The sequence below is a fragment of the Gossypium raimondii genome, chromosome 13 (assembly GCF_025698545.1).
Source record: "Gossypium raimondii isolate GPD5lz chromosome 13, ASM2569854v1, whole genome shotgun sequence".
NCBI lineage: Eukaryota > Viridiplantae > Streptophyta > Magnoliopsida > Malvales > Malvaceae > Gossypium > Gossypium raimondii.
In genome coordinates, this window is record NC_068577.1 from 48,278,496 (window position 1) to 48,349,645 (window position 71,150).

The 71,150-nt window shown below is 33.1% G+C and overlaps 7 protein-coding genes across 20 annotated transcripts in view; 1 reads left to right on the forward strand and 6 right to left on the reverse strand.

Annotated features, from left to right (window-relative positions):
* Positions 1–4,052: 4,052 nt before the first annotated feature.
* On the reverse strand, positions 4,053–5,457 carry LOC105784158 (uncharacterized). Its single transcript, XM_012609957.2, has one exon. It carries the CDS (start codon positions 5,293–5,295, stop codon positions 4,201–4,203), a length of 1,095 nt encoding a protein of 364 aa, XP_012465411.1. The 5' UTR covers positions 5,296–5,457; the 3' UTR covers positions 4,053–4,200.
* Positions 5,458–7,999: 2,542 nt separating this feature from the next.
* Positions 8,000–11,443, reverse strand: LOC105783485 (uncharacterized). The gene is made up of 9 exons (XM_012608978.2): positions 11,243–11,443; positions 10,996–11,095; positions 10,630–10,813; positions 9,677–9,749; positions 9,404–9,583; positions 8,826–8,920; positions 8,645–8,733; positions 8,356–8,529; positions 8,000–8,276 (listed from the first exon to the last, which is right to left on the reverse strand). The coding sequence occupies exons 1-9, from the start codon at positions 11,283–11,285 to the stop codon at positions 8,105–8,107; spliced, it is 1,110 nt and encodes a 369-aa protein (XP_012464432.1). The 5' UTR covers positions 11,286–11,443; the 3' UTR covers positions 8,000–8,104.
* A 3,036-nt stretch (positions 11,444–14,479) lies between these two features.
* LOC105783875 (delta(3,5)-Delta(2,4)-dienoyl-CoA isomerase, peroxisomal) lies at positions 14,480–16,040 on the reverse strand. Of its 3 annotated transcripts, none has more exons than XM_012609568.2 (3): positions 15,903–16,040; positions 14,906–15,620; positions 14,480–14,817 (listed from the first exon to the last, which is right to left on the reverse strand). In XM_012609568.2, the coding sequence occupies exons 2-3, from the start codon at positions 15,540–15,542 to the stop codon at positions 14,627–14,629; spliced, it is 828 nt and encodes a 275-aa protein (XP_012465022.1). In that variant the 5' UTR covers positions 15,543–15,620; positions 15,903–16,040; the 3' UTR covers positions 14,480–14,626. The 3 variants fall into 3 exon arrangements, with proteins under 3 accessions (XP_012465022.1, XP_012465023.1, XP_052481870.1); XM_012609569.2 differs by lacking the exon at positions 15,903–16,040 and adding an exon at positions 15,731–15,896; XM_052625910.1 differs by lacking the exon at positions 15,903–16,040 and having other exon boundaries at positions 14,906–15,896.
* A 9,353-nt stretch (positions 16,041–25,393) lies between these two features.
* LOC105782976 (uncharacterized) lies at positions 25,394–36,074 on the forward strand. 9 transcript variants are annotated; one of them, XR_008192611.1, is made up of 11 exons: positions 25,394–26,191; positions 27,147–27,276; positions 30,340–30,824; positions 31,226–31,306; positions 31,463–31,567; positions 31,932–31,975; positions 32,099–32,215; positions 32,788–32,871; positions 33,648–33,739; positions 33,835–33,906; positions 35,333–35,412. XR_008192611.1 is itself a non-coding variant. In XM_052626155.1 (11 exons), exons 1-10 carry the CDS (start codon positions 25,871–25,873, stop codon positions 33,879–33,881), a joined length of 1,455 nt encoding a protein of 484 aa, XP_052482115.1. In that variant the 5' UTR covers positions 25,394–25,870; the 3' UTR covers positions 33,882–33,906; positions 35,333–35,412. The 9 variants fall into 9 exon arrangements, 6 of the variants coding, with proteins under 6 accessions (XP_052482115.1, XP_052482116.1, XP_052482114.1 ...); XM_052626155.1 differs by having other exon boundaries at positions 33,648–33,688; XM_052626154.1 differs by lacking the exon at positions 33,648–33,739 and having other exon boundaries at positions 25,396–26,191.
* Positions 36,075–37,135: 1,061 nt separating this feature from the next.
* Positions 37,136–39,308, reverse strand: LOC105782977 (codeine O-demethylase). Its single transcript, XM_012608116.2, has 4 exons — positions 38,972–39,308; positions 38,633–38,874; positions 38,229–38,553; positions 37,136–37,461 (listed from the first exon to the last, which is right to left on the reverse strand). The coding sequence occupies exons 1-4, from the start codon at positions 39,242–39,244 to the stop codon at positions 37,198–37,200; spliced, it is 1,104 nt and encodes a 367-aa protein (XP_012463570.1). The 5' UTR covers positions 39,245–39,308; the 3' UTR covers positions 37,136–37,197.
* A 19,174-nt stretch (positions 39,309–58,482) lies between these two features.
* LOC105782874 (codeine O-demethylase) lies at positions 58,483–60,599 on the reverse strand. The gene is made up of 4 exons (XM_012607938.2): positions 60,258–60,599; positions 59,922–60,163; positions 59,515–59,839; positions 58,483–58,991 (listed from the first exon to the last, which is right to left on the reverse strand). The coding sequence occupies exons 1-4, from the start codon at positions 60,528–60,530 to the stop codon at positions 58,728–58,730; spliced, it is 1,104 nt and encodes a 367-aa protein (XP_012463392.1). The 5' UTR covers positions 60,531–60,599; the 3' UTR covers positions 58,483–58,727.
* A 7,549-nt stretch (positions 60,600–68,148) lies between these two features.
* The window catches only part of LOC105782871 (uncharacterized), a 5,149-nt gene continuing 2,147 nt past the window's right edge, over positions 68,149–71,150 (reverse strand). For all 4 annotated transcript variants that reach the window (XM_012607927.2, XM_012607928.2, XM_012607926.2 and 1 more), the window contains 4 exons: positions 69,096–71,121; positions 68,911–69,015; positions 68,653–68,830; positions 68,149–68,555 (listed from right to left, as the gene is read on the reverse strand). In XM_012607927.2, the coding sequence (XP_012463381.1) occupies positions 68,349–68,555; positions 68,653–68,830; positions 68,911–69,015; positions 69,096–71,121 (2,516 nt within the window). In that variant the 3' untranslated portion in view covers positions 68,149–68,348. The remainder of the gene's footprint in view (positions 68,556–68,652; positions 68,831–68,910; positions 69,016–69,095; positions 71,122–71,150) is intronic.

Consider the following 71,150-nt stretch of genomic DNA (forward strand, 5'->3'; position numbering starts at 1 on the left):
CTTTTAAAACCTATTATTGTTGTATATATATAATATATTTTAGATAAATTATAAAGAATTTTCTGAACGGAAAAAAAAATTAAGAAATTCCAAATTTGATACCAAATAAACTTAAGCAAATATGTATTTGGATGGAAAATTTACCAAATAAAATTTCAACAGTTGTGACTTATTTTCTCCCATCTCATTGTTTCGAGGATTGATTTGTTTACGTGAAGAGTACTACAAGTTTTTGGTGCTACTAAAATCAATGCAGTAGGCTTTTTTTGGCTCCAACCATCCATCTTGTCTTCTTGATGATGATTGTCCTTTATGGATTTGTAAATGGAGACATGTGTTTCTTCATCCATGTTTAGGTTCATTGTAATCTCCATCATTTCTACGTAATTACGTCTTCTGTATCGTGGGATTATTCATTGAGGGACTCTCAAATGCTTGATTAAAAGATTTCAAAATGAACTAAAAAAAAATGATAGATTACATCTACAGGATGGGTTCAACAGCGGCAGCCGACGGTTGCGTCGAAAATTGGAAATAACAATGGATTCTAAAAAATAGGATGAAGATGATGAAATTCGCTACAGCAAAAATGGAGTAGAAAAAGAATGGCTCAGGAAAAAATATTTATATGAAAATTGAAAATGATTTTTAAATTTTAACATCAAAATTTTTAAATAATTTGTTAATGAATATATTTAAATAGATTATTAAAATTAAATTGTTTCTTATAATTATTTATTTTAAAATATCTACGATATTGATATACACCACTAACATTTAAATAGATTAATCATAGTTGTTTTTTATAATGGTAAGACACATTACATTTTCAGAGGGAGACGTTGATTCAAATTTTAGAGTCAACATTATTGGGAGGAACAGTCACAAACTCCAAATATAAATCGTAAAATAAATAATAAAAATTACCAAAAAAATGTTATTACTTAGTTTTAATTTAAGGTGGCCAGTAGCCTCAAAATAAAAAAAATTGATAATTTAATTCCTTTAGTATAGAGAAAATTACATTTTAATTTTCGAAAATGAAAAATTCTAAAATTGATGAAGCTATAAATTAATAAATAAAATTATATTTTAACTTATTAAAATTTATGATTTATTTTCAACTTTTTAAAAAATTAATTATCTAAACATTTCATCGTTTGTAGTACTTTTCCTTCACTTGAACGAAATTTTTATTTAAAAACTAAATAAATAAAATTAAAATGCTGTAATTAAACTGTGTCGAGAATCATGCATCAGTAAGAAATCTGTTGCGTATAAGTTGGTTTTTTCTTTCTTTAAAAATCCATTGTGAATAAATGAAGGTAGGAAAAGAAAAAGGCGGGAATTGCGATTAGTGTGGAAGAGGAAGAGACACTGAGGTTGTGAGAGGAGAGTGAAGAGATCCCTAATGGGACAGACAAGCAGAGCTGGTCTTGCACTTGGTTCCAAAGAGACAAGCAGGTTGACCTCGGTCAAACTAAACATCATCATTCATATTCAGAATCATTCTAAATAGAAGGATAATGCATTTCAACGTACTCAAATTTATGTCCTTTTGCATTGACAGCCATGTTCGTTCCAATCGAGATAAGACTCAATCGACTAAGTACCGATATAATTTTATAGACTTTTTTGTATTATGTATTCTTTTACGGATTTAACCATTTTATTATAGTCTTTTTAATTTTTTAAAATGTGTATTTCCAATTTGAAAACATTTTCTGAGTTTCGTTAAATAATTTGGCGTGTTTTACAGCTTTATTTTTGTAAAACATGCAGAGTGATGTGATATATACATATTGTTTTTTTTTAAACTTAGACAAATATTATAATTTTTAGAGGTGCAAAATATTTGTGTAAGTGTACAAAATATCTACTTTTATCACATCACATGTTTTAAAAATAAATTATATAAATCAAGAACGCTTGGATTTAATCTTAGACAATCCTAACCCCTACCTTCAATTATTTAAAAATAAGATATGTCAAATTATTTAATAGAATTAATGAAAAAATTTACCTTTGGACTCGTAACAAATATTTCAAAAAAAGTAAAGAATTAAAAATGATCAAATTATAGTGTTTAAAACCGTCAAAAGCTCAAAGTACAAGGACTTCATAAAGAAATTGACCCTTAGAAATACCTCACAAAAGGGATTTATTCACTATTTTTCACATCTTTATTTCTTTTTCTTGTTTTCAGTGTAGGGAGAAAAAATTATGAGAAACAGTGAGGGAAAAAGGTCTTCATAATTTTTAAACTGCTCAAAGTTTGATGGTTACCAATTTGGAAAACCCCAAAATTTGTTGTTTATATTTACCCTTATTATTACATAATATTTTATTTTTGATGGAATATTGTCACAAAACTGGTAAAAGTATTATAGAGGTCTTGTATTATGAGTCGGATTGTATTTTGTTTTATTTACTTAAAAATGAGCAAATTAGTTATTATACATTAAATTAAAGAGAAAGCTAGATATTTTAGTTGAGATTTTCATCTATTTCTACCATTAAAAACTGACATGGCTAATAAAATATCCAAAAAGTTACACAGAATGTGCCACATATACATCATGCCGACATACATGGATCAGTTTTTAACAATAAAAATAAATAAAAATTTTAACAGAATAATTAATTTACTAATTAATTTATTTTTTAATATAATTTTCATCACAAAATTCCATCTTCAACTCATTGCATAATATGAATTGGAAGGTGGGTGTTAAAAAGTGGGTTATTCTTTATTTGGATAAACTAAGGAAGGAAAAGGCCAAAAAAACCAAGTGGGGCCAATGGAACAAATAATAATATGACATTAAGATGGAAACAGAGTTAGCATCTGAATAATTGAAGTATTAGTTGAAGATATCCCACATGTTTGGTTCCTCTTAGCTAAATGTTGATACCTCATGTGGTCCATTTGCCACCCTAACATTTCACAATTTAGGGCAAGCAGGTCGCATATGTGCCCCCAAATTTTGAAAAGAAAATAGATTGTACTAATCAATGAGGAATGTGATGAAATAGAAATAGGAATAGGAAAAAAATCAGATATTTTCTTTTATTCAAAGATTTATTATTGAGTTAATAATTTTTAAGCAGATTTGAATGTTTTTATATATTTTTGATAGGATACTTAAAATTACACATAACCTTTCATTAATTTTTAAGTTAGAGGATAAATGATTGAGTCTTAATTCGGTTAGAATAAATATTATTGCCAATGTAAGAGGACGTGAATTTGAATGTGCTGAAATACATTATTTAATGATTCGAAAAAATTACTTAATGTTGTTTTAAAGAAGGAAAGGGCAAGGCAATATGGCTTCCGTGCAATTTTACAAGCATGTCTTTTTAATTTTACAAATATCACATAAATCAATTTAACCTAAGTCTTTAACAATTGGTTAAACCAAGATAAAGGAACTAACTTTCTAAATTAAATGTAAAAAGAATAAAATTAAATTTGCAAGCCAACAAGGACCGGAGATTTGAGATTTATAAAAGGAATGATAAATTATATTCGAGATCATTAAATTATTAGTAAATTTATATTTAGATCATTTAATTTTAAAAATTACAAAACGTTTATTATTTCGTTGATCTATTCTAAAATTTTTATTTAAGTCACTCAACTCTTAAATTTATTTTTAAAAATCAAGTAAATAGCTTAAATTTTGATTATACGAACAGAGAAGTCCTTACAAAAATAATTTGAAGGGCCCAATAATTTTATATAAAAATAAAAACGAATGGGTGTAATTTGGCGAAAAGAATATAAAGAAGTTAAAAATTAGTAGGAAAGCTGGCATCATTTCCCAAGCTCCACACTAAACAACAAAGCATAAATATATGTAGATTTAAATATTGAAGGGACAGATAGTCACTAAGAGACAAATTAGATCATATATTAGATAAGAGGTGTAACATGAGTACCACCAAAGACTGGAAAATGAAATCACGATTTCAAATCCAGCGCGTGAAATCCAAAACTCATTGCCCATAGCCAGAGTGAGTGTGTAGTCACAGTCTCAAAACTCATCAACAGGGAAAAACAGAGATTCCATATCTTTCAGATCATCAAATCCAAAATCCATGTCCACATGAAAGAAAAATGGGTACTATTTACGTCTAAATTACAAAAAACAAAATGTGGGATTAAATTAAAATCTCAAACAAAAAAAAACATGGCTACGTTTTGTTTCTGATGCCGCTGTTATTACATTGACGCGCTTTGCTGTTGTTGTTTGCTCCATTTGCAGTCTTTTGTGGGGAAGATGAGAACAAGTTTCCGAATCCGAAAACGTAGCCTGATTTTGAAGATCCTCGTAATGAACACACGGGCACGTTAAGTACTGGTGTGATCCTTACGTTAGCTGAATATGACCTTTCCATCCCTCTTTGTTTATACCTGGGACCACCATTGAAACTACTTGGACTGCTTGAACTTCTCTCCAGGCTTTGAAACACTATTTTCCCTGACGAGTTCATTCTTGGACTATCTACTGATACTCCCCTGCTTGTCGATGCATCCCTCCGGCTCCTACTCCGTCCTGTTCGATCCCCACCGGTAGTTTCACACCCTCTCGGTTTAACCATCCTCATCCTGGGTCTGGAAGGAGCAAAAGGGTTGGGGCTCGGCTTATCGGAATCAAGGGACAGCCTTGGGAGATCTTCGTGTTCGTGTTCATGTTCGTGGCTTGATGTTGAAGAAGAAAGGGATAGCCTTGATGAAGATATGGAAACGGACTCGCTGTCTGAGTCTTTTAACAGTGGGAGGTTTAATGAAGATGAAGACTTCGAGCTTCTATGGAGGAAATGTTTGAGAGATTTGGTGCATTGGGGTTCTGGTTTATGGGGCTGGTTAGTGTTTTGGGACAATTTTTTAAGACCCAGAAGTTCCCTCCACCTGCTGGAACACCTTGGAGCTCTGGGAGAAAACAAGTAAGGATCCATGTCCATTCCACGGCAAGGCTTGGCAGTTTCCGGCGACTTGATCCCAGACGAAGGATGATGTTGTTGTTTGAGTGATGAGAAATGTAAAGGCAGGAGCTTACCATTAGAGAAAAGCTCATCAGCTGGAAGCATATTAGTGACTGGATCTTCAAGCCTGAACTCAAAGTCACCAGCCGCTGGTGTCTCTTGGATCTCTGGTTCAACAGGATCTGCCAGAACCGACTTAGGTAGCTCCTTTTCTCGGCTCAACGACATCCTACGACTCAACCAACCATATGGTTGGAAACTTTCCGGCGAGACACCCATGTTGTTAACACAAGCTGAAGCCATCAAACCAAAAACTAAAAATAAAAATAAAAACCCAGTTAAAAACAAAGGAAAATTTACATTAAATTCACCACTGGGGTTTAGATCTCAAATGGAGGGAGGGGTATTAGGTCTGTTTTTGGGCTTGGTTAGGGTTTTGAGGGTGAAAAGAACCTGTTAAAAAAGAGTGAAGAAGGGGGGAAGGGGGAAATGTAATATATAGGGAGTAAAAAGTTGAAGCTTTTGGGGGGTTTGGGTGGGCTCCAAAATTGTTTATTATAAATTGTTGACCTTTTGTTTGTTTGGGGGTGTGTCTTTTCGAATGTGATTATGGGAAATGTTTAGGGTTGGTTTTGTTTTTGGTGACATGATGTTTCATCTATTGGTTTTTAGCTCTTGTTATGTCGGGAAGTTTATACTTACAAATTATGATTATGCTTTGTTATCCCATTTTCAATGTATTTTCATGATTGAGGGGAAAAGGGGAAATCTTCTTGCTTGTCAAAAGATGCTGTCAATCACTTTATTTAATGAAATCCTTGTATTTGTTGTTACCATACAACAACAAACTCTTGTGACTTCAAAATAAAATTAAAAGATTCTGGGGTAAACTTTACGGTGGTCGATTGTGTCATACAGCTTTTAAATATTTTTTTAATTTTTTTTAAAAATAAGTAAACGATTAATTATGAAATATACTTCATTCTCAATTATCAAACTCTCATCTCATTCTCATGGTTAAAAAAAAAGGTGAATAATAACAGCATCACGTCTCATTATTAAAATTTTTAAAATTGTTAAGCGATTTAATTAAAATTTTAATAGGATTAATAAGTATTTTTAAAAATTTCACACGCATAATAAAAGAAAAGAAAAATTGCACCATCATTCACTAAGTTACTTAACTTTCGAAAAATAACATATCAATCATTAACATTATCGAAAATAGACAAATCAATCACCCATTAACATTTTCTGTCACAGGCTTAACAAGACAGCTAATGTGGCCAGTTAACTTGTTATGTTGGACGATGCAAAGTTGAGTGACTATTTTTTTTCATCCTTCCTTTTCTATTTTTTAATAAATGGCCCAATATTTTTATTTTTTGCATAAATGGCCTAATATGTTTATGCTTCTTCTTCTCTATCCCAACAATCTCGCCTCCGCCACAACCCGTCATCAAGACCAAACCATTGCCGTCAAGCCCCATCATCAAGCTTTAGCTGGGAAGAAAAGTTTACATCATCATAAGCTTACCATTAATCGCCAAACAAATCCTCAAATACCATGACACCATATTTGCCAACCGAGACATTTCGGTGGCGACTATAAACGAAACCTTCGGCGGACTCGACATTGTGTGGAGATCCAACGGCCCAAAATTGCACAAGCTACGTAAGCTCGTTGTACGTGAAATCATGAGCAACAAAGGCCTCGATGCCTGCTACGAGTTTCGCCGACTAGAGATTTGACAAATGGTGAAGAATATCCATAGGAAAACCGGGTCGCCCATTAACATAAGCTAACAAATATTCTTAACAACGCTGAACGTTACGATCAGCATGTTATGAGGTGGTTCGTCGAACGGAGAAGAAGCAAAGCTTGGGCTTGAAATTAAGGATCAATTAGAGGAAATTGTGGGATTGATGGGAGAAACTGACCTTTCTGACATTTTCGATGCTTAGGCCATTCAATTTACAAGGAATTGAATCTAAAACCAAGAAGCATTTGTCGTGGTTTTATGGGTTTCTCGAATCAGTGATAGAGCAATGAACAAAGCTCGGAGAGGAACCAAAAATGGCGGACAGTAAGGATTTTATTTTCCCCAACAATTGTTGGAGCTGAACCATTTTTTGTAGCAATTATAATTACCATATTTTTCCAATTTTTGAAACAAAAAAAAGAAGAAATACATGGATAAAGAACATTATTTAGATTGTATTTTTTTTCTCTTGTTCTTCTTTCTCTTCTCCTTCTTCTACTACCCAACTAGGTCTTTAAACGACAGCTAGGATGCCAACATGGCCAATTAAATGACAGGTCAACTTTCTATCATGTCTATAACGAAAAATGGTACGGATGATTGATTTAGTATTTCTCGAAAGTTGAGTGACTGAATTGAAATTAAAGTAGTTGTTTTGTCAGCTGCATCAAAATTGAGTGACTGTTAGTTTGATTTACCATGAAAAATTTCAAACCTTCGAGGGAAAGGTAAGGCCCCTCTAGCTCCAACGATTTTTTTTGGAGGAGCAAAATTGCAATTTTTTCGTTTGAGCATAAACAAATTGAACTGCTAATTCTCAAAATTAAAGTGCAATTGCATCATTTAATTAAGGAGGCTGCCCCTTGCTTCTGTTGGTATTTTTTATAATAATTTACAAATTTTGATGAAAAATGATTAAATTAAAAAAAATTAATCAATAAAGAAAAACTAACTTTTAAATTGTTAAGTACAAAAATTAAATCATTTTACAAAGTACAAAAACCAACAAAATATTCAACTCTTTTTAAACTAACCTAAATAAACATATAGAACTTTAATAAATTGTAAGCTAATATGTGAATGTAAATAAATATTGATGATCATATGTTTAAGGGTAAACAAGTGTTTTGACATGATTAAAATAATGGGTTCATTGAAGAGATTGTATTGCAGGGTTGATGAGATGAATGAAAATAATATGCATTGAAAGCAAGTAAATTAACAAAATGGTGAAACCCTTGGAATAAATCCCAAAGCCCTTGCTGGTAATATTAAAACCTTGCTCTTCCTACATCATGTTTAATCATGTCATGCAGCCAACATCAAGGGAAAGAAAATCAAAGGTTATATTATAGGGTTCTGATTAAGCCTTTAAGCTTAGAAGCAGCAGCCAAGCCACTAAGAATTGCACCTTCAACATTTGGACTCAAACAGAAATCCCCACAGATTGCCAGTTTCTTCTTTTCACTCCACACACATTTCTCTTCCTTGGCTATGCTTGCTGCTGGGAAGGCACTTCCCCTGTAAAATATGCCAATTTTTCAAAACCTATGCAATGAGAACAAAGTGCTTGCTTTTTGTGTTTGATTTTACGCCTTACCATCTATGAGCTTTCATGAAAAATGGCTGTGGAATACTGAGACCTGTGCTGAGGAATTCTTGGAGCATCTCATTCCCCACTTTCGATAATGTTTCTTTCGAAGGTTTCTCAAGGCCAGATTGAGCAATCACATCCTTGGCATACTCCGTTGTTGAATGCAATACCCATCGTTCACTGTGCATTCCAGAAGCAAGCCACGTAAGAATGTGCCAAAAACTAATATCAATAATACAAACTTCAATTGCTTGGCTCAGAAATGGGGTCATTATGCAATATATAAAAATTGTGCCTTGTGGAAGAGCGCCCTGGCTTGCTGCTTTCACAGTTTGCCCGGCTTAAAACCTTAGAATTGGTGAATGACAACCCTTTTGCGGGTACCTGAATTGTCAAACAAAAACTACGTGTCAAAGACCATATTGGTCAGTTTTGCAGAATAAAATCTCCTTTCTTCCAGTTGGCGAATATCTCACCAAAGACAAAGGTTCATTGAATGCTAGCATTAGAGCAAAACAAGGATAAATGGGAATATCGTGCAGTTTCACTAACTCCGGAGCCAAACTCAAATCTGTATGGAACACAGCAGACGAAGGTGAGGATAATAACTTGTCAATAGCATATTCCATTCTTCTTTGTCTCTTTTTCCTTTAAAATGATAAATAAATATAAAAACAGAAAGATTCCCAAACTATATATTTGTTTAATCTCATAATATATATACATCTGATGTTTTGTTGGGAGTACAATTAAATAAAATTTTGGCAGCTACTTAATGTGAAGGAGAAAACTTCCCTGTCCAATAGATGCAATGATTTCACCCTGATTTACCTCCTAAGATTATGCTTAAATATTCTTTTACCTCCAGCTTGGTAGAGTTGACTTTTGTGATAACTACAGTTATTGCTGAGTTCATGTATTACCTTCGTGATAATATATAGTCATGGTTGCATAAAATATTACACATGGTACATAGACCACAAAGGATTAAATAAGATGCACAGCTGGATTTGCAAGAACGGGTTACAAAAAGCCTAAACATAAACTTTCATACCAAGAGGGGGTGGTTGTCCTGTTATCGCTGTAAACCTTGGTGAAGCAATGTTTTTGTCTGATGCCACCACTCCCTTAAAATGTCCAAGATGCTGTCTGTCCAAACCTATCAATGACCATAGATTCTCGTGTTCTAACCACTCAAACTTCCCGATGCCCATATTAAACTTACTGTCTACTCCTGAAGAACAAATAAAGTGGAAGCATGGAAGTTTAGGTGTAAGTCCAACCTCAATAAGTAGTTGAAAAACAAAGCAGTCATCTTGCTACCCACCAGGCTCGTGGCACAATGCTTTGCAAATGGAATTCATTCCAGGCACACCAACATACTTCTTGCTTTCTCTTTCCTAAAAGGGAATTAGTTCAGGAGAAAATTATTTGAGAAGAAAGCTTAATAGTGTTTACCATTTCCTTTTAAGGATGAACATGACAGATGTAATAAGACTCACAAATTTATTTTTTCAAGCTATTGAAATTAATGTTAATGAACTATGCTGATTGCAAACAAGGCTTACAAAAATAATTTTACTTTTTTTTCCTTTTCAAACAATTATCATTTGGCATGAAATTATAGACATATATGCCAAAGTCCACAAGACAGAATGGAATAGTTCCCCCTCCTTTTCCTTACTTCCGCAAAGATTTCCAGTGTATCAAACAGAGAACTAAAGCAATAATACCAAACAGTAGAGTTTAAAACATATCACCAGTTTTTATTTGTCTAAAAAATGGGCATCTGTGAGAATATATATATATATATAATATAAACATCAGAATCAATACTAGAGCTGGACGTTGACCAACTATGCAACACTTTACATAGATATGCTGACCTTTTAATTGAAAACATAATACAATCATAAACAGCCTAAGCTGATGAAGGGTTAAATGAAAGAACCCTACAAGTGAATCAAGCTGAAGAGTGCATGAACATAAAAAAGAACAATATAGCAAGCAAGCACTTACGAAGCAGCTATAGCAAGGATCATTAACGTTTAACAGTATCCTATTAACTTAAAAAAAAAAAAGAGAAGTTCCAAGCTTCTAAGAAATCAAGAAAAAAGCATCAATTCATGCACATAAGCAATTCAAAAACATCGTTGCCCTCTCCTCATAAGCAAGTTAAGATATAATTAAGATAAAACCATGCAAATAAACAAATAATAGTACCATTAGGTGGAGCAAAAAGAAGTGAAGAACAAATAGTATAATAATAGTTACAAGAACCTGGTGTTCAGTGTTGACAAATTTGTTGGTGAAACAATCAAAAGACCCAAAATTCGATTTCCATTCCGCAACAAGGCCTCTTGATTCCCACTCAGTAACAACACTCAACACATCGGGATTTGTCACTGTGAAATAAGGAGCACCATGATCGAATAACAGCTCTCTCCCATCTTCACTTATCTCTCTAAATTCCCAAAGTTACATATTACCAAAAACAACAAAAATTCATTAAACTATGCACTTTAAAATTTTATTTCTGCTTCCCAAAACACCAGCAAATAATAGAATATAAAAAAGGGTAGTCAAAATTCGTCAAAGAAAATGAATTTTTAATAAAAAATAAATGGAGAGAAACAAAAAAGGAACCTTCTTTGAGACATGCGGCCTCCAGGACCCCTGGCAGAGTCAAAAAGGGTCACTGAAATTCCATTCCTTGCCAAAGTAGCGGCACAAACGGACCCTGAAACTGTGAATTTCAAGTTTTTAAAGTTAACAAAATAATGATAATAATAAATCTAAAAAAAAGATCAGAGGAGTGGGGTTTTAATTTTTGTTTATTAGTGAGTGGAGAAAGAGAAAGTGGGATATTATAGTAGATAGTAAGTATGGATACTTCCGCTTCCCACCACGGCAACCTTGGCGACAGGGTTTTGCATTCTATCCCGGTCGGTGTCGTAAACGGTGATGCTAATCAATTGGGGCTCATGTGAGTGTGAATTGAGCCTTCTTTTTTCCTTGAGTAATGATCGGAGAGCAGGGCTGGGGCTCTTTTACTCAGCGTTGCCATGTGAAGCTGCACTGCATCTTACCGATTTCTGGGTAAACTTCTAAGTTAGTCACCCGGCTTTTGTAAATTTCCATTTTAAGCACCAGTCATTAATAATAACTTTCATTTTGATCCCTTAATTCAATGCTATTGTAGACTCGTTTTTAATAACTAAATTCTAGTAAATTTTTATTTTGGTTAATATTTTTTAAATAATTAATTTCAGTTATATAATAAGTAATTTAAAAATATAGTATCAAATCTAAAAATTTAAAATTTATTTTAGGTTAAATTTTCTAAAATTAATTTATACTCATTTCAGTAAGATTTATTCTAGTATCAAATTTGATATTAAAGTATAAAAGTTTAATATAAGTAATTTTAAAATAATTAATATTCATTCATTATTTAGATATAAAAATTAATTTTAATTTTTAATTTGATATTATTATTTTTCACATAAGTATAAAAATAATTTTGAAATTTCAAATGAAATTGATTGGTATATTTTAAATTTTAATATATATTTTTAACTTTTTTTTGCTATACGGGTTGATTGTATGTATTAATTAAGAGAATAAAAACACAATAATAATAAAATGTTTAATTTCATGATGAATTCATCAAATTAAAAATAAACAAGAAAAATTTACAATGCACAAATTTATTTCTTTAATTTTGAAAATTATGATAAATTCATTATTTTTAATATATAATAGATTTAAATTAAAATAATAATAAATAACTGAATTACTGAACATATAAAAGCATTACTTCAATTTAATATTTGAAAATTTAGTCATTATTATTTGATTCAAAGGTAGTTGAAAGACATATTTGTTAGCATTTTAGATACAATGTACTTGTATGAATTTATGAAATATAAATTTTAATTACTTATAATTTTTAATATTTATAAAATATTTTTTGATTAAAGAAGAGAGGCTAAGCCATCAAATACTCCAATACTTGTAAGTCTCTAATGTACCATATCTTAGTGCCATAGGTGCAGGGGTAAAGTTAGAAAATTTGATAGGGATCAAAATTAAATTGTATAACTTTACAATAATAAAATACAATTTTACCATTTTAATAGCCTACATCTTTATAATTTTTAAATGATTAAATCAAATTTTTATCACGTTTAGGGGGACCAAAGTACAATTTTACCATTACAAATTTAAATTTTTAAGGGGCCTAAATGGAGTTTTTTCATTTTAAGGGGGCTGAGCCCCTGCCAACCCCTAGATTTATCGGTCCATAGGGGCATTAATTTATCTAACATACAATACACAACTTAACATAATATTTGTTGTAAATTTATTAGCAAGATTTAACTATTCTCGAGCAAATAGATATTATGAAATTAATTATATATTTAAATATATCAAGAGGACAATTATTATGGGGATATTTTACTCAAATGATTTACCGCCTCAATTAGTTGGCTATTTTGAGCTAGATTCCTTTTGGATCCGCATAAAGGACTATCTTAAAAAGCCCTTAAACTTTTTTCAAAAAAAAATAATTAAACCTCTCTTTTTTTACACTCAATTGAGCATTTGAATTTTCAAAATGCATCGAAAAAGCCCTCAAACTTCTTCAAAAATAAAAGCAATTAAGCCCCTATTTTTTTTCACTTAATTGAATATTTGAACTTTTAAAATACATAAAAAAAGACCCTCAAAATTTTTCAAAAAACAATTAAGCCTAAGCTCTTATTCAAATTAGAAAAAATTAATAAAAATAATAAATTTTAGAAAAATTATTAAATTTTAATAAAAATATAAATTATTATAAATTATAATTTTTTTATAAAAATCATAAAAAATAAAAAAAATTGTAAAATTTTATAAAAATCATAAAAAATTAACGACTCATAGTTTTTTCAATTAAAGTCATCACGTGTCGCAACACAGCGTGACACGTGGCGAAAAAAATAAAAATCAATAAAAGTCATAGAAAAATTATAAAATGCTTTTTTTTGTACAATAATTTTTATAAAAAAAATTACGAAATTTATATTTCTTTACATTTTGTATAATTTTCTTATGACTTTATAAAATTTTATAATTTTTTATATTTCTATATATTTTATAATTTTTATGATTTTATAAAAATTTACAATTTTTTATATTTTTTACGATTTTTATATTTTTTTCTAATTTTTAATAAAACTTTAATTTTTATTTTTTATTAAAATTTAATAATATTTATATCTTTTATTTATTTTAATTTTTATAAATTATTTCTAATTTTAATAAAAGAGGGCTTAATTGCTTTTTTGAAAAAATTTGAGGGTCTTTTGATACATTTTAAAAATTCAAGTACCCAATTGAGTGCAAAAAAAAGTATAAACTTAATTGTTTTTTTGAAAAGGTTTGAGAGTCTTTTTTATGCATTTTGAAAGTTTAAATACCCAAATGATTGCAAAAAAGAAAAAACAAAGACTTAATTATTATTATTATTTTTAAAGTTTGAGAGCTTTTTGCATCATTAAGTCTATATGTAATGGTGTTCAACAACAAACATTAATGGTTGCCTCCTCAAATCATGCAAAACTATTTGCAATGCATGAGACTAGTTGTGAAGTGTTTGGTTAAGACTAATGACTCAACATATCATAAAGTTATGTAAGGTACTAATTATCTTATATAGCTCAATTAGTAGAAGATACATCAAAAGAGATATAACTAAACATATTTTCATCAAAACTAATTTTCATTCATGATATTTAAATAAATGTGAAATTAAAGCTCAACAAATTCGCTAGTGATAATTTAGTAGATTTGATTACCCATGCATTATCAATTGCAAAATTTGAAAGACATTTATACAAAATTAAAATACATCAACTCAAAGATGTTAAGTGCTATTGTCATGCTGAGGGGAGTTTAAGGGTGAATTTGAATGGACGATTGGTGCATTTTTGTCTCACACTTCAGTATTATTACATATCTAATCTCATTACTATTATTTTTTTTACACTAACCGCACCGTCCATCCAAACTCACCCTAAAACATATTGCGTTATTTTTCTTTAATCAAAGTTTTATCTCATTAGATTTTCTTACTAACAATCAATTCAATAAGAAGAGAGATTAAATTAGAAGTGTAGCCAAATCACATAGGATTTACCTAACTACATTACACTTGGATTTAAAAACACATTAACTTGAAGTTGGCTTGATTCCATCCAGCTACCCATTCCTATTAAACATACCATCAAATTTAAAGCTTAGCAAAAGTTGGTTTCCTTTTTTGTTTTTGAGCAGAGATTGCCTCTGTCAGATCTTCAGACAAAAGCATGGAAGAGTTCCAAGTTGCAACATAATCCAACCCTTGTTCCACATTCACATCCCTGCTTCGTATCAACACCGCTTTTGTTCCCACCACCGCTAGCGGCGGCTTCCCTCCAATTCCTGCCATCCAAACAACTCCTTTTCATCATTTATGTCTGCAAAAGTACTGAAATTAAATGAGGAAACCAACCACCAACCACCAACTTACCCTCTGCAATGGTGCGAACGCCTTCTTTCAGTTCCTCCCTCGACCCGAAAACCCGAGAAACCAGGCCCAATTCCTTGGCCTCATCACCCGAGAACCTCCTTCCCGTCAACGACAACTCCATGGCCTTCCCAAACCCTACTATCCCGGGTAGTCTCTGAAGCGTACCGAGATCGGCGGTGATAGCCAAATCCACTTCCTTGACAGAAAAAAATGCATCCTTAGTACAATACCTTATGTCACAGGCCGTCACGATATTGATCCCCAAGCCAAGACACGCGCCGTGTATCGCCGCGATTACCGGCTTCCGGCACCGCTCGATAGCGGTGATCGCATCTTGCATGAGCTTGATTTTTCTCCGTAACCGTTCCCTGGTGCGGCCTTGATCACCCGAGTTATCATCGGCGATAGCTGCGAGGCTTTTAAGGTCGATACCTCCGCAGAAGTGGTTGCCGGATCCGGATAGAATGATGACGGCGACGATAGGGTTTTGGTCGAGCGCATTAAGAACTTTGGGGAATTCACTAAAGAAATTGAGTCCAAGTGCATTACTGACAGATGGGCGGTTAATGATTAGGTTAAAAACTCCAGAATTTGGCGATTCTTGCTGAATCTTCAGAGTTTCATACTTCTCTTCCATTTTATTCTCTGAAAAAATGTGATAACTGGCCAAATAAATTGACACAAATTATGCTTCAATTCCCACAGTATTCTACAGCTGCCAAAATCAAGAACAATTCAGGAAAAAAAAAGATTTGAGCTCACAATTTCTCTATAAAAACCGAAGCCAAAGACACAGAAACGGCAACAGATAAGATAGCAAAATACCAGATTTAAAACCCAACGAAATACAATCTAAATCTTTCAAAAACTAACAACAACAAGAATTTGATTTGATTTAATAAGTAACCCAGAAAAATAAAAGAAAAAGAATTAGAAAACAAAGAGGCGTGGGGAATGGGGATTGTATTTGCTGGGACTTGGAGGAGAGAAGCCAAACCTTTGACAGATGAAAACGGAAAGAATAAAACTGTTTGGTTGTATTAGAAATTTCATGGGTTTATACCTGCCATTTTTAAAATTTACTCCAAAATTTCAATCTTTCAGTACTCTGATTTAATAACTAATTTTGAAATAATAAAATCATCAAAAAAATTTATATTAAATTAGATTATATTACATTTCTAAAATAAAAAAAATTTTACTCGCATGATTAATTTATAAAAGTCATGATTCAAGATTTATCATATACAATTATATGTAAATATATCTCTATCTCATCATATGTGAGAGTTTAGTTTAGCATTACTTCTCAAAAGTATTTTTGTTTAAATATATATATATATATATATATATATATATATATATATATATACTTTTGAGCAAAAGCTAAAGCTTTCTGCTTCTACTTTTGGTTAAAAAAGTATTTTTACAACATTTTTATTTTTAAAAGCACATTTGAAAAGCTCAAAAAGTATATTATTTAATAATGATTTTATCTCAAAAGAGTTTTTTGTACCCAAAGTGCTTAATGCTAAGCTGACCCCTGATCCAATTAGTCTCAGTTTGTTGGTTTTAGGGAGGTGCTTCTTAAATATTGCAGTGCGAGACAAACAGTAAGCTAAAAGCACCACATCGCACCGTCTATTCAAACCCATACTTAGGTTTAGTTTGGATGGGCAGTGTGTTTACCTCCGGTGAGGTTAAAAATAGCGGTGGCGGTGAAATTAGTTACTGTAGCGGTGAGATTAGAAACAATAGTGGAGTGTGTGTTTGGATTCAAACACAGCTGTAGCGGTGAGATAAGAATAAAAAATGAATATTAAGGACATCAGATTAGAATTGATATATAATAGAAGTTTTTTAAATTATTTTACTTTTTAAAATTATTAAAATATGTGAATTTATAAATTAATTTAATAAAATATTAAAATGTATCTTCTAATATTTTAATGAATTATATAATTAATTTAAATTATTTATTAGATAAAATGATAATTATTTTAATTTTTAAAGTTAAATATTTTTATAACAATGATAAATATTATTTTCATAAATAGTAACATTATACTTAGATCAAATTTTGAAGTATCTAAATAGATGATTTTTAATTAAAAAATATAATAACATAAGACATAGCAAGTTTCATTATTACTAGAAATTTTAATTATAAATAATTTAAAATAATAAATAATTTTAATTTTAATTATAAAAATACTTATTAAATTTAATATGAAGATTGTATATATTAAATTAATAATATTATTTGAAATTCTTAAATAGAAAATTAGATGTAAAAGGATAAAAGAAAAAGTAAAAAGCATGGATGAAAAGGTACTTTCCATCTTTCAAATGGAGTTGCAAATTCTCACTGCATGTAGAACCTCCAGTGGCGCCACTGATACTACAGCATGATGAGTGCGGCAATGGGTAAAATCCAAACACCAATATCAGTGCGATTGATTTCAAAAAAATGGTCTAAACGCACTGAAACGGGAGATTTTTTGTATCCAAAGGAAGCCTTAGTCTAGATTGTATTAGTTCTTAATCCATTTGTGCGAAAATAATTTGATTCTACTTGATGATTATTCGGACAATCCATTTGTAATAATTTGATATTTGTAATTACTCGAACTTATATTCATTATTATATTATACTTGTCACACTTAATAAAAGATGTGACCCTAGTCAATATTATACTTCTAGATTTAATATTTTTATTTCTTTATTTTAACTCATATTTGACATGCGATTAATTTTTATGTAATTCAATTTTGTGGAAGTCTTCTGAGAGTGTAATTCATTTCAGTTTTAATTATTAAATCAAAAGAGGGAAGGAAGTGAACTTGTGAGATTAAAGTAGAAAAATTAAAATTTAAATATGTAAAGAGTAAAAGGGCTTAGATGAGAATTGGACCAAATTGAAGAAGGGTGTCGCATGTAAAACGAATAGTCATGCTTCCCTTTGAACCTCACAAAATTTTATATAATTTTGGTTAATATCTGATTTTAATTTTAGTGTTAAATGTGGTGTTTGACTTTTTCTCAATGAATTCTGAATATATATTTCTGGGTTTCCCAGTTTCAATTTTAAATGGAACTGAAGGCTTCACCTTCATCCCCGAAAAGAAGAAACCAACACCAAAAAATTAAAAAAAAATTAAAAAAATTACTCGAGTAAGATTACATTTGGGTCTTTCAATTTTTTTTAAAACAATATAAATTTTTTTTAAAAAAAATTCATTAAATTTATTAGATTGTTAAAGTCACCACTATATAGTCTTCTCTGTTTACATCACCCGCACCAATCGAAAGCTTCATTTCCTTTCTCTTTTACAATTTATTTTTTCGTGAAACAACTTTGAACATTACGAATTTGTGAACCAAAATCTAAATTGGTTGCTGCTTCAATTTTCGACATTGTCTATCAGATCAACTTAGATCTAATGTATGTTCTACTAATCAATGGGTATTGCTCCACCACACTAATTGTCAAATTATTGCTTAAAGCTTGCTAACTAAATTTAAAAAAAAAATTTAACAACCTAGTGACTTAAATAAAAACTTTTGAATAGTTTAATGACTTAAATGAAAACTTTCGAATAGTCTAGTTACCATTTCGTAATTTTTTAAAATTGATTGACAAAAACATAAATATTTTTTATTTCATCCTTAAGACTCATGCTTAATTCCTTTTTCTAAATACATTTGTAATTTTATTTCATGTTGTTTCAAACCTTTTTTATTTTTAATTAATAAATATATTTTAATTCATCTTTTAAATTAATAATTTCTTTATTGATAAAATAAAATAATAAATATGTAATTATATAATAAAAATATATATTTTACATATATCATTATGTTAAAAATATTTGAAATTAATAACTTTTATATATAATATAAACATCAACTAATTTTTTATATATTTTTCTTTAGCTATAATATTTATATGTCAAATATTTATTTTCTTCACATATATTATGCATATGGTGATTTCTAATATTATAAAATGAAATAATTATTTCAAATATAATTATTATTTTATATGTAAAATATTTCAAATGTCGTTGTTTTTCATCTACATTGTGGGTATGATATTTCAAATATTTTTATATGTTAAATATTTTAAATACACATACAAAAATATATAATACTAAAATTTACTACACTCATGATATGGATTGAAAAATAAATATTACACATATAAAAATTATATTTACTAAAAATAATCATATTTTAATAATTATTTGATTTTATGAATAAAAGAGTTGTTAATTAAAAATGAATTAAAATATTATTTTTTGAAAATAATATATTTATTAATTAAAAATAAAAAACTTGAAACAACATGAAATAACAATTACAAATGTGTTTAGAATATGAGAATTGAAATTGGGTCTCAAGGATAAAATTATTATTATTTAACCATTTGAACTAATATGTTAAAAACATTAATTAATAATATAAAAAGCTTAAAACAAAATGAAATAAAAAATATAAATGCGAGTGGGAGAAGAATTGAACCTAAAACTTAAGGATAATACCATTAACATTTAACTGACCAAACAAACTAATTATATCAAAAAAGTCTAAAAATACAACTTAAAGGGAAAGCGCATCCAGCTGAGCGCGCTTTCTTGCCTAGTTGGCAAGAAAAGTGCGCCCAATTAGACGCGCTTTCCTACTCTCTCTCTGAAAACAACCTATTTTCCTATATTTTCAAACAAAAAAAATTGGCCTATTTAGCCAATAAACTTTTATTTTTGGCAATATGATCTATTTAGCCAAATATATTTATAAAAATTAATTTAAAAAATAATTGAGGTTTTTATTTAAGGATGAGTATGTGGTACACTAAAGTGTACTTTTTTTTATTCCACAAACAAACTTCAAAATTTGACACATGTCTTTTTTTTAAATATTTTATTATATATTTATAGGACATTTGTCAACCATTTGACCTTACTTGTGGAATGTGTAGTCTAAAAGCTAACAGTATACCAAATATTTTCTCTTGGTTTAAATGATGAAGTTAAATATTTAAAATTCATTGTGTCATGATTGAATTTTTATTAATTTTTAATAAAAAATGGATAAAGATAAAACACTCTTATAATGATATAACTTTATGTCTAGAAGAGTATTTTAATAATTTTCTAGCTGAGTTGGAATCCAATAAACAAATATAGATAATCCTTTATAATATTTTATTTTAAATTATGTAAAATATTTATATTTAAAATAAAATATTTATTGAGACATTAATGTCTCATCTACTAACAAAATAATGGTGAAAATTCTTTAAATGTCTTAATGACCTTTACCTACCTACCAAAAGAAAACTAATGGTAACTCCACTATTTTCTTTATCTTGTCTCATATTTGGCCCTTATTTTAGTCATTTTCTTTGATTTTATAGACATTGAACCATGAAAGTTTGATTTAGCTAGGCTATGTACCAATTTGTAAAATTGTTAAATTTTTTTAAAGTTTCCATTGTTGAGAATTAGATGAAATTGGTATGAAATTGTTAGAAATTAAGCTTATTTTATGAAAAGGACTAACTTGTAAAGCTTAATTGTTAGTTTCGTACATTAGGGACCAAATCGAGTTACATGCAAAACTATTGTAAAATGTCAGTAGGAATAGAAAATCGAGGGTCCCTAATGAGTTTTGGTGGAATCGAATTTTAATCCAAAGCCTTAAATTGAAAGTTATGCTTGTCTTGATTTTAGGGACTAAATTGAATAATTTGCAAAATAGGTGAAATTTGATATTTGATTTTGATTTGGCTGGAAATTGATAATATGATATGTTTTGTGATCATTTTTAGTTAACGATAACACCGAACCATCGAAAGGGAAAGGAAAAGAGAAAATCGTGGACAAGTGATGTGCGAAATCTCGGTTTGTACTTTTATGATTCAGAATAGATTTATTTCTTGATTAAATGTGTAAATTAGATGAATATATGTTAAGTACATGAGGGGGTTGTGAATGATTTTAATTGGTTGTGATATAAATTATTGTATTAGAGGACTAAAATGAATAAATTAAAAAATGACATGAGATACTTGAGTTGTGATATGTGAAATGAGAATTGAAATAAGGTATGTTATATGATATGAAACATATATGTTTGATGATGAGATTAGCTTATCAATATGCATATGCATGCGAATTGGTATATGTATCATGTTCTATAATACTATTGAACATTGGTACCCTATTAACTAGTCGAGCTGAGTCGGATATAGTTAGCATGCCATAGGATTTGATTGTGTATAAGATTATGCGCTTATGCGCTAGTAGCACTTTGTGTGTCAATATGCGTTATGTGCGCCAATATGCAATTTACGTGCCAGTTTACCCTTTTTTCGGTTTATCTGATGAATCACTTTTTTGCTAGTTTGGTGTGTTGGATGGATGTTCTATGTATCTGTCCGATTCAAAGTCGTGTTAATAGGGTTATGAATGGTTGGCCGCGTGTGAGCATGTGCAGAAAACAAACAATTTTATAAAACAATTTAAAAGTGTAGCTTTAACTATAAGCGGATCCCCTTGCCTCATTCAATAATGTTGAGAAACCTTAAGCACAAATTAAGAAGAGGTAAGAGCTCGTCGGATCCCTTTGCCTCAGCCCTCTCGATGGTTAAAATCGCTCACTGGCATCTTCGTTAACACCCACTGTATAAGATACTTAGCAAACACACCTCATAATTAGCGCTACCCAATTAGCATAAAATCACAATTTAACCATCATACTAGCTAAGAAGTCCCACTCCACTCTATCATACACTTTACTCATAACGAGTTTAAGCTCAAAGTTTCTTTTAGAGCCCATTTTCTTCATCTTCAGTGAATGTAAAACCTCATAGGTAATTAACACATTGTCTGAAATCTGTCTACCTGGTATAAATGCCCATTGGGCCTCATCAATACAACAATATAGAATTTCACTTATGTGCCCAACTCAAACTTTTACAATAATTTCATAAATAACATTGCATAAACTTATGGGTCTAAATTGCGTCATATTTTTTGGCTTATCAACTTTCAATATCAAGGCTATATGGGTTTTATCAATTTCACCCATTTCAACCTCTTATCTTAAAACCGATAAGCAATATTGAGAAATATGAGAGCCAGCAATGTACCAATACCTTTGGTAAAACAATGCTGGGAACCTATCAATCCCCAGGGCTTTAAGAGGAGACATCGACTTGAATACAATCCATCTGCCCTCCTTAGTGAAAGACTTTAGTAATTCTTTATTCATGCTCGCTATAATCCTCTACTGAACTAGTCCCAAAATTCTTTCATCATCACTTATCGTAGATGCAGTGAATAACTTCCTAAAATGCTCCGAGGCAATTTACAACATACCCTCACCATTAGTGACCCAACTACCATCCTCATTCTCTAACCCATGAATTTTATTTCTATGTTGTTGCCCCATCCCAACTTTGTGGAAGAATTTGGTGTTATAGTTGCCATTCTTCTGCCAGTTAACACGGGTAAGTTGCTCCCGAAACAATTCCTTTTTATCCTCTTCAAGGTTAATACCCAAGTGAATACTAGTGATTTCTTCCAACACATCATCTTCTGGATCGAGATCATAAAGTTCCAATAGTCTTTCCTCTAGTTTCTTTCGACCCATTACTCGTTCCATTTTAATGTGATGACTCCATCTCTATAGTTGTCCACCCAACTTTTCTAAATTCACCGGGATCTTTTCAGAATAAAACGTCCATCCATGCCTAATTTCCTTTTCACACAATTTTTCTAACCACTAGCTGGCATCAAAACAAAATTTATGATTCTCTCTCATCAATTCTTTCTGAGTTCTTCCCATTGTATCCACTAGTATCAAATAATGATTTGAAATGGTATGACTCAAATGCTTAATCGAATAATATGAGAAAAGACTCCACCAGTCTTAAGTCGCACCACCCCGATCAAGTCTCTCCCTTATATTTTTTGAAGACAACCTCCCTCTTTCCTACGTGTACCATCTAACAATGAAGCCCAAGTCACTTAACTCACAATCGTCTAGCGTCGAATGAAACTCAATCATCTGTCTTTCTGACCAAATGCGCTCACATTTATTTTCAAATGAAAATGTGATCTCATTAAAGTCCCTTACAACCAACCAGGGGGTCGAATGATCTTGACCCAACTACCTGAGAAGATCCCATGACAATCTTCTTTACCATTTCTCAAGATTCCCGTAAAATCCCGTTAACCTCCATAGATATCTATTATCATCATCTTGAATATTAGCATGGATGTGGTACTAGGAAAAACTCCTTAAACTGACCAGAGAATTACCCTTCCATCCCAAAGATAAGCCTCATTTGGATCCTATAGCCCCTACATCAATTCCGATCCCAAAACCACATTTCCTTCGTACATCTTCCATCTATTTCATACTAAGCTTTGTTTCCATAAGAAACAAAATTTGAGGAGAAATAACTCTCAGTTTGTCTTGAGGCAATTAACGATCCATAGTTTACCTAATCTACGGATGTTCCAACTTAGAATTTTCATTGCTCTGCAAAGCAAAGCTAGTCGACTCCGCAAAGAGGAGTCCCCCACCAAACGCTGTCGTTTCTTACCATCCATTGTGTGAAGAGGATCATTCTCCCATTCCAATATCAAATCTATAGGCTTGAAACATTCGAGGCCCGATTGTCGACCTCACAACCCATATTCAGTTGATTAACATGTTCATAATTTAATGCCTCAATTCTAGGCCTAATGGGATATAATTTAGGTTGAGATATAATCTCTCCAAATCATCCTTCCAAATCCACCGTATATCCCTATCATTCCCACCATTATGCCCATTGTCCCCACTTTTCTTATCCAAGTTTCGACAAACTAGTCCATCCACCTCACCCAACCAATGACTCACCGGTACAGTTCTCCTCCTCGTTACAGCACAAAGTGAAATATCCCATTCGAAGATTACTTTCGATGAATCTATTCTAACCCTAATCGGAGAAAAACTTTCCCAATGGCCAAGCTTACCACATATGAAACAAAACAAGCTCAACTTTTCATATTGAAATCATGCATAGAAAACATGATCATTTCCCACCAGAACTTTCTTTTTCCGCTTTAGAGGCAGACTCACATCCAACTTCACTTTGATTCTCATGTACCTTTGAAGGCCCAACATTGAAATTGATGTATCATATTCGAGAAAAATCCCTAAGAAATTACCAAATTATTGGAGGCAAGTCATGTACCTGGACCCAAAATTTGGCCGATAGTAACGGAACTAACATCGAATCTTCCCTTGGTTGAATCTTATGCAGTAGGAGTAAATGGTTGTTAAAAAACCATGGGGTACCAGCCATCACCTTGTTCATATCTACTGTATGAAAAAAAAAAGGGAAATATACATTTTCTCACCAATATATGATATGAATATCCCCCAATGGGATGCCAAAAGTTAGTTATGGTATTTCGTAGAGAAGGGAAGTGGACCACACTGTTAGTCAAACATCGCCGTACCGTACAAAGTTTATTCTTATTCTCCACCACTGGTGCCTCTTCTCGAAATGCCTCTTCCTCCTTATTTATGAGAATCAAATTAGCCAGTTCTTCCTCCATAAACACGTATACGCAAAACTCCAAAAAAAATAAAAATCCCTAGCACTCTTTTCTAAAACCGTGTCAAAAGACAGACGAAAACCATGTCAAAAGACATACATGAAGTAAATTTGGACTTTAATAGACAATTGTCTCGGTAAAATCCTTTAATAAATGTTATTTTTTAAAATAAAAACGGATGTTAATTGTATTATTTATTATTTATAACCTAAAAAATGACCATTATGTTGTATTTATTATGGATATAACCTATGATTTTAGAACTCCAACATTTTCATCCTTTTAAAAATCATTGTTGGTCACAATTTTTATCATTCTCTTTTCTAGTGTTTCCATCCCACGAAATTTATAATTTGCTTATTCCAAGCTAGCCGACAATCATACATTTGGATCATATTTTAATTTTAAAAGCTAATTCCATTGATTTTATATTTCTAAAAATTGTTTATTGTTTTGAGGATCTCTTAATTTCAATAACAAAATTTAACTTAATGAATTCAATAGTTATCATTTGGTTAGTACTAAAATTTTCAAAATCTAAAAGTACAAGGATTGAAAATGACTAAATTAAAGTACATGTACTAAATCCACAATTTACACATAATATAGGGTTTAATAGTAAAATTAGACCAAATTAAAATTAAGTGTAATCACTCTACCTTAAGTAATTAGACCCAAATTGAATTATGAATTGATAAGGGTTTAAAATTGATTGAGTGCAACAACAAAATTGGATAAAAGTAATAAAGATAAATTGAGACAAATTTAAGATGGAACTTTAAAGACGACGGTCAACATTCCTAAAATAATTAATTGGTATGAATTTCTTTTTAACTTTAGTTAATTATGAAAAAGCAAATAATAGTAGTATTAGCCTATTAGGGTTTTGCAACCATACCAGAAAAACAGAATCGAAATAAACATTGAATCCTTTTCTGATATCATATCATTTTGCTTTTACTCTCTCTGCTCAACCCACTGTATCATCTGCTTTACTTCACTTATCTCTGTCTTTGGATTTAGTTTTAGACTTTCAGAGTCAAAAAGGGCCATCATTTGCTTCCATCTTTCGGCTTTATTTATTTATTTTCATTTTTTAAAATATACTTTTTTGGAAGCTTACATGTGAAGCAAATTTCAGCTTTGAATGAACCAGTGTCATCGAATTTGCTCTCTCAACTGCAATTTTTCAAATGGGTATAGTGTTTGAAGTTTTTTCTTTCTTTCTGGTAAATGGGTTATAGTTGTATTTTATTTCCTTTGAGCTTCAAATCCTGAAACGGTTTTTTTCCTTGGCAAAACTTTCATCCATCTTGTGAGGTGAATCCAAGGCTAAAAGGGGTGATGGAGGATATAGTGCTGTATAAGCAAGGTTGGAAATGGTTAAAATCTCAGAAGCATGTTTATTCCAAGGCGAAAACAGCTGTTGGTTGTTGTAGAGATAAAATGGGGTTGTTAATTGAGAAGCATTGGCCTATGGTTTGTAGTGCATTTCTTAATCTCTGGAAGTTCTCAAGGTTGCTTTTGGTTTATTGGAAAGATTGTTTGGTGAGAGGGTTTCAGTCATGTAGCAGATTGGGTTCAGCTTCCTTGCTTGTTATAATGTGGAGTTGTTTCCTCAGCTTGACTTCCATGTCTCGCTTACTCTATCTACTTCTAAGTATGGTATGTCTCGTTTTATGTTTTTGTTAAAATATGGTATCTTTTTGGGTTTCCTGCGTTATTGAACACTTTTCAAGCTGATTGCCGATTTTATAATGATTTGATTAGTTAGATAGACTTGTTAATTTGACTGGAAGGAGCTAAAAACCAAGTTGGGATGATTGATTACTTCGATTTTTATTTTGTTAACGTTGTTGCAATTTTGAAATTTGTTTGAGATGAAAAAAAGACTGGGTTTTCTATGGTAAAATTTATCGGCCTGATTGCTTGATGTTGAGTAGTTAAAAACAAAAATGAAGTTAAAACATTTTGTTTCCCAATCAATATGTTAATAGGCTGGAGTCTCTTGGCAAGAATGCTTTGATTTAGCTTATAGGTTGTTTTCCCCAAAATCATCTGGCTGTGCTGATTGCTGAACTGTTGGCTGGAAATTATTTCCTGAAGTCCTTCTGAGAGGTTTCAACATGCTTTTGTTTCTGGTTTTTGATGGAAAGTTCATTGAGCATCATCCTTGGCTGTTTCGAAGTGCTGCTTTTTGCCCCACACTATTGTGAGTAAAACCATCTGCATGGTGATGTCTGTACAAGTGCCAGTGAAGTTTATTTGAACACTTAAATCACGAATGAGCCAAATTACTTGTTCTCTCAAAATTGTGACTGTGAAGGTTCAAAATATCCCCTAACCTACAAATGTGTTACTCTGTCTGATAGCATTTTGTTTCTACTGGTTCCTTTGGACATGAAATTGAAGGAGCAAAAGTTACTAATAGATGCTAATGGTGGATTTTTTTATCAAGTTAAACAAAACTTGCTGATGTTATGGTTTATTGGGAGTTCTGATGGATTTTCACTTTATTAAACAAATACGAGGGTCAGTTTTACTGAGTGGCACCAATCTTATTTAAATAGTCATTAGAAGCTTGAGAATGATACTAAGAGTCTTGTCTCATATGTTTCAGGGAGCTGCTGGAGCTGCCATTCAGAACTTAGGTTACACTCCCGGACTCTTTATTGTAGGATTGTTCAGCATTTTGATACTATGGATGTATGCTAACTTTTGGATGACGGGAACACTCTTTATAGTTGGAGGTATGGTTTATTTCTTACTCCCTGACTATGAATTTTTCTTGTCTTCAGATGATGTTTTCACTTATTTCATGCATACTTCTATCATGATACAGGAGATGGGTTTATCAATGTTGTTGATGACTGTGATACATCCTCTGTTTGAGGAATAGTTACAGACATCAAGTATGAGATTATCTGTTTTCTCAAGCAGATGTTATCTACCTTATTCTGTGTCCAAAAGACTTATGCCTCGTTTTACTAGTTTGTAGATACAAGTTCCAACATGCATGTGCTTGTGCATGGAAAGCTCATTAAAGTAGAAAACTTATAGGAATATATAGGGAGAATGAAGCACCCATAACTTTGTAAGTTCTTTTACAAATTGATATGGTTTTCTTGGAAGTAAGGGTGGTACTCTGCCAATGGAAACTGAAGGAGGAAGTGTTGGTTTGTGACAAGTATCACTAGGATAAGGCCCTGAAATAATTGAAAGGTAGGAACAAGACCAGGAAATAATGAAAGGAGCTTTGCCTCTTAATTTCTGTGTGAGTCAGTAAATTTTTGTTATAAGCTAAGCATTTTCCATCTTAGGCTCTCTTTACTTCCTTCTTAAACTGTAGAGAATTTGCATGTCTAGTAAGTGTAGGTGGTTGTGGGATTAGTTTCATCAGACCTCATAAGATTTACGATTAGGAACATAAGAGCCTAAAAGTAAAATCTGTGGGATCATTTGACGGCAATTATGTTATTTACTATTTCAAATTGAAAGTGAGCCAGTTTTGGTTAAATCATGCTTTTATTTAGGTTGAGTTTTGTACATCTATGGTAATTTCCTCGTACCAGTGCTTTGTCTAAGCTGCTGACTGTCCTATCAAATGCTTTGTCCAAGTCAAGTGCCTCCAATCTTTGTTTTAACACCTTGTTGATTAAATGAATTGTTCCTTGATGTTATCAAATCCAAAAAGTAAAAAATTATGTGATCCTTGGCAGTTGTTTCAATATTATAAGCTATTTCAAATGCAAAAGTTTTCTATCTTTGGTTAAATTATTAGCATATCTTTAGGTTGAGTTCGATCTATCTATGGTAATTTTCCTCAATACCAGTTCTTGTCATACTTTGCTTTGCTCACTGCTCTGTGAAATGCTTTATCCAAATCAAGTGCCTGCAGTTCACACTTTGATGTTATCAGGTCCAGAAGTGATTATAGGATCCTTTGCTGGTACTTGTTTTAATGTTATTTCCTATTTCAAATTGACAAGTTTGCTATTTTTGGTTAATCTATTATATGATGTCTTTAGGTTAAGTTGAGATCTATCTGTTATAATTTCCCTCAATACCAGTGCTTCTCTAAGCATGCCGATTTTCCTATCAAATGCTTTGTTTAAACCAATGTTTTCAGAACCATACTGGTGGTTGAATCGGTCAGATGATTGGTTCCTGGTCCGCCAAAAAATAAAAAAAGGGAGGAAAAAATTTAGAAAAATAGGAAAAATCAGAAAAAGGAAATCTAAAAAAGTTATAAACATAAATAAATAATGACATAAACATCTATTAAACATTCCAAATTCAATTAAAACGTCAACATTATCATTCCTAAATCATAATTGAAGTATTGAAAACTTGAAACTGAACCACCAAAACAAACATTAACAATATAATTTCAGGTAAACGACATAACTAATCTCTAGGCTTGAGTCGAGATACATACCGAGTTCAATATCATCCAATTAATTAAAATTATTTCAAGCAATAAACACATTAATAAAGCCCACAACTGATTAAACATTGGTGCCCATCGCATGTATAGACATATAACTCATGAAATAAAAAGACCTTGACAATTTGACACAATTTAATATTAAATGGCAGCAAGCAAAAGTATTTGATCTGAAGCCTCATACATACACCGATACCCATATTAAAAGTTTGCAACTTTTCGAACTCTGGCTCATTTAAAGTCCTAATTTTTGTGAAGTTTTTAGTTGAACTCTTAAGTCTCCTAACATCTTATAGAGCTTGTTTTATTATACTTGGTATTTATTTTAAGTTGAAAAGATTTATAACTCGGTTCTTTTCATTCAACTTGACTCGATAAATTTTTAAATCAAATTTGACTGAGAAAATAAGTTTTTATCCAATAGATTTATTTAGTGTTTTTTTTCAAATTTATTTATTTTTATTTGGATTTTGGGCCAGATTTTTATTTTTATTGGTTTACCGGTTTGGACTAATAAATATAAGAAGCTGGTTCAATGGGTTTTTTAACCAGTTCAATGGCAATTCTGAGCAATTTGCTCAAAACCTGGTTCAATGTCCTTGTCTGGACTGGTGCACCCGCTGGTTCCTGGTTCAACCGGTTGGATCGGCTGGTCCTGTCCAGTTCCAACAACATTGGTTCAAACCGTTCAAACGAAGTGCCTGCAGTTATTAATCCTTGATGATTAATTGTCACTAATTCCGAAAGTAAATTGTAGGGTTCTTTGACTGTATTTTAATGTTATTTACTTCAATTTCATCTATTGTCATTTAGGTTGAGTTCAATCATCAATTGCCATTTTCCTCGATACTAGTGTTTGTGTATGCATGCCCACTGTCCTATCAAATCTTTTGTCTGAACTGAGTGCATGCAGTCTGTATGCTAACCTTTGGTGATTAATTGAATTGCTCTTTGACTTTATCAGTTTTTTTTCTCATGCCTTTGGTTATCATTTCTGCCACTACTACTGGCAACAATTAACCTTCTGGAATGAAGTTAAATGATAGATGATTTTGAGGAATATCCTTGACTATTCTTTGAAGCCCTTATCCAGCCTTTGCTGTGTGTAAAAGAGTGTTACTTCACAGAAGTCCTATATATCATCTAAAACATGGCTAGCATGTATATTTACTCTAAAAACTTGTGCATATTTCTTCTATGTTGCCGGTGTTGCATTATTGGATTATTCTTGTGAGAAGCAATTCATCTCTAATTCTGGATGAGAAATTCTTGAATCTGAAACTTTCATGGACTTAATATTTGCATTAAATCTCTTTTACTGCTTCTATTGATTTCAGATCTCTGAAGTTCTTATCTCTCTGCACAGGTTATATGTTCTCCTTAAGCCATGCACGGTTGATAGTCTTGATAGCAACTACATACTCTATTTACTTTGTCAAAGATCGAGTTGGTTGGCTTGGTGTTTTCCTATCAATAAACCTTGCATTTCTCTCGAACGATGTATTGAATTATTTGGTCCAACGTTTTGATAATGTGAGTGAAACCGCACATTATGAAGAGCCAAAGGAATCCAAACCAGTTATGGAAGATGATTTGTCTGGGGAATGTGAATACTCAAATCCTAGTATTGACTCTGAGAAGGTGCAGCCATGCAAGTCATCTAGCAAGTCTGCTACTACATCTGTTATTAACCAAAAAGAGGTTTCTGCAAAAAGAGTGGTCAAGGAAGAAACGAGTTCAGCTGATGAAATGACAAGAATATTGAATTGCACTGATCATTATCAAGCACTGGGGATTCCTCGTCATACAAAAATTGACACTGCAGTCTTGAAAAAGGAATATAAAAAGAAGGTAGATTCTGTCCTGGCAAAAAGGCATAGATATTTCAATTATCTAAATATCTAGTCTATGCACCCGGTACTTAATTCAACAAAAAGTTAGACTTGAGATAGGTTTCTCCTTTTCTATGCTAGTGATATCGGGCCATGTTTAGCCTTTGTTTCTTATAGGTTATTTCCTAATTTGTTGTTAAGAAAACGGAAAGGATTTTAGGATTTGCATAAAGGAACTTGATGGGTTGGAATCTAGGAGAAACATGGTTAGGAGGGAATGCTTGTGGATGAGACGGAAGATATCCTTCTTTGTTTTGCTTCTTCTTAGGTTCCTTTAAAGCCTTCTTATATTTTCCATTGATTTTTGGGTATACCTACTTGTTTTATTGATTTATTTTCTCTCAATTCTACTTACAACAGGCAATGCTTGTACATCCTGATAAAAATATGGGGAGTCCTTTAGCTAGTGAATCATTTAAGAAACTTCAATGTGCTTACGAGGTGAGCAACTATGTTCTTCTTGTTATATTTTAGTCTTAATTTAATTTCTTATTTTGAGTTCCTGTTTTGTGTACATATAAAATGAAAGCTGAAGAATGTCATCAGCTCTGTAAGTGTCGGCTCTGGCCTTAAGCAGATTTGGCGTGTATTTTGTAGGTTCTTTCTGATTCCGTGAAAAAGAGGGACTATGATGAGCAATTAAGAAAGGAGGAATCCAGGACTCGGAGTGTCTGTCAAGAGTCCCATAGCTCTTCACGGCAGGTAGTTTTGATTTCTATTGCGCCTTTTCATTTTTGTTGCTTCGTTTTATTTTCTTGCAGTTCTTTTTTCAATGGAATTTATAGCCAAGAGGAATGAAAATGCAAAAATGCTTGGCACAATGGAGATAATATGTAACTTCTTAGAATTCAAAAATCTAGCTTCGGGGTTCTTTTCACTTGGTTTTGCTCTGTCCAGGAGTTTCTTTATATTGATATATTGCTATAGATTTTTTGGAAAATGGAAAAAAAAATGTCATTCTATAGTAACTTTGTCCTCTTGAGCAAAAACCAATTTATGAGTCACGGTGACAGAGGTTACCTGGTCTGACAATCGACTAATTAAGGGTTGTTCAACATGATGGCAGTGTTTACCTCTGGCAGTCACTATCGAGTGTTTTATGTTGTTATGGTTAGTGCCTGCTGGCTGCATGCGAAAGCTTGTTTTGCATTGCTGATTCATGTGATTCTGAGTTAGTCATTCATGTTGTATGATAATGTAAAATTAATACCTTTCAACCATTATTTATTTCAGCAGCCCAGTCCAGACTATTGCTCTGAAGAATCAAGGCGTATACAGTGCACTAAGTGTGGTAATTCACATATATGGGTATGCACAAATAGGAACAAGGCCAAGGCTAGATGGTGCCAGGTCGGACTTTTTTCTTTTTCAAATCCTCTGTTTCAAAAAGTTAAGCATTTTACTAGTTATGAAATATGGCTTAATCATGAATGAAACTTTGAGGCATAAGCCTTTTGAAACTAAAATTATAATAAATATCTTTATAAATTTAAACATTAAAAAGTTCGAAAACAATAATAAAATAAAAGTTCAAACAAAAATGTACCTCAATCCAATGCTTGCAGATTTTAAGAAAGCAAAAGGTACTCGTCAAACAAAAAGTAATAATTGATTCAAACCACTTAAGAACATTAAAAATGTAGTAGACAAACAAAAGAGGAGTTCTTCGAAGTTGTGCCCTAGGTGATTTTATAGCACCTTGTATGTGGATAGCATCTCTTTAGGATTGAAGCAGTAATCAAGTTTGTTCTCTTGCATACGACACACTTGTTTTTCATGTGGGCACAAAATTTACAAGCACATGCATGCCTGTGTAAGTACACGCACAAAAACATGCATGTATACACATCACACACTCAATACAGTGATCTATATTCTCCTCTACTTAATTCATAAAATTTTGAGATTAATTCTGCATTCAGGATTGCTGTCAATATCATCAAGCCAAGGATGGAGATGGGTGGGTTGAGTACAAAGGTTCCTTGGTGTTTGATAGGCCTCAAAAGGTGGGTTCCTTCTTACAAAATTGATCATTTCAACTGAATTTGGTATGACTTGAAATTGCGAGTGTTTATTATAAAATTGGCAATTTGTTTAGCTTTACCAACCATTCTTGATGTGGTGTTTTAAGTTAAAAGCAGAAAATAGCTTACCTGATACTAAATTTAAGATTGGAGCTGGAATGAGGTAACAGATCTGAGTTTTGCATTACTAATTTTTTATTTTGGAACAAGGAAGGTGTTTACAATGAGGCTAACGAATTATTTAGATTATAAAAGTTATTTAATTCTAGCATTTGAGTACACCAAAACTTGCATACTAGTTAAATGATTACTTAAATGGTAGTGTCTTGAGAAGGGCATGTTGGTTCTTTTACAGAAGCAACTTCACTTACTGTTTCTTAAGCAGCTCCTGACCCTGAGCATTAAGTGCACTTGGGTGTTTAAAACTCCAGATGGCCAATTTCAGGAATAAAAGCTATTTAATTCTAGCATTTGAGTACACCAAAACTTGCATAATGCTTACTTAAATGGTGGTGTCTTGAGAAGGACATGTTGGTTCTTTTACAGAAGCAACTTCACTTGCCGGTTCTTAAGCAGCTCCTGACCCTGAGCATTAAGTGCACTTGGGTGTTTAAAATTCCAGATGGCCAATTTCAGGGATTCCATTTGTCATCCCTGTGTTTTATGACTGGACAAGTGCTAACCAAAATGAATCACAATTGCTTAATAACAAAATGTGGGGAAACATAACAGAGATAATATTCGAAGATTGACAACAGGATATGGCTCCAGGGCATTCTGCATGATTACTTTATCCACGGTAATGGAGAACATAATGATGTATATGTGACTAAAATACCTTTTTAAGGATGTAAGCATTTGATGCAATCTCCTTATATGCACTTTGCTGTTTAACAGACTATAGTATTCATTACACTTCACAGTTTGCTCTCGTCTTTCTTTTAGGTGGAAATACCACGTGCTTTTGTTTGTGCCGAGAGCAAGATCTTTGATGTTTCAGAATGGGCTATTTGTCAGGTTAGTTCTTGTTTTGTAGATACATGTACATATATCTGGTGGATGTGTATTTTAACTTTATTGGTTAATTTGATCTTATTTAGAAGTTACGAAAGGGGAAAGAAAGAAGTTATAGCATAATATTAAATACTTAAATGATCAAACAATTGGTTATATATATACTGCTTGGTTCACACTGTAAAACAAAGTGGATAAAATTTGGTTTCGGTAAATAGTTTTCAACCCAGTTCGGTATCCAGATTACATAATTATTGTTCGTTGGTTTCCTTTTGTTCATAATGATTTGGCAAAATTTCAAAAAGCGGTTGCCTTTCATGAATCTTACCTAGAAAAATTAACTTCAAGTGGAATGAGAAAAATATGATTCACATAGCTGACCATTTAGAGATGGAAATGGCTTTCTTTCTTGTTATCATTGTCAATTTACTTTTGTCTAAAGTCCAAATCAAAACCGTAGTCGTAAGCCAAAGATATGATGTGTATTTGTGTATGGTATGTACAAATCTTGTTCTGTGTGTAAAATTCATGTGTCGTTTTCTATTATCTAGGTTTCCTCTTATAGCTGGCTTAAATTTGAAATCTGACTTTTGGATTTGGATGCAAATAGTGGGTTAAATTGTGTTATGGTTATGAAATAGATGTTCAAATTGAATTAGAAACCAAGCTAAATTAATCAAATACAGACTTGAACTTGATAACAAAATTCCTTTTAATCAAACTGAATTGAGTCATACTCTCCTCTGCAATGGAATGGGTAATGCAATTATTTGTTGTTGTCCTAACTGATAAATTGCGTCTTTGCTCAAATGAAACTTCTGCGCATCTGCATGCACCCTAGTTCCCTGTCCTTCCCCCCAAAAAAAAAAAAACACCACATACAACCCAATTTGATTATTGATTCTTTATAGACATCTCATGTGTTCTGTAACTAAGTCCCTTATGCATGCTATTTTTCCTACTAATTCAGTATGTCTAAGGATGGATGGATCTAGGGTGGGGGCAACTGTCTCCACTCAAATTCTAGAAGTATACTAATATTAATGTAGGGGGTTAAAATGTTTTTACATGAAATCCTTTCTTAAAATGTTTTTACATGAAATCCTTTCTTTCCTCTATATATTGTTGAAATGTAGATAAAAAGCAGTGGTTGGATAGTATTTTGCAAAGCTGCAAGTAATGAGTTTATTTATTTTATTGTATGATGAAGTATGAAATTCAACCATATGTGCTAAATTTCTTTTAAGAATGAAAAGATGTTGGATATAATCAAAACAAAAGACCATATAAAGATGAAGAGTTTGGTTGGTGCAGGGATTTGAAATTCTAAAATCTAAAATATGTCTTTTGGTCAAGAAACTGTCCAGAGTGTTAATGTGAGGGAAAAATATTGCCTGTTTAAAATATTGCCTGAAAATGGTTTTTGCAGGGAATGGCATGTAGACCAAACACCCATCGACCTAGCTTCCATGTAAACATGGTTGGATTGGAGAAGACACAAAGGTCCAACACAAGCAGATATCCTTGGGATTTGGATGCTGAAATGATTGATGAAGATGAAGAATTCGAGTTATGGCTTCAGCAGGCCTTAGCCTCTGGCCTCTTTTGCGAAACCTCTAAACGTAGAAAGAGTTGGAGTCCGTTTAAATTGCCTCAGAAGAAAAGTAAAAGGCAGTGGCGAAGATCTTCAACCTGAATACTTGATTCGAGGCATTCTGCAAAGAATTTCACTTTCCAGCCAAAGAGACATACAACTAAGGACAAGACGGTTTATGAAGGGGGAAGCGAACGAAAAAGGAATAAGAAAAAGAGGGGGGAAATCTTAGAAAAGGATGAAAAGAAAAGATAAGCAAAGAAAAGATGGGTTTTGAGTTATAAGAGAGATGCCATACATTGCCTACTACCATCTCATTGAATTTCAGGATTTAGGCAAGGAAAAGAAAGTGTGGAGTTGCATGCATCCATCCATACATGCATACAGGTGTGACTTTGCCTTTTTATGGCAAATATAAGATCAAAGGCATTTTCTGGTACAAATCTGTTTTCTTAAGCTCCTTTGCTTGGCAATTCTCATTTCAATGTTGGATCAAAATTGATCTTTTTGTATATTTATACTACTACAACTGCTGCTCTGTAGTTGTAATGAAATTAGCTGCCACTTCTTTCGGGCTCCCTCAGTCTTTGTTAGTTTTGCTCCATTCATTTTCTCTAATTCTACATCTGGTTTTCTTCTGATATATACATTTGTTGAGGGGATGACCCCTTCAGAAGTCTTATAAGAATCATTTGTTGGACAGCTGGCTGAACCCCCAATAATTGTAGGTATTGTTATCATGTCGGGGTTGTCCCCCTCTTCTGTTGAAAGTCTTGAAGGGTTCTCTTCTGAGCCATGCAAGTCGTGTCTCCACCAATTGAACCAATTGAGGTGTTATCCTTCTGTGAAGTTCTTGGAAGAGGAGGGAGACCAAACCTTGACATAGGTGCAATACCTACCATTGTTGGGGCTGTGGTCGCGGTCGATACTTCGAAGACTTCTCTCAACGGATTCTAGCACCGTGGTTATTCGGATTTTCAATAATATTCTAGCAGCAAAGTAGTTTGGATTTGGAAGTGTCGGACATGATGTGGTTTTATTCAATTTGTTTTAAAATATTTTCATATATTTAGAGAATCATGTCACAAAATGAACCGATCAATGAGTACTAAAATTCTTTTGCGGATTTTCCGGTTGGGATCACAACTCGTTAATCAAGTTATAGTTTGAGCAGCCGAACATTAAAGAATGGTTATGGGTGAGCTGGGATTTAAAGCTGTGTTATTATGCAGCGATGGTGATGATGATGAGAATGATCATGCATACTGTTTCTGCTTTTCACCATCTTCTTAAAGCACCAATTTAGTAACAGTTATGGTGTCGACTGGCGATACCGTTTAAAGGAGGATAGTAATCTTGGTGAGCAAAATGTTTATTGGGTTTAAATAGATTTATTCGATTAATTATGGGTTTTGATTTTTCCAAATGCTTACGTGGATCACCATAAGAGACTAGTGCTTTCACCGGTCGTGATCTTTGAAGGCTTCAAAGTGCTCATCATTCTTGCGTTCACAATTGGGATGATAATCTTGAGATTATGATGTCTCAAAAGGTACGGTTGTCAATTTATTTTTTCTTTTTGCAATTTATTTGTTTAGGAGCTCCATGCATAAGTAAAGCCAAAAACTCTTAAAAAGCTTCACCATAAACCATCATTTTCCTTATTATCTTTATTCTTTCCATCAATAAAAAGCACAAACTCAATCGCCATTCTCAGAAGGTTGAATCCTCATATAATCTAAATATTTTTTTCCATAGATCTTGATGGTGAAGAACTGTTTGAAGTAGTCCTCCATTCCCACCCTTCTGAACAATGGAGGGTTTTCTGCATTTATAAGACTCAATGAAGGCCCTACCTCTGCCTCAAAGTTAGGACTCAAGTTGAAGGTAACTGTTATTCTTTCTCTCTCTTTATTGCAAGTAACCTTGTGTTCAACGCTGTGATAAACTCCGTTGCTAAATATCTGCATTAACATTTACACATTTCTTATATACATGCATACATAGGAATGCGTTTTGTAATATGGAAAAATTATATAATCCTAGTTGAGGGTTTACCAAGTGTATTATAGGATGTAATAATAAATAATAAATAAATGTGTCGTTAGTCAGACTCTCAACTCACTTGTGGAGTTTAAAAATCTCTACTAGCGGTGTATTAAATAATTACCTTTTATATTATATTCAAATTTTACCAAAAAAAATTAGGTGGAGTACACTATTATTCACAAAACTTTTGGATAAATTTTTGTTTTGGCCACTTAACTAAAAAAAGTTGCAATACTGTTCAAAAGTTTTCATTGAAGTCACAAGGTTATTAAAATTGATGTTATGACTTTCTTTATTTGCATTGCCTACATCAATCGAAAGCTTTCTTTCTCTTTCTTTTTTACAATTCATGTATTTTTTTTATGAAATAGCTTTAGATGTCACGAATTTGCGAATCAAAATTGAAATAGATTTTTTTTTTTATCTTCAATATTGACTGTCAGATCAAATTTAATTTAAGGTATGTCATCGATGAGTATTGATTCATTATACCAATCGTTGAATCATTACTTGAAGTTCGTTAAAGGAATTTAAAAAAAAAAAATTTGACCTAGTGACTTAAATAAAAACTTTTAAATAGTTCAGTTATTTAAATAAATTTTTTTGAATAATTTAAATTACAAAATAAAAATTTATAATTTAGTAACAAATAATATAATTTACCCAAAAAAAAAGTTTGTACCTGGAAAATGTCTCCAACATTGACCACAAAAGCATCTGGGTTGACGTTGAAAGGGAACCAAAGGCCATTTTTTTTAATCTCAAGGCCATCCACTCCATTAAGTTGGCGTACGATAGTGAGGAGAGTCATATCAGAGTGTGGAATAAGACCCATCACCGACTCTGGATGTGGGCATGGAGGATAATATGCCATCTTCACCGCTTGCAACCCATCATCAAACAACTCCATCATCTCCTTTTCTTTAATTTTCAATGCTTTTCCCATGAAACCAATAAGTTTTGTGGCAAGCTTTTGGAGTTCCGATAAGTAACACTCCATCGTACTTCTGCATCATGATGATGACATCCGTTAAATATTAAGTAAACATCACTTTCTGAGAAGCTTAAAGCAAAGAGGGAAAGAACCTTAAAGGAGGAGGGAGTTGTGGGAAGACATGAGGGCTGCGCCTATGGAGTGGGTTAGTGATAATATTCAAAGTGTCAACCCAATCATATTTGCCATCTGCTCTCATCTTCCTTCCATACCCTTCCCACCCTCTTTCCCCTATTTTGTATTTCAGTTTCTCTTCCAATGGCAGCCTATAAAATTCCTCCACTTCGTGCTTCAGTTTCTCCAGCAGTGATGAGCTAACCCCATGGTTCACCAACTGCCCCAGTACCACCATATCCATTCATTAACTACAGTACTCAATCATACATGCATACATATATATAATTTAGTTCTGGAGAGTGAAACAGACAAACCTGAAAGATGCCCCAGTCTTGGCAAGTAGAGTGCAACTTGTGGAGCTCAAGGTTCTGGTGGTCATCTTCCAAAAGCAAACGAGACATGTCGATGGTTGGTGGCAAAGGAGTGGTGACAGACAAGGAAGGAGGTTGTTGGTTTATACGAACAAATGGTTGTGGGATTGAGAAATCCGGTGCTGCTAATTTAACAAGTTCCTGGACGCTAAATGTTGAAGGATCGAAGGCAGAGGTGCTGAAATCATCTTCAGTGTATGATGATGATGATCCCATATTGTTGAGGAAGGAGTCAGCCTCTTCAATCTACAACATACACCCCATTGTTGGAGATATTTAAAGGGGAAAACAAAGGTTACAGCTGTTTTTGTATGAGGTAAGAATACAATAGGTACAAAAGAAGATATTGACTTGGCAACATGATAATTTTAATAAAAAAATGGAAATAGGGTATGACAGAATATGATAATGGATTTTTTTTATAAATATTTCACAAAAAATTATTGATACTTTTTTTTTTCATTAAATGCTTATTTTTATTTATCGAATAAACAAATTTAATTTATGGGATATTTTACCCATCTAACCCACAAAAAACTAATATTTATAAAAATGACTTTGGTTCAAAAATATTTACGAAATGACCTGAAATGAACAATAAATTTAAGTTTTGGGAACCCAATGGTCGACAACACCTTGTGTTTTGGCCTCACCATTACTTGATGATTGTGTCAGACTTTAAAAAAATAAAATTTTTGAGTTTGGGACATGAATGGCTGGCACCAGGGTATATTTTTTTTAAATTGTATCATACTGGTATATAAAAAATACTAGTATTTGAAATTTTTTTTTTTGGTTTTGGCCATGTAATGGTCGGCACCAGAGGCATTTAAAATTTTTTTTTTGGATGCTGGCCAATAGATGGCCGGTACCAAGTACATTTTTCGGCTCCCAAGAAACTTTTTTTTTTTACTTTGGGACACTAACGGCCTGCACTAGTGTCATTTAAAATTTTTTTCTTGGTGCTGGCCAGTAAATGGTCGACACCAAGTCCATCTTTCAGCTCTTAAGGCATTTTTTTTTACTTTGGGACACTGATGGCCCGCACCACCTTTTTCGGGTCCCAAAAATATTTTTTTTGGTTTTGGGACACCGATGGCCGGCACCAACTTTATCAGATTAAAAAACATTTTTTTCTTATTTTGGAACACTAATAGCCGACACCAAGTATTAGAAAATTAGTTTTCTTAATTTTGAGAATCAGATGGCCGACACCAAATTTATCAGATATATATAGGTGTTTTGTCTTCCATTTGAGTTTTTGTTTACTTTATTAGTTGAAAATCGAGATTAAAAATATCAGTTTTTTCTGTTGAGAAGGAAGCAAAATTTTTTTAAGATGAGTTCCCAGATTTTGTTTGTTTATGTTCATTTCGATGGAGAAATGATAAATACAACTGAAGAAGGCTGTGTATTTCAAAGTCGGAAAAAAAATGAATAAGATTTAACAAGCGTCTTTCGTTGGCGGATTTAAAACAAAAAATCAGTACAAAGATAGCTACCCGTTGCAAAAAGCAAATGTTGAGACTGTTTTACAAAATTTTCGGTTGCAACAGATCTGCCTAAGTTATCAGAAATGGAGCTTGAAGATGATGATGATCTAGGGACAATGATAGCAATTTATTGCCCCTCTTGAAATGGAAAATCCCAGCCCGGTTGAGTTGTTCGCGAAGATAGCTGAACTGGATCCCATTCAAGTTGTAATTTCAGCAAGCCAATGTTTTGGAATTGATTTTGATCTTAACGTCTCCTAGAAAGATTAGTTGGGTTGTGGACGGTCAATGCCAACTCCCGAAAATCCAAAAACCGGTGGATGTTCATATAACATCCCAAACTCATGTACTTGTCTAGAGATCCATCCACAGGTGTTGGCCACCACAGAAGATGGTGACGAAGGGTCTGATAATGATGACCAGTCCCACTGTGATCCCAACGATGATTTCAGTGACCCCAGTTTGGATGACATCCCTGAAGACATAGACGAGGATGACCCGGTGGAGGGTGATAATGCAAACCCCCATTCGGTCGGGAACACGGAACCTGATATAGTTATAAGAAATAATCTTGGGTCCTTCATAACCGACGTAGATTCTGATGTGGCTTCTGCACGCGAGTTCTCGGAATATACAAAAATTGGTTGGCTCACCTACTTGATGATGAATTCAACGATGAAGAGTTGTTCGTAGGACAACAATTCAATAACAAGAAAGACTGTTTACATGCTATAAAACAACTTAGCTTGAAGTTAGGTGTGGATTATAAAGTAACGAAGTCGACGTAGTCTTTGTACGTAGGAGAATGTTGGAAAGCCTCAAGTGGGTGTAATTGGCGTGTTCGAGCCGCGTTAATGCAGCGGACACAAATGTGGATAATAAGGAAACTAGAAGGTCCACACACATGCACGTCTGCTCGTATGTCATAAGACCATTGAAAGTTAGATGCAAAAACTATATGCAACTACATAATCTATTTGGTGAAAGAGTCACCCACCATTCAGGTGTCGGTCCTTATTGCTGACATGCAAGCTTGATTCAAGTATAAAGTGTCGTATAGAAAGACATTGTGGGCAAAGTAAATGGCGATGCGAGAGTTGTATGGTGACTGGGATGCGTCATGCAACGAGCTTCAAGGGTGGATAATCGGGATGCGAGAGTATGTGCCTGGGATAGTGACTGATTTGCAAACACTGTCGTATAAAGGCTCGAACAGATAGATACAATTGGGGAAACGAGTTTTTCACTGATTATTTTAGACGTGCGTGTGTTAGGGCCTTCCCTCACTACAAGCCGATGGTGCAGGTGGACGAGGCTTGGTTCTACGATAAATACACGCAAATGCTCCTGATTGTTGTTGCATAAGACGTCAATGGTATTTCCGATTGCTTTGGCCATCGTGGAGCGTGAGTGCTTCAAGTCTTGGAAATTTTTCTTCAGAAATCTACGGAGGCACGTTGTTAGAGAAGACAACATTTTCCTTATATCAGATAGATCGAAAGGATTACTTGCTGTGATAAGGCAATCAGGGGTTCTGTGGAGGTCTGTTTATTGCATCCGGCACATTGCGATAAACTTTCACAGAGATTATAAGAATAAAGATTGGAAAAAATAATTCGTGAATATGGGTAAAAAATATTGTTTGTATTTATTTCAAAAATTCCTTTTCAAATTTTTTTAGCCTGTAAGTTTTTAAAATACTAATTCCAAATTGCATATGCCGCTTATGAGTTAGAGCTGCAAAGATTCAAGCAGAGGTTCATGAGGCTTGAATCTCAGATGTCATCTTTACTAATAGATCTCGGGACATGGTTGGGTAGCATGGAAAACTAGCAATAGACTTAAAATTACGATGAGGGGTTTCGGTATGGGCAGATGATGACAAACCTGGTAGAGGCGGTTAACTCTTTATTGAGGCGCACACGTCATTTGTCGATTTTTACTGTTTTCTCGGTAACATTATATAGGTTGGACACATTGATGCCTAGGATCGGGTTGAGACAAGCTAAGCAGATCGAGACCGGGCACGCGTACGTTGAGGCCGTCCGAAAGGCCATGGCGGTAAATAGTCAAAGGGCACAAACAATGAACGCAAAATTGTAATCGCGTGACTCGGGTATTTCACCTAGATCGTACGCAGTTGATTTGTGAAACAGGCGTTGTGAGTGCGAGATATTTCAGACTCTTCGATATCCCTGTGCGCATGTTCATGCAGCGTGTGCGAGAGCAAACTTAAATGTTGAATAATTCATACACGGGATCTACACATTGCAACGCACATTGCGTATATGGGGGAACAAATTTCTTGTAATCCCTGATGTCTCAAACTGGGAAGTTCCACTACCTGCTTTCGAGATGGTGCCTGACCGTAGTTTTCGTAGACATCCTAAAGGTCGACCACAATCGACGAGAATTCGAAATGACATGGACGTCAGGGAGACGGGCGAACCCAAACTGTGCACTGTGTGTCGAACATCCGGACACAACCGATCAACTTGCCCACATCGTGTTTATGTTTTCAGTTAATCGTCTCGTAATGCCGGACTCGAAGATGACGAATGATATATTATTGAACGCATGTTCTTGTAAAAATATTGTAAAAATATGAAAAATTATACAAATGATATACTTTATTCAAATTATACAATTGATTAATTATAATTAATAATACATATTTTTTCTTATTCCTAATTTAAAACACATTAAATTATAATACAATATACATACATATTTATTTTAAAAGCAGATTAAATTATATTAATTCAATGAAAATCAAATAAAGTAAAAAGTGAAATGAAAATGAAATTAAAATAAGGGAATGAAATGAAAAGAAATTCAAATTTAATAGAAATTAAAGAAAAAAAGAGATTGATTTGAGGTGAACTGCTAAAAAGATGAAATATATAAATTAATATGGAAAAAACATAAATTAAAATGGAAAAAAAAAGATAATTTAAATGAAATGAGAAAAAAATTAAATGAGAAAAAAATAAATTTAAATAGAAAAAAAGATAATTTAGATGAAATGGAAATAAAATGAAAAAAAAAGTTGAAAGGACAGGTCAGGCCAGTGTCAGGCTTGCGGCAGGCCTAACAAGCAGACGGCCTGCAGGCACTAGGCCTGCTACGATGTGACCCAATAGGTCAGGCTTAAAAAAAACCCAAAAAAGGAAAAAGAGAAAATTTTATTTAAATTTAAAATTTTGAAATGAAATGATATTTAAATTGAGAAAAACTTAAATAAAATATGAAAAATTTAAATAATATGTAATTGAGATTACTTCTAATTAATATGAAAAAATATGAAATGAATTGAAAAATAATTTGAATTGAAAAAGATAAATTGAAATTAGACTACTTGTGATTCATATGAAAAAAAATTGTATATTAGAAAAATAAATTTAAATGGAAAAAATTAATGAAATGAAATGTTAAATGAATATGAAATGAAATGTAATTTGTAATGAATATGAAATGAAATGAAATGAATTTGTAATGATTATGAAATGGAATGAAAGTTTAAAAGAAAATAAATTATAAATTGAAATGAAAACAAAAACTGAAATGAAAAAAAAATTAATATCTGACTACTTGTTATTAATATGAAAAAAATTGAAATGAGAAAAAATTAAATTTAAATGGAAAAAAAGATAATTTAAATGAAATGGAAATGGAAATGAAATGAAAAAAAAAAGTTGAAAGGACGTGTCAGGGCCTGTGTCAAGCCTGCGCCAACTTCAGGCCAGTCAACAATGGCCAAGAATTGGCTGGCACCAAGCCCATTCGGCCTTCCATTGGCCGACACTAGCAAGCTTGGTGCGATGTGACCCAACGGGTCAGAAAGTGAAACAAGTTTTTTTGGTTTTTTTTTTCCAATTTTACCTCTGCTCAGCCACTATGGTCCCCCACTATAAATGAGGTACTTCAACCTAAAACCAGATCACCACCGTTGATAACTGCCGTTCACCATCGACCGTCACTGTTAACTGCCGACCGTCACCGTCCTCTGCCGACCGACAACCGTCGATTATCTCCAATCACCTTTCACAACCTTCGTTCACCGTCGACCATCGTCAATCACTCGATGGATCCTAATCCTAATTCTAATCCTAATCCTAATATTTTTTTAAATGACAACAACCACATTGCTAAAAATGTGAATAAGGTAAACGAGAAGAAAAAATGTCCCGTTTAATTTTAAATATTCATTTAAATTATTTTTTAAACGAGAAATATAACATTTTATATTTACTATAAACGTAGGGTCAGTATCGAATTGTGAGGCCCTGGTTGTATGATCTTGGTTATTTTTTCGATAAAAGAGTTTTACCGTATTTGAACATCGCGGGTTTTAAGGTAGCCGTGTACATTAAGATATCTGAGCTGCGGGCCAATTTAATATCGATCTTAGTATAAAGATGGTGCCCGGAGACACATACGTTCCACCTCCCGTGTGGGGGTAACTATTACACTGCAAGATGTAGCAGTCCAATTAGGGCTGTTTATAAATGACGAAGCAGTGACTGAGTTTGGAAAAGTGCTCGATCCGTGGGGTACTTGCTAGCGGTTACTTGGAAGAGTGCTCCCAACAATGAGGAAGAACGATTAACCAATATTAAATTTACCTGGTTGAGAGAAAACTTCCAGCATCTTTCGAGTAGTCCAATGCAGATGGGCATTATCTACGCTGCAAGAGCGTTCATTCTGCAATTTATAAGTGAGATGCTTTTGTCGGACGTCCATCAAAATAAAGTCAACATCATGTATCTCCCTTTATTAGAGGATTTCGAGCTTGCCAGAAGATTTAGTTGGGGCTCTACAGTATTGGCATGCTTATACCGTGAGCTTTGTCGAGCAACAAAGTCGTCTACAAAAACAATGGGCGGTTGCTGCGTTCCACTGCAGTTTTGGGCGTTATACCAAATGCCATTTCTAGCATCAGTGAGCCACCAATTGTATGTGTGGCCACTCGTGAACTGGTAAATATATAATTCAATTTTGACATCTATTTTTTAATTGTATAGTATAGTATACTCATTTTTGCAAGGAAAAATATCTGATAATTTATTCTTTTTTTTAGATGGGTAACTGTACCGAGAATCAGACGATCGTTCACCATACCTGTATACCGTATGATGATCGAGACTCATTCCAGGGATGGCGTGAAATACGCTTCTGAATCTTTCTTTTTTAAATACAATAATTGTACAAAAAAATTAACTAATAACATGTTGTCTATATTATGCAGTTTTTATGGATGCTATATGTTGAGGAAGGGATCGCGACGTTCATACCATCATGGGTTACCGAGCAGCAACAACTATTTGTGTCAAATGTTCCATTGATTCATTTTCATATGGTAGAGTGGCACGATGGAGGTCGGGTATTGAGGTAGTTCGGTTGCGCACAACCTATCCCGAACCCTCCCGTCAACATCAAAGAAGTCATCGGAATGGACAAAAAGGGTTCGGGTCGGGACATTTTAAATTGGGCAGAAAAAGATGAAACATATATCTTTTTGTGGCATGATCGACATTCAAGGCGCCCTCCCTTGTATATCTTAGAGGGAGGGTTCTCTCCTACGCGTGAGTATGCAGAATGATATATGGCATACGGGAAGCCTTTTATATTCTAAGGTCATTATATGTTGATCCCGAAAGACGCGAGACCAAAATCTTCTCGATGGCAACAGAGGAACGCACGATTGTGCCGTAATCGAGTTTCGCCATTCAGGAGCATCGAAACTGATTCTACCTAGAACCCCGATCCCGAGCCTCAATATGAAGCATCCGGCTCGTCATCATACCACTTGGAGTCGGAGCCCGAGCCCCAATTTCCTCTATTGGTCGAGGATATTTTTGGTGATGACCCCGAGCCTTAACATTCGACACGGTCCGAATTGTCTTCATACCACCCGGAGCTCGATCGAGAAGCACATACACCTATTACTAAGGATATTCTTCCATCGGCACCTCAAGTCACGCAATACCTCTTAACTCTCGATTATGGTGTATATAATTATACTACTTTTCTAAGTACACCGGATGGGATACCGGAGGTCAGACCGAGCAACTATCAAATGCCTCAGCAAGATGCACGACATCGCCAATGAAGGCAGCCGAACCGTTACACACCAACGCTGGGGACGTCGTCGAGATCACGACAATTTGATTTTTATCTTTAAATATTTACTTTATTTTGTAATTATTCTATTTTAATATTAATTTAATATCTCTAAAATAAGTATTTGTTTGAATAAATGACTTCGAAATATTTAATAAAAAATATATAATTTGAATAAGTAATAGTACACAACAAATTAAATTTACAAATACAATAAAATACAAATATTCTTGAATATTAATATACAAAAATATAAAATTTAAACAAAAATAATATGCATTAAATTAAATTTAAACACCCAAAAACTATAAGCAGATGGGTAAATTTAATACACAAAATTTTAAATTCAAACTACATATAATGTAAACTAAATTAAATTTAAACACCCAACAAACTAAAAGCAGATGGGTAAAATTAATACACGAAAATTTTAAATTCAAACTACATATAATACAAGCTAAATTAAATTTGAGATACAAAAAATACAAACATTCTAAGAAATTAATACACAAAATATAAAATGAAACATTAAATCCTAAACAACTACATTGAATTTACAGATATAAAAAATACAAATATTCTAAAGAAATAATATAATTATTTTGGATAGTAGTTTCTTCACAATTAGTCGTCTTATACTTGAATCGGGTCTACGTTGCATCAGTACCCCACTTATAAGTTGCGGAATAAACGCTCTTGCACCATAGATAATGTCCATCTGCATTGGACATCTCGGTTAGCCATTTATGATGCAATAAGTCATCCTACCCTTAATGGCATAACCTTTAAGGTTGACATGGCAGTATATAATTCAACTCTGTTAAAACATGATAGTATATAATTAAACCCCGAAATTCGGTTGTACACTACAAAAAACTTACATCTACAATCCATTACAAAAAACTCATTTGATGATAGACTATAAAACATTCTCATTTTGATGGCTCTCTCAAAAAAAAAATCTCATCCATTTACACTATCAGAACCCAAACCACCCCCTGTATATAGAGTGAGGGGAGGTTTCGACCATTTGATTCCCAAAATTAATAAAATTAATATTTTAATACTTGGTACCGGCCATCAGTGTTCCAAAATAAGAAAAAATAATTTTTATAATCTAATAAAGTTGGTGCCGGCCATCGGTATCCCAAAACAAAAAAATTTTCGGGACCCAAAAAAGGTGGTGCCGGACATCAGTGTCCCAAAGTAAAAAAAAAGTGCCTTAGGAGCCGAAAAATGTACTTGGTGCCGGCTAGCTGCTGGCCGACACCCAAAATATTTCTTTAAATGACACTGGTGTCGGCCATCAGTGTACCAAAGTAAAAAAAAAAGTGCCTTGGGAGCCGAAACATGTACTTGGTGCCGACCATCTACTGGCCAGCACCCAAAATTTTTTTAAATGACACTGGTGCCGGCCATCAGTGTCCCAAAGTAAAATAAAAGTTCATTGGGAGCCGGAAAATGTACTTGGTGCTGGCCATCTATTGACCAGCACCCAAAATTATTTTTTTAAAATGCCCATGGTGCCGACCATTACATGGCCAAAACCAATTTTTTTTCAAATACTGGTATTTTTGTATACTAGTATGATACGATTTTTAAAAAAAATACCCTGGTGTCGACCATTCATGTCCTAAACTCAAAAAATTCATTTTTTAAAGCTTGACACAATTATCAGGTAATGATGAGGCCAACATACAAGGTGATGCCGACCATTGGGTTCCCAAAACCCAAATTTACTGTTCATTTCAGGTCATGTTGGTGAATGTTTTTGAACCAGGGTTATTTTTGTAAATATTAAATTTTTTGGGTTAGATGAGGAAAATAGCCTAATTTATGAGTAAAATTTGTGGGTGGACATATAATCAAAACGAGATCAATGTAATATTAGCCGTACTCAAAAGAGAAATATTTAACGCACTAATTACATTCATGATCTAAAAGAGATAAAGATCAATTTTACATTACAAGATATAATTTTGTCCGGATAAAATTACAAGGCTTTCTCACAAATATTATGACTCAACAAGGTATAACTTTTGCATGGATAAAATTAGAAATCCTCCTCACAAATTTTTAGTTCATTTGTAAAGTTTTACTTATTAATTTTGATATAACAAATATTATATTTTGAATAAAATTCATTTTAAACATAACAAGAATTTCATTTTAAATGATATCTAAAAGAAAATGGTTGAACTCATACTTTAAAAATATTTTTGAAGCAAAATTAGTCAAACAAACTTTAACATTCTTCAGACATATTAAAATTGTTCATTGCCAAAAAGTATCGACAAGTATCGATAAATTTAAATGAGTATCAATAGATTCACAAATTTATCGATACATTTTTCAGTACCGATACAAAAATGACATTTTGTTTTTAAAAATGTTTACCAAGTATCAGTCCGGTATCGATACCTTTTGTTGGGTATCGATAAATTTCTTCAAGTATTGATAATGATATACTTTTATCGGTACATTTATCGATATCGATACGAAATTGACATTCTGACTTCCAAATCTTTTATCAAGTATCAATACGGTATCGATACCTCATATTTGGTATCGATAGATTTTCCTAGGTATCGATAGTATTGGTTCCAACTGTCACTAAATTAGGCATTAAATGCTATTGGTATCGATACTTGTAGAAAAAACATCGATACCTGTTGTTGTAGGTGACATTTATGCACTGGTATTTTCATCCCCAACAACTCTATTCAATATCCCAACAACCACAACGGTTGGAAATCAATTGAAGGGTATAACTATCAGCTTCTAAATGTCTTACAACAACAAGAGAGATTATTGAAGCATAAAAATCAATCAAACAACCTTTGTGCTTAATATTTTCATACTTTTCTTACATACACTTGTGAGTTTCATTGTTTATCTATCAGCTCAAGTTTTTTTCTTTGTAATTATGCTTAATTGACAAACACTTTGATCTTATCAGAGTTATTTATTAGTTTGCTTGTTTGTTTCTCTTTGAGAAGGTTTGAGTCTTAAGATTTGTGTAGAAATCTTAAGAGAGTTGTAAGGTTAAACCTTATCCTCAAAAGTTGATCATATTAATGAATTTGAGAAAATCCTTAGTTGTGAAAAGCTAAGGTAATGGAGTAAGAGTTTGGGACCGAACAACTCTAAATCATTGTGTTCAATTTTTCCATCCTTTCTCTCAAGATTCCACAAAATTTTTAAAATCCAATTCACCTCCTTTTAGCATTTTCAGATTGATTTATTGATCAAACAATTGATATTAAAGCTAGTCTCTAAAAGATAGATTGGCAACTAAAAGAAGATCTTCGGGAAAACTCTTCCAATCGTCAACTCAATTCACAAAGAATGACGTTTACTTCTAGTCTAGTTTTCTATGGAGAATCTCAATCTATCTCCAAGCCTCATTATTTCAATGGTGCAAATTATTCTTATTTGAAGATGAGGATGATGTTATTCATTCAAGGCAATACCTTTTGGCATGAGATATCATCATAGATGGTCCCCCTATTCCACTCAAACAAGAAGGAGAGCTTCTAGTTCCAAAGAGTAAGAAAGAATGAAATGAGAAAGATAGCAGGAGCATTCAATTTAATGCCAAGGTTATGCACACTCTATTTTGTATATTTGGTCCCGAAGAGTATAGTAGGGTGTCATCATGTGCCAATCTTAAGGAGATATGAAACAATCTTGAAGTCACTTATGAAGGTACAAATCAAGTGAAGAAGTCCAAAGTTGGAATTTTTACTCCCAACTACGAAACCTTCAAAATGAAGCCCGAGGAGGACATCAAGGTAATGTCCAATCAATTTACTATAATCATCAATAGATTAAAGTCATATAGGAAGACTTATCTCAATGAAGAGGTAGTGAGAAAAATACTTTGAAGCTTGCCTAAATCATAAGAAACTAAAGTAACTGCTATTGAAGAGGCAAAGAATTTAGAAACACTTACTCTAAATGAGCTTATCAGTTCTTTTCTTACATATGAGATGGGGCTCAAAGAAGGGGTCAAAGAAAATGTTGAAAATAAGAAGGTCGATATATCCATCAAATCCACAACAATTGAAGAGAGTGATTCAAGTAACGACGTGGATAAGGATAAAGAGATAGTCATGTTTGCTAGGAGATTCAAAAGGTTCATGAAGTCTAATAAAAGAAGATGATTCCAAAAGAAAGAGGGATTGAAACTTGAGTCCACTAAAGACAGAGATCCTATCATTTGCTATGAATGCAAAAAGTCGGGACACGTCAAATTCGATTGTCCACAATGGAATAAGAAGGGATCAAGCAAACAAAAGCTCAAGGTTAACATTGCTACTTGGAGTGACGAAGATTCTTCCAATGAAGATGAGCATGAAGTAGCCAATCTTTGCCTTATGGCCATAAATGGACCAAAGGTAACTTCTAACTCATCTATTTCAATTTTTTATTCATTTGATGAGTTACAAGATGCCTATGATGAACTAGGATTAAAGTTTAAAATTATGATTTCAAAATATAAGGAAAACATTTCAAAATTAAAAGATGAAAAGAGTTCACTCTCCAAGACTAATCATGAACTTGAAAATAAAATAAATGACATGCAAGCTATTATAAATGATTTTGTGAAAAAGAATTGACTTGTATAATTTGTTTTCTAAAGTTCGTGATGATCACGAAAAGCAACTTGAGTTGCTAAAGATTGAAAAAACTCACTCTAACAAAGATTTACCAAAAAGATTTGATAAAGGAGAAAGTTTAAAACAAAACTTTGTTGAACTAGTTTTAATTTCTATAAACATAGAGTTCCCTTAAGATTCTACAAGGTAAAACTTGTTAAAAGTGTATGGGTCCCTAAAGTTAGTGCTACTCAAGACAAGGAAGCTCTTTCAAAATGGATACCTAAAGGGAGTAAGATTTTAGGAACTAATGCTTATAGACCCAAAAGAATTTGGGTACCAAAAGAATTTGGGTACCAAAAATCAAAGTTTAATTTTATGTTTGTAAGGAAATGAGCATTGCTTCAAAGTGGAAAATTCAAGATAAACTCATGGTACCTTGATAGTGGATGCTCAGGACACAACCTGTGGCATGAGTCATTTTATCAAATTGAAGCCAAAAAGTGGAGGAGAAGTTACGTTTGGTGACAACTCCAAAGGAATTATTGAAGGAATTGACTCTATTGGTAAAAACTCTTCAATATTTATTGAAAATATCTTATATGTTAACGGTCTTAAGCATAATCTCTTAAGTATTAGTCAATTGTGTGATAAAGGTCTCAATGTCATCTTTGAATCTAATGGTTGTAAAGTAATTGACATTGTATCTAATAAGATTGTGCTTGTAGGACATAAAATAGGAAATATATACATGGTGCATTTAGATGAAATGCATGAATTAAACATATTCCTTAATGCTAAAATGAAAATAATTCTTTTTGTAGCATAAGAAATTAGGACATGCTAGCATGAGCATATTGCATACATTAGCCAAAAATAACTTAGTAAGAGGTTTTGCTTATACATTGTGAAAACTCTTATAGTATTCTAATATATTGAATTTGCTAAATGTGATTTAAGCTATGTAATTTGAATAAATATGTTTATCGATTACTTTGGTTGTCTTGTGATGGAACTCACACAGAGCTTTCATAGCTCACCCATTTATTTTCTTACTTTTCAGATAACCCATAATGTTAGGATACGGAATATTGATTTATATATAAAAGTATTTTAGACTGATTATTTTATAATTCGGTTGTTTGAAACTATATTAATATTATTGTGGCATGAGACTTAGTTTACAATTTTAACTTAATGCATGCATGACATTTAATCATTCAAGTTTTTAGAATATGAATTTTATCTAATTATACATGAAACATGATTTTTATTAAAACGTTAATATCGCTTTTCCCTGCTAAATTGCAAATGTGTTTTGTTAAGAAAGTAACTCGGATTTTCAACTCAACATTAACAACGTTATAATGAAGATATTAAACTTAATCATTTTTTGAAACTCGAGTTTTTCGAAAAGAGACCAAAACTTCTAAAATAAACAAACGTTTCTTCGAGAAAGTTACAATACTAATCTAATTAATTCTCAACTAAATCTATTAATAGAAAAATTGACTTGTAATGATGTGACTACATGATGTTATAATTTTATGATTAATTATTGTTTATTATGCCAAGAAAATAGGTAGCCATATGCAGTTGGATTGATGACAATCATAAAGCAACATAAACCTAAAATATATGATTTTGCTCCAATTTAAACGTGCTTAATTGTATTTTTATTCAAAAGTCGTTACATTTGATTTGACATTATTACTTTTTTAATTTTGTAATAAAATAATTTTAATCAAAGTGTTGTAAATAAATCAAAGTTGTGGGAGGAGAAACACTCATATTATTCAAGTATCATTGTTACTTAAAACTGTATTTCTTTAATAAAATTTTAATTTTATAAGAAAACAATTTTTATCTATGAAGTGAAAACAGGATTATTTAATTATGTCTTGTCTTTCATTTTGAATTAGTGTATTTAAGTTTTATATCGGAAAATTACTTTTCTTCTAAAATCAATTCATTTTCAAAAGAAATTTTTTAGTATAAACAATTGTAACTTAATAATATTAGTGATTATTATGTAAAATTTGATGGTTGAATGATTGAAACGTAATTTTATACAAAATTTAGGGATTGTTAATATAGTTTACCTAAATTATATATAATTATTTTATCATGTATTTAGTCACTATCATTTATTCAAATTATTGAAGATCCATAAATTTTTAATAATTTTTATTTAAAAAGCAATCTAAAACTGAAAATTTAGCGACTTTATTTTTTTAATTGTTAGTTAACCTGTTATATTTTAATTGAAAATAATGAATATTTTTATATATGTAATTTATTAAATTTAATTTAATTAATAAAATTACATACTTAAATGAAGAAAGTTTAATTAATTTTATATTTAAATAATTTAATAAAATTATATATTTAAATAAGATAATTGATCAGCTTTAAAAAGTTTAAAATATTTATTTTATAGCTTTAAAGTTCAATAAAATACGTATATATTATATTTTAATTGGCTTAAAGGAATGTTAGCATAATTTGAGTTTGTATAAGTGAATTTGATTTGCCTTAGTGTAAATTTATGGCTAATTGATTTGAAAGATGTAAATTAGTTAAAATGAAATATTTAGGTATGTTTTGAAATAGTTTATGCAGGATATAAGTGTGCATTATGCATTAATTGTGTTAATGGTTTGGTTTGGCATGAAATATGTATCAAATGGTTTAAAATGTACAAAAAAATAGAGTCCACATCGAGACAATAAACTCGCCTTGTCACAACGCTGGCTGGCAGTTTGTGACTTCTCGACATCGAGTGGTCAAACATCGCAATGTGACAAACTATTTGGCAACATCACAACATGGAGGAGGCCGACATCGTTTTTAAAATTTTACAATTTGGTCCTAAATCTTGCTCGAGTCAACAAAAGAGCTTTTGTGAGCTCCATTAAGGCTCAGATTTAGTTGAGAATCATATTATGAATGTGTTTTAAGTCATAAATATTTGTTTGGTTGTTATATTTACTGTATTCTATCAGAAGTTGCTCTGGTAACGGATTTGACATCTCGTAACTCAGATTCGACGATTGGGTCAGGTGAGGGGTGTTACAAATACTTCCGTACCAAATGCATCATGGATGATGTCGCTTTGTTATAGTGGCGTCGTAGGTCTAGAGATGAGAAATGAGGTGGAGCTACCACTGGGACTTGAGAGGAATTCCAGAGTAATTTCAATGGGCAATTTTACCTAGAGTATGTCGAGGATGAGGCTCAGGCTAAGTTCCGCCGGCTTATGCAACAACATACAATAGGACATATGTAAAGAAGTTCAGTGAGCTGATGCTCCAAATTTTTGATTCGGGTGAGAAGAAGGTATTTTTATCCTTTATGGATAGGCTAAAACCGTGGGAAAAGCAAAATTTTCAATGCTAAGGGGTTACAAAACTTCCCAAAGCTATGACCATAGCGGAGTCCTTAATCGAGATTGTTCCGAGGAAAGACAAATTTGAGTCTTCCAAGGCTAAAGAGAAGGGAAATGGTAGGGGAGATGAAGGACAAGTTGGGAACAGTAACGATAATAGTGGTAATGGGAAACCAGATAACGGGAAGTGGAAGCCTAACAACAAACCAAAGAGGCCAATGAAATGCTTCATTTATGACGATCCACATATGGTAAAGAACTGTCCGAAACGATCCGTGCTTTTTTCTATCAAATGGGACGATTAGTCAAACAAAGCATCGATGAAGTTTGGTTCAATTTTGAGTTCTGTCGATGCCAAGCGGGGAAAAGAGAATAAGAAGAAGCTAATGAAGTGGTTCTTATGTTGTGATACGTATAGGATACAAGACTATCCAGAGCGATCTAATTTGTTTGCAATCACTAAAAAAGATGAAATGGAGCTAGAGAATGAGGCTTTAAAGCTTGGGTCAATGATACTCAATTCTGGTAAAACGAAGAGAGATCGCAAACAAAAAGGGTTGATGTTTGTAGACATCAACATCGTAAGCCGAAGAATGAGTGCTCTTGTTGATAATGAGGCATTTAACTTGTTTATACCGGAGAAAGCCGTGGGTAAACTTAGTCTCACAGTTAGCAAATCGATCAAGAAGATCAAGATAGTTAATTCCAAAGAGGTTCCAACCATGGGAGTAACATAATGGGTTGAGCTACAAATCGGCGAGTGGAAAGGCAATGAAGACTTTGGTAATTCATTTAGATGATTATGAATTCGTGCTTGGCTTGAATTTCCTCACTTGAATTAATGCTTTTTTGGATCCTCTTTCTGATTGCGTAACACCTTGTTAACGACCCAATCACCAAGTCTGAGTTACTAGGTGTCACATTTGTTGCCAGAGAAACTACAATCAACTACATTTCATTTATACTATTAAATGACTAATTTCAACCAATACATGCATACAATACGATATACAACCGTTTCTACATTTTAAACGAGCTTACGAATACTCTGAAGCTAACTCAAGGTAAAATTAGTACCAAATTTAAAAAATCTTAAAACATCGGATTGACGTCGCGACGTCAAGGGGTTCCTCGTCATGATGCAATCTACTGAGTGGGCCTCACCGCAACAATCAATACCGGACATCACGTTGTGGCATGGCAAGTTGTTCTCATCGCGAAAACAAATGTTAAATGTCATGACATACTGATTAGGGGTGAGAAAAATTCGATTCGACTCGAAAAAATTGAACAAAATTCAAATTTCGAGTTAAACGAATCGAGTTATTCGAGTTATTCGAATCAACTCGAATTTTTTTTTCAAATTTCGAGTTCGAATCGAGTTGGGTTTTTGAATTCGAATAATTCGAATAATTCAAATATCAAACTATAATATTTTATATTTTTACCCCAAACTCCCAAACCTCCAAACCTTTTTACTTTTCCCTCAAAACTTTTACTCCTTCCCACTTTCCCCCAAAACTTTTACTCCCCTCCCCTCCCCTCCCAACCCCCCAATCTACCCAAAATTCATTTCCCACCAAAATTTTACTCTCCCATTTACTTTTTCTCAAAATTTTACTTCCAAAAACCCTCAAAACCTTTTATTTTTCCCCAAAATTTGTACTCCCTCCCACTTTTTCCCTAAAACTTTTATTCCCTTCTCATCCTACCCCTCATCTACCCCAAACCCTCCCCCCTCCAATTTTTTTTAATATTTTCCTCCAAAATTTTACTCCCCCTATTTACTTTCCCTTAAACTTTTATTCCCCAAAAATTTTTATTTTCTCCCTAAACTTTTACTTCTCACCCTTTACTCTCAAATAAAAAATCAAAATTATCCCCAAAAAAAATCACTAAACATAAATAGTAATAATTTTATTTATATCTACTATTTATATTATTAAATTAAATTTCACATTTTATATTATTTATATTATTGAATTGTTTAGTCATATTGAATATTTATATTAAAATTGAATTATTAATTATGCCATAAAATATTCGTGTTAAAATTTTATATTAGTATCAATTTCACATTTTATTTTTAAAATAATTTATATTAAAAAATCAAATTTTTACATTTAAAATATTTTTAATTCCAAAATACATAGTGACAAGAATCAAGATAATTGAAACAACTAAGCAAGCAAAGAAGCTAACCAATATATAAAAAATTAATAAATAAATTATAAGGTGATGAAAGTTAATAAAAAATTTGATTAAGGTGGACAAATTTTATTACGATGGGTGACAGTGGTTATAAGGACACAAAATTATTTTTTAAAATTTAACTCGAACAAATATATTCGATTCGATCCAATTCGAATTCCATCTCACTCGACTCGACTCGAGAAAACTTCAAATAAAGTTAGGATGATAAAATGAGATTCGAAAACTCGATTAACTCGAAAATTTTTGATTCGATTCGATTCGATTCGATTCGATTCGATCGAATGCCCACCCCTAATACTGATTTCAAATGGTCAGGTCTTAGGGTGAGTTTGGATGGGCGGTGCGTTTACCTGCGGTTAGTGTAAAAACAGCGGTGGCGGTGAGATTAGATACTGTAACGATAATGTAGCGTGAGACAAAAAGTAAGCTAAACGCACCACACCGCACTCAATCGCTCATCCAAACCCACCCTTAGCCTTTGGCCTCTTCTGCGAAACTCTAAACGTAGAAAGAGTTGGAGTCCGTTTAAAATGCCTCAGAAGAAAAGTAAAAGGCAATGGCGAAGATCTTCAACCTGAATACATGATTTAAGGCATTTTGCAAAGAATTTTGCTTTCCAGCTAAAGAGAGATACAACTAAGGATAAGACAAAATGAACCGATCATTGACTACTTTTTTATTCTTTTACGGATTTTCTAGGTGGGATCTCAACTCGTTAATCAAGTTATAGTTTGAGCAGCCAAACATTGAAGAATGTTTATGACTGAGTTGGGATTTAAAGCTGTGTTATTATGCAGCGATGGTGATGATGATGAGACTGTTTCTTCTTTTCACCATCTTTTAGCACCAATTTACTAACAGTTATAGTGTTGTTTGGCGATACCGTTTAAAGGAGGTAGTAAGGATAGTGTTGTTGGCGAGCAAAATGTTTATTGGGTTGCAAGTTTTATTGGATTAATTATGGGTTTCGATTTTTCCAAATGCTTACGTGGATCACCATCAGAGACCAGTGCTTTCACCGGTCGTCATCTTTGATGGTTTCAAAGTGCTCATCGTTCTTGCGTTCACAATTAGAATGATAATCTTGTGGTTATGATGTCTCCAAAGGTATGGTTGTCACCCAAATAAAATTTGCACCAATCTGGTTTTTTACTCTTTTGTCACTTGTCAATTTCGTTCTTTTTCTGCTATTTATTTAGGTTAATTTTTGCTATTAGTTCCTGCACTTTATGAAAATTGTGGATTTAATCCTTATACTTTAATTTAGTAATTTTAAATTTTTATACTTTGTTAAAATTTAAAATTTCAATCCTCACCAAATTATAACAATTAGATTCGTTAAGTTCTACTATCTTCAAAATCTAATGCCACAAACATATTACTACCATCGTGTTAAGAATAAAATTTCAAATTTTGAAAAGTATAAGGACTTCGAATGATTTAATTGGAAAATATAGACTAAATCTACAACTATATGCATAGTACACAATAGGTAATTGAGTTTAACCCAACGAATTCAACTGCTACTGCTTGGATGAGGACTACAATTTAAAAATTCAAAAAGTACATGGACTAAAATTGATAAAATAAATTATAAAGACTAAATTCACAACTTTTGCAAAGCACATGGACTAATTGCAGAATTTGACCTCTTATTTACATTATTTGATACAATAGTTATACACACCATATAAGGGTAAGGCTTAACAATCCCAATAACCTAGGACCACTAGCCATATCTAGGGGACTGACACCAACTTGACTACAGACTCCATGTATAAAAAAGCGTAAAAGTAAATCCAAAAACCCTTAAAAAGCTTCACCTTACACCATCATTTTCCTTATTATCTTTATTCTTTCTATCAATAAAAAGCATAAACTCAGTCGCCATTTTCAGAAGGTTGAATCCTCATATAATCCAAATATTTTTTTCCATAGATCTTGAGGGTGAAGAACTGTTTGAAGTATTCCTCCATTCCCACCCTTCTAAACAATGGAGGGTTTTCTGCATTTATAAGACTCAATGAAGGCCCTACCTCCGCCTCAAAGTTAGGACTCAAGTTGAAGGTAACTGTTATTCTTTCTCTCTCTTTATTGCAAATAACCTTGTGTTCAACGCTGTGATAAACCCCGTTGCTAAATATCTGCATTTAACATTTACACATTTCTTATATACATGCATACATAGGAATATGTGTTTTGTAATAGTAATGTGAAAAACTGGGTAGGGTGTTCTATTATTCATTAAATTATGGTAAGTTTTTGTTTTACTCATTTAATTAAAAAAAAGTTATAATTTAATCACAAATTATTTAAAAATTCACTTAAGTTACTGGACTATTAAAATTAATGTTATATGACTTTTTTTGTTTGTACTAATAAAAAACTATTATTTTCTTTTTCTTTCATGAAACAACTTTGACATTGGCGGTCATATTTGTTCTACTCATCGATGAGTATTGATCCATCATATCAATCGTCAAATCATTACTTGGAGTTCGTTAGAGGAATTAAAAAAAAAATAATCACCTAATAACCTAAATAAAACTTTCAAATAATTCAGCGATCAAATTGTAACTTTTTCTAGTTAAGTGATCAAAATAAAAACTTATTTATAATTTAGTGAATAATGGTAGAATTTACCAAAAAAAAAAAAAATCTTTGGACCTGGAAAATGTCTCCAACATTGACCACAAAAGCATCTGGGTTGACGTTGAAAGGGAACCAAAGGCCATTTTTTTTAACCTCAAGGCCATCCACTCCATTAAGTTGGTTTAGGATAGTGAGGACAGTCATATCAGAGTGTGGAATAAGACCCATCACCGACTCTGGTTGTGGACATGGAGGATAATATGCCATCCTCACCGCTTGCATCCCATCATCAATCAACTTCATCATCTCCTTTTCTTTAATTTTCAATGCTTTTCCCATGAAACCAATAAGTTTTGTGGCAAGCTTTTGGAGTTCCGATAAGTAACACTCCATCGTACTTCTGCATCATGATGATGATGACATCCATTAAATATTAAGTAAACATCACTTTATGAGAAGCTTAAAGCAAAGAGGGAAAGAACCTTAAAGAAGGAGGTAGTTGTGGGAAGAGATGAGGGCTGCGCCTATGGAGTGGGTTAGTGATAATATTGAAAGTGTCAACCCAATCATATTTGCCATCTGCTCTCATCCTCCTTCCATACCCTTCCAACTCTCCTTCCCTTATTTTGTATTTCAGTTTCTCTTCCAATGGCAGCCTATAAAATTCCTCCACCTCGTGCTTCAGTTTCTCCAGCAGTGATGAGCTAACCCCATGGTTCACCAACTGCACCGGTATCACCATATCCATTCATTAACTACACTCAATCATACATGCATACATATATAAAATTTAGTTTTGGAGAGTGAAGCAGAAAAACCTGAAAGATGCCCCAGTCTTGGCAAGTAGAGTGCAACTTGTGGAGCTCAAGGTTCTGGTGGTCATCTTCCAAAAGCAAACGAGACATGTCGATAGTTGGTGGCAAAGGAGTGGTGACAGACAAGGAAGGAGGTTGTTGGTTTATACGAACAAATGGTTGTGGGATTGTGAAATCCGGTGCTGCTAATTTAACAAGTTCCTGGACGCTAAATGTTGAAGGATCGAAGGCAGAGGTGCTAAAATCATCTTCCGTGTATGATGATGATGACCCCATAGCGTTAAGGAAGGAGTCAGCCTCTTCAATCTACAACATACAGCCTATTGTTGGAGATATTTAAAGGGGAAAACAAAGGTTACAGCTGTTTTCGTATGAGGTAAGAATACAGATAGGTATAAAAGAAGATATTGACATAGAAACATGATAATTTTAATAAAAAAAAAATGGAAATAGGGTATGACAATAGATTTTTTTTATAAATATTTTAGAAATGTAATTTATAAAAGTAAGTTGGTCGAAATTGAACAATTACTGATGAATCTTGAATCCCAATTGTTGAAAATTTATGAATGAAAACATAATCAATATGAGATCAACATAAGATTATAATACACAAAAGAGACGTTATTAAACTTGGTTTGACTCCTTAATTTTAGAAAAAACATTATGACTTATAACTTTACCAATAAAGCTACAAACCCCTCAAATATTTTGATAGAATTACAAGGCCTTACAAAAACATCATGTAGCTATTCCAACTCTCCTCTGCTTCTTAATTTTATAAGTGCTAAACCCTACTTTTTTGCTTATAAATAGGGGTGTTCATGTATCGAGTCAGTTTTAGGCCGGCTTAAATATGATATTAATACATTTTATACTTATCTAAGCCTGATCTAACAAAAAATATAGGCCTAAAATTTTATCCAAGTTCGTTCATATTTGTAAATTGTTAACCCAAACCATTTTAGGTTTACCCATATTATTGTTTAATTTTTAAATTTATTTATATTTTTTATTTGTTAATATTATATGTAAGGATGTTAACATTTTAAAAAAAGAACAGAAAATTATAACTCAACAACACTCGTACTTAGCAGTATTTCATACTAGTAGACCCGAAAACATCCAATAAAAAAATCTTCTTCATACACCTAAGATACTAGAACAAAACACACAACCTTAGACTAGTGTCACGGGGCTAGATCTTTCGTCTCACGATCCGTTCGGCCTTAGGCGATTCGTTCCCTCCAAACTCACCTAAGTCAGCCTTTACTCCCAAAAGTGAAGATTCCTTTAGAATTCCTCTAAGGCATCAATTTGTATAGCGGAAGCAATTGTGCCAAAAGAATCTACAAAATAACAACAGAAAGAACACACACAAAGTGTTTGAGTAAATGCTCAAAGAATTCTATTACTCTTAAGAATTCAACTTACAATGGATGAGATACAAATGAGGGGGAGGCTTTCTATTTATAGTTGAGCTCCCCCAAAACTGACGGTCAAGATCAAATTACGTCGACGAACGAGATTAGTCTATCCCTTGATTTTAGGGATTTACAAGATTACATCATATCAAATCAAATCTACAAGATATGATTCTCATATTTACTAAAAATAGCCTATGTTGCCATATGTTCATTATCGGACTAACCAGGCTTCAATCTGACAGGCTTCTCTAACAGTTCTTGGAATCAAGCCAGTTTTCGTGGGCTAAATAATCCCCATCTAATCAATAGACCTCTATGGGGCGCATCTTGTGCCATGGTCATAGGTTTTACACTTTGGCCCGTGACATTTTCCCTACCTATTCTCGCAATGCCCTCGTTGCGAATTCCGAATGAAATTGACTTGATTCGCCTTGGAACTCTCTTGTTGCCTTGGCTTCTTCCCGACTTGTCTTGCGATTCGGTTGTCCCTTCCTTCGAAACCTTTGCCTCGGCTTCTGTCGCCTCTTAACTTGAACCGTTGCACTAGTTGGTACATCTCGTTGGCAAGAAGTCTCTGCTCTAATTTGCCCCAATTTTGACTTGTTCTCATTGGAATTCCCTTGATTCTCACATCTTGGCTTCGTACTGCCCATAGTCCCTCGGCCTCATTGCTTAAGAACTTTGAAAGGGCCCCTACGACCTTGCCAAGCTAACAAGTCAAAATTCAAAACACTATCAGAGTGTTCACAATGTACCTTAATCGCAACATTTACTCGTTTCGACTGTTTTTGCATTGCTTCTTTCCCTTCGAAGTCCGATACACAACCCACCTTTCCCAAAGGTGGCGACTCCACAGTCGACTTCACAGGCTTCATATTTGTCTCATGCTCCACTAACTTTTTCGAACGACTTTCATAGCATTCCGTTCTATCGAGTTAATGTTTCTCCCATACGAAACATCTCGGCTAGTTGGATTGACGACAACACCTTGGTCCCAACCTTCATATCCCAATGCACCGACACAATAATTTTTTATAACAGACCGGTGACAATATGAATTTGATCGGTCCATGGATACAGAACTGCCTGAATCCTGTCAAGGAAATTTAAGCCAAGCACATAATTGTAATCATCTAAGTGGATTACCTCAAATTCTTCATTGCCTTTCCATTCGCCGATTTGTAGTTCCACATTTTGAACTACTCCCACATTGGGGCCTCCTCAAAATTTACCGTATTGATCTTCTTATTCGTTTTCCTAATCGAGAGACCAAGTTTCTTCGCAGCCTTTTCCCATATGAACAAGTCTGATGCTCTCGTATCAACAAGAGCATTCCGCTTTTGACCTGCAATGTTGATGTCCACAAACATCAACCCTTCTCCACCATCCCTGTTCCTAGGAAAGAGCACCATTGAATTGACCCTCGATGTCTTTTTCTCAACAGGTTTCGCTTCTTGCGGCTCATTTTTCTTTTTGATAGTCGAAATCATCAATTTCTTCAGACATTTTCGCGCTATGTGTGGTCCTTGACAAAGGAAGCATTCTATCCTCTTCCCCTTCTTCCTTGGGTTGTTGAATCCCTACTTCGCATATCATGATTTCCTATTGCCACTAGTGCTATCGGTACTGTTTCCATCATCGCTATGTCCCTCTTCATCTTTCTCATGGTTTTTCTCACCATTGCCCTTTTCATTGGGCTTAGATGACTCGAACTTGTCTTTTGTTGGACCAATCTCAACAAATGAATCTGTTTCAGCCATGGCTACAGTAAGTTCAATGATTCCTTGCCTACGCAACTCATGCTTTTCCCACGTCTTTAACCCATCCTCGAACCAATAAAATGTTTCTTTCTCGTCAAGTCGAAGATTTGAAGCATCAACTCGCTAAATGCCCTAACATACTCTTGAACAGTGCCCTGTTGCGTAAGACGATGCAACTTAACCCGAGCCTTCTTCTCAGCATACTGTGGGTAAAATTGCTTCTTCAACTCTCTTTGGAACTCCTTCTAAGTCCCAATTGCGTTCCCACCACGTTTCTCATTCGTGGACCTATAACGCCACCAGAAGAGAGCAACATCAGTAAAATAGATTGAAGTAGTGTTTACCTTAATGACATCATCCTCGATGCCCATCGCTTGGAAGTATTACTCCATTTCCCACAAGAAGTTGTCCACATCCCTTGCGGACCTTGCACCCTTGAACTCCTCCGGTTTGGGAACATCCATTACTTGTTGCTTCGGCCTCGAAGTCAATATCCCATTACTCAAAACAGCTTTGTAAATCGTGAGCTCCCCCTTAAGCTCTTTGATTTCCTTCTTCATGGCCAACACCATATCCTCGAGAGTATCACCCCACTCTGTCAGCTATTTTACAATGGAATTGACTAATCCATTCATCTTTTCCGTATTGGCTCTGAGAGAATCCAACACAAATTCACTGAGCTGCTCTTCCATTGAGTCAAACCCATCTGTGCGTCCTTCAACCAACTCAAGCGTCTCATTCATTTCCCCCATGGACTCCTTGAGATTACCCACTCGATTTTCTAAAGTTGTCAGTATGTCCCTCGAGCAACTTACTTTTCTGGCCCTCCTACGGGTCTCCATTGGCTCATTCTAATCAGCAACTTCTTTCGACATCCCAACAGTGCCTTCGCAACCAATAGCTTTGATACCATTTGTCACGAGGCTAAATCTTTCATCTCATGATCCGTACGGCCTTAGGTGATCCATTCGCTCCAAACTCGCCTAAGTCAGCTTTTACTCCAAAAAGTGGGGGTTACTTTAGAATTCCTCTAAGGCACCAATTTGTATAGCGGAAGTAATTGTGCCAAAAGAAGCTACAAAAGAACAACAGAAAGCCACAGAAAGAACACGCACAAATGAAGGGGAGGCTCTCTATTTATAGTTGAGCTCCCCCAAAACCGACTGTCAAGATCAAATTACATCGACGGACGAGATTAGTCTATTCCTTGATTTTAGGGAGTTACAAGATTATATCATATGAAATCAAATCTACAAGATATGATTTCCATATTTACTAAAAATAGCCTATGTTGCCATATCTTCATTTTCGGGCCAACCAGGTTTCACTCTGACAAGCTTCTCTAACAGTTCTTGGAATCGAGCCAGTTCTCGTGGCTAAATGATCTCCATCTAATCGGTAGACCTCCATGGGCCACATCATGTGCCATGGTCACGGGCTTTACACTTTGGCCCGTGACACTAGATTGAATTTTAATTTTTTTAATATTTACATTATAATATTATATATTATTATATATTTAATTTTTATGTGCTATAAATTACATAATATATATAAAATAACATAATATAATATATTATACTATAAACATAGAAAACAAGTTGGGCTAGGCTTGAGCCTTGAATGATTGAGCCCAAGCCTAACTCATAGTTTAAATGGACTTAATTTTTTTTGTCCAATTACATTTTTGAGCTTAATATTTTTACCTAGACTTTTTCGAATTTCAAGTATATCATCAAATTTTAACGAATAACTTAACTCATGAACAAATCTATTTATAGAGTACTTAATCATTAAGGCTTCTTTTCTATTAAAAGTAATTATTTCATTAATATATTTAATTGTCTAGCACCTTCCATTCAATAAAATCAAATCAGAGTTCAAATTAAATCTTACCAATTAAAATCTAGATGAATATCTAATAAACATAACATTTACATATTTAATTAAAAGTTTAAATAATATACTAGATTTATGGTGCGAATAATAAATTACATAACAAATATGTTTATTAAAATTCACATAAAAATTAATTGATGCTTTAGTTATAATGATAAAATTAATTGTTTAACATGTATGGTGTTTTGGGTTTAAATCTTGTTATGATCAAATTTTTATTGATTTATTATATAAAAATACAAACACTCTCATAAAAAGAGGATATTTTAATGATTTCATAATTAAGTTTATACTCGACTTATCCATTACACCAATTTAAAAAAAAGTTTTAAAATATTAATCCTAATAAATACATAGATGTGTTTTGTGATAAGTTCCCTCTTCCAAACCTCATCTCCCCATATTTTCTAGCCTCTAAATTTAGGGTGGGTTTGGATGGGCAATTGGGTGCAGTGCGGTGTGTTTAGCTTACTTTTTGTCTTACGCTACAGTACCGCTACAGTATCTAATCTCACCGCCACCGCTATTTTTACACTAACCACAGGTAAACGCACCGCCCATTCAAACTCACCCTGAGTCATCTCTTTCCTAGCAAGTCAGGCTGTTCCCCCAACTCTCTTCCCCTTTTCTTTCTTGCTCTTTTGCTCCTATCCTGTTCTCCATTCCTTCTTTTTTTTCCCTCAAATATGTTTGATCAAGGGTTGTACTATTTTGCCTAAATATGAAGGCACCTCTAAAATTAAGATTATTTTTAAAAAAATAGTATGCTAAAAAAATTTGAAAAAAAAATTAGACATATTTAAAAAAGTTTTAATATCATACATGTACGAGACGATTTAACTCGTCAACATATTTATTAATATATTTTTTATACAAATATTTAGAACTATTCATAATCTCTTATCAATTTTAAATAAGATAATAAACGTACTTCAACATGCTTAAACTTACATTATTTTGTACCGATAATTATATTAATATCAATTGAATTAAAATTTAGTCCGTATATATGGATAAAAAGTTTGACTTTGCGAGTGCATGATGTTAAAATTTTATGATAAATGATGGATTATTATGCTAAGAAAATTGGTAGCCATATGCAAGGTCATAATCATAGGCAACATAAACCTAAAATATATCATTTCATTGCGTCTTATTCAAGGCATGTATTTTTGCTCCACTTTAAACGTGCTTAATTATCTTTTTATTCAAAAGTTGTTACATTTTGATGTGACATTATTACTTTTTTAATGTTTAAAGGCCAATCACATTTTCAATTCTGACCATTCATTCCCCATATTAAAGATTATGATTAGAGTCATCTCTTTGGTCGCATGACCATCCATTTTATTTTTGGAAATGTTTTTTCGGATAAATAATTATTGGGTAATTAAATTTGTGTAAATTTTAAAGTGGAATGATTAAAATATAATTTTATAATTTATTTAAATTATATATATATATATATATAATTATTGTGTTTAGTTACTATCAATTTATACATAAATTATTGAAGATCCAGAAATTTTAAATAGTTTTTATTTGAAAATAATGAATACATGTAATTTATTAAATTTTAAATAAATTAATAAATTAGAGAAAGTTTAATTAATTTATATTTAAATAAGTTAATAAAATTATATATTTAAATAAGATAATTTATTAACTTTAAAAAATTAAAATTATTTATTTTATAGCTTTAAAGTTCACACAAAAAGATATATTGTATATTAGATTTTGAAAATTTTGATTAAAAAAGATTAAATATTGTTTTGGTTGAGATGGTAAGAGATGGAGCAAAAGTCATATATTTTGGTTTTGAATCCTTTATACGCATCTGTTTTAAAATTTTATATAAAAGATAAAAATACTTCAAAATAATATATTTGAAACATGTAGATTTACAATAAGGACACCCTAACTGTGATTTGAACTCAAACTATCTTTGGTAAAAGTGAACATCCGACCAATTGGTCACAACTTTAAGTTCTTTCCTTTTCATTTCTTACTGGTATGGTTGCGCGTTGAGTTGATTATTTATGTGTCAAACTATAGAGTAAATTTTGAAGGTTAAAATATGCTCAAAGCCTCTATACACTTAGCACATTTAGAATTTAGTCTCCTATTTTTATTTTTATGAATTTAGCCTCTCTATTTTTTGAAATTAAAATTAACATAGCAAGATTAAAAAAAACACGTTCAAATTTGTCATGATAAAATAATTTTTTGTAGTATTTTTTAATAAAATTTGACGTCAACATTGTGATTGAAATAATTAACAATATTAATTATTTAGACTAACTACATAAATTGGATTATATAAAGTATATGAGCCAAAACTAAAATTTGACCATTCTTTTATAATATATAAAAAAAAGTTGATACTCAAAAGAAATGTTTTTAAGACATTCAAATTATATACGACCACTTAATATTTTAATAAAAAGTTGATGGTATTCACTTTTTGCTCTAATCAATAACATTATAAAAATATAGAAATCAAATTGCATTAAAATTAAAGTATAAAGATTAAATTGTAAATTTAGATATAATAGAGGCCAAAATTAAAATTTAACAAAAAAGCACCATAACATGAGATAACACATGTCAACAGAGGAAAGGTCTCTTTTAGATATAGTTCATAAATCTCTTTGAATAAAATAAAAAATTTCGGCATCATTAATTAATTCACTTCTCTAAAAAAAAAAAAATAAACTTGTGAACGTGACAAGAAGCATTTTGTGAGGTAAAAATCATATTTGGTGGGCAAAAGCCAAATGATCTCCTTCCAAACATGTTAACACCAAATTTAGTCAAATTACATATATATATATATACACACACACTAAATTGACTCCCAAAATTAAAAAAAAAAAAAAGAAAAAGAAAAAAAAAGAAGTAAATATTCCTTAAGGAGTACAAATGAACTCTCTATTAAGGCTAGCTTCTACCTGAACTATTTGTCAAGCTGAAATAGCTTACTTGGTCAGTGGTTCCACATATGTTACCTATCGTTGCCTAGACACGAAGAACTCATAATCGGGGTGTCTGTTTACTGATGTCCGATTTCCCTTGATGACAACCGCCCTTGCCATAAGTGATGCAGTCTCCTCCAGTGTCCTTGATCGCTCCTTCAGTATTCTAGAAGGGCTAAGGCCCAGGTTTTCATACGTAATGTTCGTTGTAGCGTGTCTCGGTCGGAACCAGCATTCCCCCTGTTCCAAGTGATGTGCATTTACATCATAGCATCCTCAGATATTAGCAAAGTAAATAACAGTACATAATAGCATTGAGTAATTTAATTATGGGTACCTGAGCATTGTAGCTCTTTAGACCCACAACAGGAGAGACAATACATGCATCCACGGTACTAGCATAATCAAACTTGGAACTTCTACGAACGAAATGGCTGAGTGAATGGTAAGTCAGAAATGCGGCACGAAAATTTCCGTCTGGAATTCTATAAATAGGATACCATGCAACAGAATACCTGTAATAAAGAAGTAACCCAACATTAAAACGAGTCTTGGTCTATTTCATATAAAACCGAAACATTTTTTCTTCACTAACCAAGATCGAGGATGCAAATCAAGCATGTTTATGGAGTTGAGATGAACTGGATCCCCATACATTTTGCATCGAGGAGATACATCATCATTAACCAGTTGTTGTATCCTGTAACAAACGGAACCAGGGTTATGTTTATATGTCAACTTTGATGAGTATCAAAGACATATCAGAGATTTGGTACTTACGTTTCGTATAATGCTCGTCTTTGATGAGGCTGTTCAGATTCAAAATATTCAAAAACTAGTTCCATGTCAACAGATTTCGTATCATTTACTTGCGACTGATCGTTTGGATCCGTATCACAAGCCTCTGAACCTCTAGGGGTGGAATAAGTTTTAGTGTTCCTAAAGAGTTGAACTGCTGACAAGAAAGGCACAAAGTAGGCACGGAATTCGACCTGATCGATGCCCAAACGCTTTGGGTTTTCGTAATCTTCTGCCTTTATTTCTAATCCATAACTTCCATGTTTCTCATACCATGGCCATAAACATCCCAATGGGATGTTTGGTGTCTCATGTCTGCATAATAGAGCAGTAGGAACCTTGTCTAGTAAGCAATGTTGACACCTTACTGAACTGTATGAATGGCAAATGACTGGAGAACAAAAGTGAAGAAGCCTTTCAAACTCAGCAATGGGGCCACCACTAGTCATCTGAACAGCTTCAGATGCCATTTGTGCCTTATAGCCATCATTCAATGCCTTTGCTATCTTGTTTAAATCATTTGCACCTGCTGATAAATTTTCTTCTTTAGTTTTATTCCTAATGCTGCTATTCATTCTTCCAACATTCATTGAAGGAGAAAGATTCTTAGAACATGAAGCAAATTTCTCTTCAAAGCTATTATTCTTACTAGTTCTGTCTTCTACATCTGGTCCCAGTCCATTACCATGTTCGAATGATGAATTGGCAGATCGAGAAGATGTAAATCCACAATCCTTTATCCCAATAGGTATCCATTTCCAGAGAACAGACCCCAAGTTATGACTCTGCTTGCCATTTTCAGCAACAGAACTTTTTTCTGTTCGAGCAACACCATTCACCATCAGATGAGGGAGGTAAACCGGAGTTTCCGCCTCAACTAAAGTTGACTGGTCTGAAGGGACATGCGAGTTTTTCTCTATGCTGTCTTGAATATTGAAACCAGAAGCAGCATCACAGACATTTTCACATGGTTCCATGCTGCTTAGACCAACTTCAAAGTCACTAACTGATTCGGATTTCAGGGAATCAACCCTTGCATAACCAGGCTGAGAACTAGACCTTGAATGATTTTTAATTACTCCATTGTCATCCATCAAAGACAAGTCATCAAATATTCCACCTTTTGGGATGCTAGTCTTTGCATAAGCATTTAAGTTTACCTTGTTGGGAAGAGACTCTTTCCTGGAATAAATGCCGCTTTCTTGTTTCGGAGAAGGACTAACTTTTCTCTTCAGCTTCTTAGGAACCTTGTTCTTTAGCTTCCTTTTGTCATTGGTAATAGGTAAGGTTGTTAGACTGGAAGCATTATTACAATTTCTTTTCTGCAATGGAGCATCCTTTAGAGCGACGTCAAACTGTGAGCAGACGGGGCTTGTTTTCTTCAACTCGGTGTTGCATTTCTCTACACTGTTCTTTTGAACCCTTTGCCAAACAGAATAACCGTTCTCGACTCCTGTTCGAGTGTGCAAGTTCCATGTGCTTCCAAGTTTCCCAGGAACAGATTTAAACTGCTTATCCTTCTTGCTTGGTGCAACCTTTCGGCCATCAAAGCTTTTCCGAGCCATACCATGCTTGGTTTCCTCAGTATAATCACAAGTTCTTGAAATGCTACACGATGAGTTTTCTCGATACAAAGACCCCTTGTTGGTACTTGAACCTGATACCTCTAATTGACTGATTTCATGATTGTAGTCATTAAATGGATTGACAATATGACCACCACTTATCCCTTCTTCGCTGTTTGAACCAACAGAAATTGAGTCCAACACTAGAGAATCATGCATGTCTGAGAAAACCTTGTGATGTGAAGGATGTCTCCTCTTTATATCTCCTTGACACCTAGAAAGCTGCTGATCCTCGCTACCGATTTCGGAGCTATCCGTATGATGCTCCCCTGAAAACTTGTGAGCTTGAGAAGGTGCAATAGACTCTGATGTTTCGACTTCATCAATGTCACCTCTGCATATATTTTGTGACTGAGAACTTGTAACAACACCACTGCTACTCTCTGCATAATGATCAATTATAGTAAGCAAA

Excerpts from the sequence above, each read along its gene's own strand:
- LOC105784158 (XM_012609957.2), bottom strand. The coding sequence starts at position 5,295 with ATGGCTTCAGCTTGTGTTAACAACATGGGTGTCTCGCCGGAAAGTTTC.
- LOC105783485 (XM_012608978.2), bottom strand. The coding sequence starts at position 11,285 with ATGCAAAACCCTGTCGCCAAGGTTGCCGTGGTGGGAAGCGGAA. Across the intron at positions 9,750-10,629 it reads TTGTCAACACTGAACACCAG|GAAAGAGAAAGCAAGAAGTA; the intron begins GTTCTTGTAACT and ends ATTCCCTTTTAG. Across the intron at positions 8,277-8,355 it reads TTCATGAAAGCTCATAGATG|GGGAAGTGCCTTCCCAGCAG; the intron begins GTAAGGCGTAAA and ends CATATTTTACAG.
- LOC105783875 (XM_012609568.2), bottom strand. The coding sequence starts at position 15,542 with ATGGAAGAGAAGTATGAAACTCTGAAGATTCAGCAAGAATCGCCAAAT. Across the intron at positions 14,818-14,905 it reads CGTTCGCACCATTGCAGAGG|GAATTGGAGGGAAGCCGCCG; the intron begins GTAAGTTGGTGG and ends TTTGGATGGCAG.
- LOC105782976 (XM_052626151.1), top strand. The coding sequence starts at position 25,871 with ATGGAGGATATAGTGCTGTATAAGCAAGGTTGGAAATGGTTAAAATCT. Across the intron at positions 31,307-31,462 it reads AACTTCAATGTGCTTACGAG|GTTCTTTCTGATTCCGTGAA; the intron begins GTGAGCAACTAT and ends TGTATTTTGTAG. Across the intron at positions 32,872-33,834 it reads TGTTTGATAGGCCTCAAAAG|GTGGAAATACCACGTGCTTT; the intron begins GTGGGTTCCTTC and ends TCTTTCTTTTAG.
- LOC105782977 (XM_012608116.2), bottom strand. The coding sequence starts at position 39,244 with ATGGGATCATCATCATCATACACTGAAGATGATTTCAGCACCTCTGCC. Across the intron at positions 38,875-38,971 it reads AAGACTGGGGCATCTTTCAG|TTGGTGAACCATGGGGTTAG; the intron begins GTTTGTCTGTTT and ends GTACTGGGGCAG. Across the intron at positions 38,554-38,632 it reads CAACTCCCTCCTCCTTTAAG|AAGTACGATGGAGTGTTACT; the intron begins GTTCTTTCCCTC and ends ATCATGATGCAG.
- LOC105782874 (XM_012607938.2), bottom strand. The coding sequence starts at position 60,530 with ATGGGGTCATCATCATCATACACGGAAGATGATTTTAGCACCTCTGCC. Across the intron at positions 59,840-59,921 it reads CAACTACCTCCTTCTTTAAG|AAGTACGATGGAGTGTTACT; the intron begins GTTCTTTCCCTC and ends ATCATGATGCAG. Across the intron at positions 58,992-59,514 it reads ATGTTGGAGACATTTTCCAG|ATATTTAGCAACGGGGTTTA; the intron begins GTCCAAAGATTT and ends TGTTAAATGCAG.